At 29.8% G+C, this 72,089-nt stretch overlaps 3 protein-coding genes, 2 long non-coding RNA genes and 5 pseudogenes across 13 annotated transcripts in view; 6 read left to right on the forward strand and 4 right to left on the reverse strand.

Moving 5' to 3' along the window:
- The first annotated feature begins 2,443 nt into the window (after positions 1-2,443).
- LOC149886995 (myophilin pseudogene) lies at positions 2,444-3,368 on the forward strand (annotated as a pseudogene). Its single transcript, XR_016453525.1, has one exon. The product of XR_016453525.1 is annotated as a myophilin pseudogene (transcript).
- A 9,184-nt stretch (positions 3,369-12,552) lies between these two features.
- LOC149886996 (uncharacterized) lies at positions 12,553-18,810 on the reverse strand. Its single transcript, XR_016453763.1, has 3 exons — positions 18,593-18,810; positions 15,589-15,804; positions 12,553-15,383 (listed from the first exon to the last, which is right to left on the reverse strand). It is a non-coding gene; the product is annotated as an uncharacterized LOC149886996 (long non-coding RNA).
- Positions 18,811-18,887: 77 nt separating this feature from the next.
- On the forward strand, positions 18,888-23,593 carry LOC149886997 (uncharacterized). 3 transcript variants are annotated; one of them, XM_090091785.1, is made up of 3 exons: positions 18,888-19,178; positions 21,966-22,181; positions 22,970-23,593. In XM_090091785.1, the coding sequence occupies exons 1-3, from the start codon at positions 19,025-19,027 to the stop codon at positions 22,993-22,995; spliced, it is 396 nt and encodes a 131-aa protein (XP_089947911.1). In that variant the 5' UTR covers positions 18,888-19,024; the 3' UTR covers positions 22,996-23,593. The 3 variants fall into 3 exon arrangements, with proteins under 3 accessions (XP_089947911.1, XP_089947910.1, XP_089947909.1); XM_090091784.1 differs by lacking the exon at positions 22,970-23,593 and adding an exon at positions 22,387-22,954; XM_090091783.1 differs by lacking the exon at positions 22,970-23,593 and adding an exon at positions 22,468-22,954.
- A 208-nt stretch (positions 23,594-23,801) lies between these two features.
- On the forward strand, positions 23,802-26,168 carry LOC149886998 (uncharacterized; annotated as a pseudogene).
- A 144-nt stretch (positions 26,169-26,312) lies between these two features.
- On the forward strand, positions 26,313-27,326 carry LOC145183537 (uncharacterized; annotated as a pseudogene). Its single transcript, XR_016453654.1, has 3 exons — positions 26,313-26,321; positions 26,460-26,650; positions 26,803-27,326. The product of XR_016453654.1 is annotated as an uncharacterized LOC145183537 (transcript).
- Positions 27,327-33,528: 6,202 nt separating this feature from the next.
- On the reverse strand, positions 33,529-37,017 carry LOC149886999 (protein LSM12-like). Its single transcript, XM_090091782.1, has 4 exons — positions 36,828-37,017; positions 34,737-34,959; positions 34,025-34,148; positions 33,529-33,885 (listed from the first exon to the last, which is right to left on the reverse strand). The coding sequence occupies exons 1-4, from the start codon at positions 36,967-36,969 to the stop codon at positions 33,820-33,822; spliced, it is 555 nt and encodes a 184-aa protein (XP_089947908.1). The 5' UTR covers positions 36,970-37,017; the 3' UTR covers positions 33,529-33,819.
- Positions 37,018-42,743: 5,726 nt separating this feature from the next.
- On the forward strand, positions 42,744-45,056 carry LOC149887000 (uncharacterized; annotated as a pseudogene). The gene is made up of 3 exons (XR_016453760.1): positions 42,744-43,220; positions 43,406-44,711; positions 44,798-45,056. The product of XR_016453760.1 is annotated as an uncharacterized LOC149887000 (transcript).
- A 9,392-nt stretch (positions 45,057-54,448) lies between these two features.
- The window catches only part of LOC149887001 (uncharacterized), a 24,070-nt gene continuing 6,429 nt past the window's right edge, over positions 54,449-72,089 (reverse strand). The window contains exons 1-15 of one of the 4 annotated variants that reach the window (XM_090089660.1): positions 62,291-62,468; positions 61,867-61,981; positions 61,620-61,732; positions 61,311-61,382; positions 60,733-60,852; positions 60,539-60,640; positions 60,239-60,415; positions 59,653-59,835; positions 59,418-59,555; positions 59,068-59,336; positions 58,305-58,401; positions 58,122-58,223; positions 58,000-58,035; positions 54,817-54,954; positions 54,449-54,660 (exon numbers count right to left, since the gene is read on the reverse strand). In XM_090089660.1, coding sequence (XP_089945786.1) covers positions 54,512-54,660; positions 54,817-54,954; positions 58,000-58,035; positions 58,122-58,223; positions 58,305-58,401; positions 59,068-59,336; positions 59,418-59,555; positions 59,653-59,835; positions 60,239-60,415; positions 60,539-60,640; positions 60,733-60,850 — 1,509 coding nt within the window. In that variant the 5' untranslated portion in view covers positions 60,851-60,852; positions 61,311-61,382; positions 61,620-61,732; positions 61,867-61,981; positions 62,291-62,468 and the 3' untranslated portion in view covers positions 54,449-54,511. Of the gene's footprint in view, positions 54,661-54,816; positions 54,955-57,999; positions 58,036-58,121; positions 58,224-58,304; positions 58,402-59,067; positions 59,337-59,417; positions 59,556-59,652; positions 59,836-60,238; positions 60,416-60,538; positions 60,641-60,720; positions 60,853-61,310; positions 61,383-61,619; positions 61,733-61,866; positions 61,982-62,290; positions 62,469-72,089 lie in introns of those variants that run through there. The other 3 variants (XM_090089659.1, XM_090089658.1, XM_090089661.1) reach the window with 3 other exon arrangements.
- LOC149887002 (uncharacterized) lies at positions 62,776-65,480 on the forward strand (annotated as a pseudogene).
- The window catches only part of LOC149887003 (uncharacterized), a 1,681-nt gene continuing 1,173 nt past the window's right edge, over positions 71,582-72,089 (reverse strand). The window contains exons 2-3 of the long non-coding RNA XR_016453528.1: positions 71,927-72,089; positions 71,582-71,824 (exon numbers count right to left, since the gene is read on the reverse strand). The exon at positions 71,927-72,089 is cut by the window's right edge and continues 746 nt beyond it. This is a non-coding gene — a long non-coding RNA (uncharacterized LOC149887003). The remainder of the gene's footprint in view (positions 71,825-71,926) is intronic.

The raw sequence follows: 72,089 nt of genomic DNA on the forward strand, positions 1-72,089 counted from the left end.
AACATTGCTCTACCACATAATGACATCGTCTTTACGTCAGTATTTTGACCTCGTTCCAACGTTGGTTTAACATCGCTCGACGTTGGTTTAACATCGCTCGACGTTGGTTTAACATCGGAATTCTGACGTCGCCCGATGTCTTTTTTTCGACGTCGCCTAACCTTTCCATTTCCAACGTAAATCCGACATCGATCCGACGTCAGCTCCGACGTCGATCCGACGTTGTTCCGACGTCGCTTTGCCCACTGGGTTTGCTATTATTATTACAATACGTATTGTAATAATGGCATAATAAAAAAACAGCAAAAGCAAGAAATTTTCGAAATATATCTTGTAAGCATTTGGCTTCGCGTCTCTAAAATCATCATGGATGACGCAGAAAATATTCAAAATAATGACGGTTATGGCAAAACGACATTCGGCCAGAACTCTGTAGCCGCCACAATCGGGCCAGTGTTGGCCCAATAACAAATGCTATCGCAATGGCGTACGACTACTCGCCAGAAGCATGCCAGACTCGGGCCAGTACTGGCCCGTTACTAATCTAGTCGTTACGGTGTGCGATGATTCGCCGGAATTCAGGCCCAGTGTCGTAGGCTGTCCGGGTACATTCTTATTTCAAAAGTTTTTAATCCCTTTTTTTGCTTTAAATAAAATCGAGAAAAAATGAAAATCTGTAAATTCTCATACTGAGAGTACGGAGATCAAAATGAATCTCACAGGAGCAACAGGAACTCATTCAAGAAGTTTTAAGAGGTTTGTCTTAGCCTCAAGTTGCAGCTCTTTTTAGAGTCACCAATTCAGAAGTCACATAATATTATTTTTAACATCATTAAATAATTTAGATATAATAAACGTTTAGACTCATTAGTACTTTTTACTGTTAAATTTTATTGTTAAAAATAATAAAAAGTGCAGGTTACCATAGAAAGAGACGATAGGATCATTACAAAATTCTAATTAGACAATTTAATTCAAGTATTAACTTCCTGTTAAGCATGGTAGAAGAAACATAAAGAAAATTTTAGTTTAGAAGAAAAGTTTAGAAGAAAATTTTTTTAGTTTTAAATCAACGTTCTGAAAGTCGTCCAAAATATCTGAGTACGCCAACATAAAACTAAATTATTTTGTAAAAATTATTGGTGAAACAAGTTTACATCATAAAGTCGAACGATGGCAAAATTCAAGCATCAGAAAAAGACGGGAAAATAGAAAAGAGTTTAAATGATTACAAGATTTAAAAGTATTAATGGATCTGTAATCCAATTTAAAATATATTGCTTAAAAAAGCCAATTGTGTTAACATATTATTGATTCTAAAAAACTTAAAGCTTCGAGTATCAGAGTGTGAAAAGTTCAGATTAAGTGATCCATTTCCCTTTTTATTTTTTTTATTTTTAAGAAATTACTAAAACTGCTTTTTCAATTTTAAGGGAGTGAATAGGTTTTAGAACTTGCTCACTACGTTCATATAAAGTGATGACGTTACTAAAGTAGATTTTAATGTTGAATTTTAAAAAAAACTTTGCACTTTAAGGATATGAAAGTCATGAGATGCAAAAAAGCCTAAGGAAATCAAAAGGTGAGAAGAAATAGTTTGAATGTTCCAGTAAATACTGTTTAAATATTAGGTCGAGTTTGCTGGAACAATATGCAGTTAAACAAGTGTTCAACACATATCTTAAAGCAAAGAAATTGCAAAGAGTTCTTTAAAGTTAAGACAGACAGGAAAATGTATTTGAACTTTAAAAGTTTATGCTATATATATATATATATATATATATATATATATATATATATATATATATATATATGATTTATATACAATATAAATTTTTTGTTTATGTTTGTTTTAAAAAAAATTACTCGAATCTTAACAATAATCTGAAGCTTTTCTGAAACAAACAAACAAAAAACCTGGTGACGTTAAAAAAAAAGAGAGCTTGTGTCAATTACGTCATTTCATCTTGGTGAAGCACTGTACTTTTCGCCTTGTTATTAAAAAAAACTAGAATAGCTGTTGTTTATAAAAAATTAAAATATTTGTGTATTTACTCTCAAACAAACTTACAATAAATCTTTCAAAAATTTAAGGAAAAAAACACTTAAAGCACAATAGCTATTTTAAGGTTTTATTTTACGTTTTATATAAAAATACCGAAATCTAACTTCATAGTTGAAAATAGTTAATTTAAAAACTGGCCTATGTAAGATAAACGTAAATATTGCCAATCACTTATTAAACTCTTTACCATAGTTAAAATCATCTTTAAAATCTTATCAGCGAATTAGTTTTCTTTCGAAATAAGACAAAAACTCTTCCTCCAAGATTTATCTGTCTGGTTTATTATGCTCCCGAATAAAAGTGCAAACTGTGTTAGTTAAATAAAAACTGTTTACAATTCAACTTTTAACTCTATATAAGCATGCAAAGCGATGTTAATTTAGGAGTGCTCAATTAAATGTTGACAAAACAAGAAAAGAATCAATCAAGCGTGAGTAACGCTGGGCGTTGTTTCGTTAAGTAAAATTACAAAAGCTTATTTGTGTCACTTCGCGTATAGTTATTGTAGAAATATACACAGTTGAAAATAGTATTTTGGTATCTACATAAAAATGGCTTGTCGACCAAAGGGATATGGAATGACTGCAGAACTAGCCAACAAACGTGCAGCAAAGTTTGATCCTGATTTAACAAAGGAAGCAATGGAATGGATTGGAGAAGTATTGAGAGATGGTGGGGGGGAGCATGCTGAGTTAGCATCGCAAATTGGAGTGATTGAAAGTGCTAAAGATGTTCAAAACATTCTAAAGGATGGAGTAATACTGTGTCATTTAATTAACGTTATTCAACCTGGGAGCGTAAAGAAATTTCAGGCTTCGAAGCTGGCTTTTAAACAAATGGAAACCATTGGTCAATTTTTGACAGCATGCGAAGGTCTCGGAATAAACAAAATAGATCTTTTTCAAACAGTCGATCTATTTGAAGGGCAAAATATACCTCAAGTTATAAACGGAATTTTCGCACTTGGAAGAAAAGCTAGAAAAATATATGACGGACCAACTCTTGGACCTGAAGAGGCAACCGAAAACAAACGCGAATTTACTGAAGAACAATTGAGAGCCGGTGAAGGTGTTATCGGCCTGCAAGCCGGTTCAAACAAAGGAGCATCCCAGGCCGGACAAAATTTTGGCAAAACCAGAGCCATTATTGATTAGAATTTTAAAACCTTTTATTTTTTGGAATAAAAAATTGCATTCACCATATTAATTAGAGAAAAATATTTATAGAACAACTTTAACGAGAGAAGCGACTGTTAGTTTTAATTAATTTTTTTATTACGAAAAATTACTTTTTAAGATTTTTACTACTGCTATAATTCTTTTTTTAAACATTATATTGATGCCTTCCCTTTCGTTTTTTTTTTTTTTTTTTTTTTTTTTTTTTTTTTTTTTTTTTGAATAATCAGAGATTAATATTTGTTCCGACTTATGTATGACGCGTGTACGTTTAAGTCTTTAATTGCTGTTCTCAATGATGAAATCGACATATTTGTTTGAATCTTTCTTACGTTTGAATCAGCGTAAACATGAGAAGTTTATGATAAGTTCAAATTATTGCTTTCAAAAATTACTCCCCAGACTTGATTTTAAATTAAAAAAACTTAATACTTAAAGTAAGGAAAGTGAGCGCATCAGGTTTTTAAGTTCATTTTTTCGTTTGTTTTTATTCTGACTAAAAGTTAGAGTAAAACTAACGTTATTCTAAAAACTTATGTCTCCTAGCGTTTTTTCCATGAAACTGGTCCTTACACACAGTTGTTGTGCAAAATAATAGATCTAAATTTTAAAAACTAAAACATAATTATATAAAGAGAATAAAATGAATATTCCATAAAAAACTACAAAAAAAAATTAACAATCGAGAGTAATTTTAATAAATAAGCAGCAATCGCTGATTAATTCAATTGCAACTGAAATTAAGCAAGACATCAAAAAACAATAGTGATGATAATAAAACTTTGTTTTTAGAAAGACAATAACAGAGTGTATATAGCAACTTTTGAATTGTTGGAAAGCTGCTAAATAAAATGTTTGGTTATCAGTCGTTTTTAATGTACAGTTTCAGCAATACGAGGAAGAGGATAAGCAGAGAGTTGTGTATATTTTTCTATTGTTTGTGAGTAATTGATAGGTAAATGTTTTTTATGGTTACAATTTCAAATATTGTTTTTTGTGGCTGAATAAGAGTGAATTTATAGCATTAACTAGCGTAAGAGTGAACATGATACATAGACTGAATAAAACAAAAATTGAAATAAATGAACTGCACATTTTTTCACAAACTGTGGAATTTGACGCGATATTGGAATAAGTACGAATTGGCATAGATGTAAACTGAGGCCAATGTTACAAAACTTACTCTTTCGTAGCACTACGAGTTTCGTAAAAACGTAAAAGTTATGTTGGAAATTTATCTTGTTTAAAAAAAAATTACGAAAAATCTTTCTAATTATTTACGAAAATCAAAAATTCTTGGTTACAGACAGCTTTGTTTTTAGGCAAGAACAAAATTGTTTCCTTTTTCCACTGTTTTAAATTTACTTCGCGAAGTTCAAGAAAGTTCGCGTAAATACTAAAGTAAATGTTTTATAATATCAGTCCCTGACATCAACGTTATAAAGTTACTCTTTTGAAACAATTTTAGCTTTTATTTTAGCATTAATAAATAGGGGAGAGGGGGAGCATTAGAACGTTTCGACAAGGAATTAAGAAACATTTTTTGCTATTTTCTGAATGTATTAGCAAAATTTTAATATAGTTTATGTTCAGAAATATTAATGGTTAAGTACAATACTTTTGAATATTCTAAACATATTGTTTATTGTACTAATGCTCCCTTTCATGGGGAGTAGGGTATAAGAAGAAAAAAAATTTTTAATATCATATCGCATACCCTCTGAAATTGATCCCATATATGAAGGTGTTCTGTGTGCAAAGTATTTTCTATAAATATTAAAATAAACCCATCCCTTAAAGACACTCAATTTTTCGATGAAAGCAAAACATTTGTATGATACTTCGTTATTACAAATGCTACTAGTAATGCAAAAGAAATATATATATTCTTTTGTAGTATCAAATTATTTTCATACATTTTAGTATTTATGAGTTCATCCTATTAACCAAAAAAAGCTATGTATAAGTCAAAACATAATGTTGTTAATGTAGTCTAAAGAATGCAGGGACAAGGTCAATTGTAAAAGTCATCTATTCAGATAGACAGTCTAATGACAAAAGCCTCACAATATGACATTATACATTAAGGATTACTTCATAACTTTCATACATCATTGGGGCAGTTACCAGAAGCCCAAGATTCAAGAGTAAGCATGCTTAAATAGATTGTCTATATTTTGATAATAATGACAAAAGCCCTTCAATATGGCACTAGGCATATACTTCTAGACTTTATACTTCTCATTGGACATCCAGTTAAAGATATTACTGGAGCAAGACTACCAAGTTTGAGAAGGGTAATGAGAAATCAATTTTTTGACATCAAAAAGAAAAAAATGACTGTTTCTGAAAGTGCTTATGTAGAACAGTTCTGGCAAAAATGCAGACTGTCGACACAACAGAAGTCTAACATTGTTAAAAAGATTAAAAAACGGTATGAAGAACATCTAAACATCATAAGAAACATGAAAAGAATCAGCAGTAAAGACAAGATTATACAGGAAAGCTTTGCTGCAAATTTAGATGATTTGTTTGACATCAATCATGCAGACTTTATGTCAATACCCACCCAACAACAAGTCGTCTTAAAGACAAATTGAAGACGTCTTGAAATTGGTCTTAAAGATGTCTTAAACTGGTCTCAAATGAAACACAGTAAGTCGTCTTATTCAAAACGTCTTAAAGTTGCCTTACTTAAGTCGTCTTAAAGTTGTCTTAAACTGGTCTCAAATGAAATACGGTAAGTCGTCTTAACTAAAACGTCTTAATATTATCTTATTTAAATCGTAATAATGACGGCTTAAAAAGTCGTGTGTGTTTATATATATATATATATATATTACCTTTCAGTCTCCTGCCAACATAAATATACATATTTATATTGTATTAGAAGGAGACTAGAAGGTGGTGACAGAAAATAGAAAGGTGTGAATATATAAACTATCCAAATGCAATAACTGAAAAAAGAGACATGATTTACAATAGAAAAATACTTCACAGCATCCACAAAAAAAGAGTACATGATTATAAAATTTTATTAATATTTTCGTGATGCTGGTGCGTTTTTTAACACACCCTGAATAAATTTACGGAGTGCCTTCTCCGAATCCTTTGGATATGTCTTTCGGACAGCCGCTAAAAAGAGAAAATTAATGAAGCAGTAATAGGTCATGAAAATCATTGTTTTTTTGGAAAGCAGCGTTAGAAGACACTTACCAATTATACATTTATAATATAAAGGTGGGTTTCTTTAAAATTTCTCTATCCGCCTCTCTGTCTATCCATGCTGAAATTTATCATCAGCGAACAATTTAATTTCTAAATTCGATTAGTTTCTCAGAAATCTCTAAAATATGTGCTTGTGATAACCTAGCCATAGGCCCTTTACGGAAGTAGTTCAAAATTCCTTTGAATTAGTAGTTGGTCTTTTGTATATAGTCAAAGCAGAAATCCGGAAACATATATAATACCAGTAGCTATAAAAGGAGACTATGGGTGGAATGCAAGAACCGAACTTCAAATTTGAAGTCGAACTTAAAACCTTAAGTGCGACTTGAGCGAATGCACAAAGCGAACTTCAACTCAAGTCAGACTTGAAAACCGCTAAAAATAGACCTTTTTCAAGTCTGACTTCAAACCAGACTTGAGAGAGCAAAAATTCCTTCCGAATGCAAGAACCCAACTTGAAATTTCAAGTCAGACTTCAAATCTCAAGTCTGACTTGAACGGAATGCAAGAAGCGAACTTGAACTGAAGTCAGACTTGAAAAACGAGAATTTTTGAATTTTCAAGTCATTTTTTCAAGTCTGCTCCAGACCAATCTTGAAACCAAACTTGAAAAAAAAAACAGACCGCCATTATCATTTTGCTGATGCGTAACAAAACTTTACTATTACTATATAACTTATTACAACCTTTGCAAGTATGAAAATGAGTTTTTAACAAGCAAAAGTAGTTACTTGGGCATATTCACCTAATTAATTTAGAAGGTTGTAATTGTATCTGATTTCATTTTCAAAAATGAAAATGAAATCAGATACAATTACAACTTGAGAAGTACACACATGTTGAATGTTGTTGTTGAATATTGTTTTGGTATATCAAAAAAAAACAATACCCTTGCATTAACATTCCCTTAGGAACAAAACTGCAAAGTTCCATAGCTATAATAATATCCTGTTTTGTGCTTCACAACATTGCCCTTCTACAAAATGATTATTGTGGAGGCAATGAAATACAAAATAGCAATGAAGAATGTGGTGCTAAAGCATTCACTAAAGATATTTTTGCAGAAACAAAGCAAAAGTCAAATTTCAGACTTATTTTTTTTTAAAAAAATTTGTGTCTGATAATGGATAAAGGGTGTAATAACAAAAACATTATTTTCAAATATTTATACTACATATTATTTCAAAAGAATTACATTTTATATTTCAAAAAAGTATTATATATGAAAAAAACAATTTCACTAAAAAATAAAGTGATAAATTCAAACATTCCAAAAACAATTTGGATCTGATATTGTTAGAAAATAATAATCCTCACATAGAATAATTCTGTTGTGTTGCTTTTTTAAAACTTTGTGAAAATTTTAACTGTGAAAATTTTCACAAAGTTTTGTTTGTATTGTTGCTTTTTCTGGAGAGAGTTTTTTTTTATATCATCTATTTCTATTTGTTTTTGCATTAGTTCTTTATCAAGATCATGAATTTCATTATATTGCTTTTTTGTATTTTTTTTTTATTAAGAGATTTTTGTTTAACGTTAAACTTTGTTCTTTTTCATGTGTTAATGAGCAAGATGCTATCAATGGTTTTTAAAAGTTTTCTTTTCTGTTTCTATAAGTGGCCCAATAGTTTCAGAAGACCTGTCTCCATATGTGATCTCTATTGACTTACATATGTAAATGGTATATATATGTGTAGGTATATATATATATATGTATATATATATATATATATATATATATATATATATATATATATATATATATATATATATATATATATATATATATATATATATATACGCACACATAGTATTATGTAGTATTAGTATTGAGAAAACTAATTTTGTTTAAAGTAATTTTCTCAGTATTTTTAAAAAAAAACCATTATTTTCATTAAAGTATTAGTAAAAAGATAAATAAAAATACATTAGTATAGTATCATCCCCAAACAGCGTCAAAATAAGATTCTGCATTTTCTAGAACATTTGCATGTATTTTAATTCAAATGGAATCTGTTAAAATGGAGAAATCAAGAGAAATTGTCTTGATCACTTAAGTGGTACATATGACCAACCGTTGCTTACCAACAACTTAGGATTTGGAACTGAAAGTGCCAAGATGAATTTATTTTTCTGATGAAAAATACATAGCAAGAACTTTTTTTTTTTTTTACTGTTATTAACTTTTTATTTAATCGTATATTATACAAATATCATTACACGGAATTTGTTTCAGTAAAAGGTTTTTCCCGTAAAAAAAATCCATTACCGCTATTGGTTGCGAAGTGCATTTTCCGATAAACGCCCTAAATTCAACGCCTCGACTATTTTTCAAGTTCGACTTTCTCAAGCACGAACTTGAAATTTTCAAGTCTCGTTTACGCATTCGCTCAAGTCAATTTTTCAAGTCTGACTTGACAAAGTCGAACTTGAGATTTCAAGTCGAACTTGACTCAAGTTCGGTTCTTGCATTCCACCCTATATTTTTGATGTTACTTATACGACTGGCAACCAAAATCGTAATCTGTCCGCTTGCGAAATTCTTGTTCTTCATTAAGCTATTTTAAACATCATTACTACTCTTCCTTCCCAAGAACCTTTGATAATGCACCCTTTCACAAGAATAATATCCAATATAAACAACAGTCCAAAAATGATCTTGCTGAAGCATCACAGAGAAAAGTTCTAACTTTAACAGTGTGTTCAACTGATTTTATTGTCAGACCGAATAACTTTAAACCACACAATTTTTGTCATTCTTCCGTAAATGGATATAAAGACGTAATTAAAAAGGCAATTAAGGAAGGAATTAAAGCATGGACGTATAAGAGTGGACGTGCAACTTATTACAGTTTAACTTTTCGTATTAGTTTAAACATTTACAGCATTTGTTTAATAAGACTGTTCATGATAAAGTAACTACTTCATGTTTTGATAAATTACTAAACAAATTACACCAAGATAAAGAAAATCAGTTGTCCGCACGAAGAGATTTTATCATTTTTTCAAGATAAACATTTGTAAACTTGGAAACTTTTTTCGTGTAAATAAAGTCTGTGAATGATAAAATAGACCTGTAAGGATAAATTTAAAATGACTAAAAAAGGTTTAGCTAAATAAAAAAAAGCTTAAATATACTTTTTTATCAAGATCTGATTTCATTCAATTCTTTCGTCCTTGATTCGCAAGCTTAGTCCTTGATTCACCAAGCTATTTTATAATTCATTTGATAATGCGAAACCTTTTCAAAAATTATTTAAATTTATAATTATTTTACAAAATGCAGCAGATATTTCATGTTTTCGTTTTTCATATTTCATATATTTTTTCATTTATCATAAAAAGCACATAATAACGCATTAGTTTTTGTCAAATAAAATTAAGGTTATATATAGCTGGTAAATCGTATTATGTTAATATTAAATTCTTAGTTCTTCTTGCGGTTTGCCATATATTGGCTTTGCCAAATTCTTTAAAACTGTGACAAATTATTTTTGCTTTCTTGTATTCATTTTATGTATAAGTTATTTAACCATAACTCTATATATATTGTTAAATATATATATATATATATTGTTAAATATATATATATATATATATTGTTAAATATATATATATATATATATATATATATATATATATATATATATATATATATATATATATATATATATATATATATATATTGTTAAATATATATATATATATTGTTAAATGTATATATATATATATTGTTAAATATATATATATATATATATATATATATATATATATATATATATATATATATATATATATATATATATATTACACACGTCTTTTTAAGCCGTCGTTAATAGGTGTTAAATATGACAACTTTAAGACGTTTTAAATAAGACGACTTACAGTGTTTCATTTGAGACCAGTTTAAGACATCTTTAATATCAATTTCAAGTTGTCTTAAATTTGTCTTTAAGACGACTTGTTGTTGGGTGGGAAACGTCCATAATTAAAGACATCTTAAACTGGTTATACCGAAAGACGTCTTGTTAAGATGTCTTACGAACGTCTTAAACTGGCTGTACCGATAGACGTCTTGTTAAGATAAGTTAAAGACGTCTTAAACTGGTTATTCTGAAAGACATCTTAAACTGGTTATACCAAAAGACGTCAAAAACTGGTTGTTGCAACAGATGTCTTGTTAAGATGTGTTAAAGACGTCTTAAAATGGTTATTCCGAAAGACGTCTTGTTAAGATATCTTACGGACATCTTTAACTGGTTGTTCCGACAGACGTCTTGTTTAGATGTCTTGCGGACGTCTTAAACTGGTTATTCTGTTAGACGTCTTGTTTAGATGTCTTGGGGACGTCTTTAACTGGTTGTAGGAAGACGTCTTAATGAGGTGTGGAAAAGCCGTCATAAACACGTCTTTAACTAGTTGCAGACGTCTAGACGAGTTAAAGATAAGTTACATACGTCTTAAAGTCGTCTCATGTTGGGTGGGTAATAATAAATGAAGAAGACATGGAGTTCCTAAGACTGCAGAAAGAGAGAAGAGCACCATAGGAGGCATAGAAAAAACACTGGCTAATAAAGAAAGAAGAGCTGAGGAGAAGCAAAAAAAAAGAGAGGCCTACCACATGTCAAGAAAAGAAGAAAAAGAGAAACAGTTTGAAAAGGTGACATTATCAGCAAGAAATTCATCAGTTGAAGAAAAATCCGAATGATTGTGATGAAGAAGACAAAGTCCAACTCAGTGGCAGTAGGCCTAAGAAAATCAAAATATTGTCATCACAAATATGCTGCATATAATATAGAACAAACACCAGCATTCAAAAGTCCTCAATGATTGTTGCTTTAGTTTTGAATGAAGTTGGACCATCTGCAGGCAACGTTGTATTATCTAAAAGCACTGTGCATTGAGTGACACAAGAACAACGCAAAAACAGAGCTCATCAAATTAAAGCTTCTCTTGTTCCATCAAAGTGTGTAGTACATAGGGATGGCAAGCTCATGCTTAAGAACAGTGCAACGTCAAATGATCTAGAGGATTGTCTTGCAGTATTGCTGGCTTCACTTGTTGATGGAATCGAGAATTTGCTAGGAGTTCCTGCTTTTTCATCAGGAACTGGAAAGGATATCAGTTAGGCTGTATATGAATTGCTTCATTCTTGGAATGAACATTACTGGCATGTGCTTTGATACAACAGCTTTGGCTAACACTGGACACAAAGCAGGGGCAGCAACACTGATAGAAGAGCTGTTGGGGAGAAATTTACTCTGGTTGAGCTGTAGATACCACATGATGAAAGTCTTGCTCTCTGATGTCTTTATAATATGCTCTGGACCCTCATCTGGTACCGACATACCTAATATTTAAGAGATTTAAATAGACTTGGTCTATTTATACAGAAACAGCTTCTATTGCAAGAACAGAAATTGTTTCTGTTTTAGAAGAATAGAACAGAAACAATTTCTGTTGCAAGTTGTTGAAAAACACAGAAAAGAACTTTGTTCTTCTAACCGCATTGATTTGTTTCACATGTAATATCATTGACTTTACTTTCATAAGCTTTCGTTTAAATATTTGTTTAAATTAAATGCTGTTACAATATAAATAATATGGCATTACATAATGATTATGCTATAAATTTAAGACATTTCAGAAAGAAAAAAAATTTTATTAGTGCAAAATGTCGTATTTGGTATTTTATAAAACTGGATGTCATTTTTGAGGGATCGGTTAAAGCTATGTGATTGGAAAAATATTTAGAAATAGAAGTCTTGTTAGATCATTTTGAGAAAGGGTATGCAATATGATTCTCAAACATTTTTTGGTTATTTTTTTTGGGTCATCCTAATGGGGAGCATTGGTACACAAAGTTTTTATATTAATATAGTAAGAAATTTCATCAAAAAAAAAGTGCGATATGAATGAATAATAAAAACACATTTTAAACCAACAAAATATTTTATAAAAATATCAAAAAAACGTAAACATGAAGAGGAAAAAACACATAAAAGTAATTACTTTACATTGTACATTGAATCGATGCTGGTAAAAGGAAAACTCTCCTAAACTACTTTTTTTAATTTCGATTAATTTTGCGATAGAGGTTTTTATTTAAAGAGTCTTTTCAATTTTTCCTCTTCAAATATTTTTTTCAGGAGTGTCTGAGTCTTCTAGACTTTCCTCTTTTTTATCCCTTGTTAGTAAGTTTATGCCCTGCAGCTTAGGGATACGGATAGAATATTTCCAGAGTTAACGAACCTTTTGATGTTCTTGGTAATACTTTGTCATGCACACTAGATTGTAATGATTTACCTCTATCTGTTGTAACAGCTATTGCAGGAGGTTTTTTCTCCAACCAATGTGTTTGGATCAGGGCTTGTTATATATGTAGAAAATATTTTTGCTTCATTTTGGCGGTTAAAATTTGCATTAACTCACAAATGAAGAAGCTTCAGAGGCAAACAACAAGAATTTAAGAAGCATTAGATTGAACCATACAAGAAAAATGTTCCTAAATGATGGAATGAGTGATTTATTTTTTAGATTGCTTGATGTAAATGACCCTCTTATACAGGAAACATCAGCCATAAAGAGAAAAAGAAACCAGAGAAAGACTTGACTTTCCCCTGAAATTCTTGAACTTCTGAAAAAACCAGAAGTGCCTCAGAGAGACACTGAAAGTGAAATTGAAAGTGATGGGGAAAACTCCAGCTAAAGCAAATTTTATTTTTGTCGAGGCTTAATATCAAACTCTCAAATTATCTATAAAGGTACTCGCAAGTTTAATAATTTTGTTCAAAGAACTAGTTAAAACAAAATGTGATGTGTTTAATAATGGACATAATATCAACCAAAGTGTGATAATGAAAGAAATTATCTCAATTTGAAATGATAGTGCATTGTTGATAGCCATATCAATATAATATGTAAAGATCATAAAATTTACTTTTGCAATATTAGAGTTTTGTTAAATTCTTGAACAAATAATGTTTTGTGTGAAAATAAATCAATTTTTTTTTTAACAATTCATTTGGCATATTTGAGTTGATTAAATAACGAGTAAAAGGAAATATTCGTTTGTTTTTTTTTATGTTTTTGACTTGCGTGGCATCAAGCTTTTTTAAGACAAGTATTTTATAAAATTAATTTAAAGCAACGGTTTCGAAAAAGAAAAAAAAAATTCCAAACTATTCCAACTATTTTCAATCCTAAAAAATTTAATGAAGCAAGCACTTTATTTGCTGATGAAGATTATGACAGACTTCAAGTGTGTTGTGTAAAGTAAAAGTTTTGTTTCATTGATAAATTTTCAAAAAAAATACTAATAACAATTAAATTATCAAAAACAATTTTCATTTATAAGTTTTTTATGTAATAGGCATACAAATCTTTTTTTTAGTTTTTACTTTGATTTAGGAAACTGAGAGGAATGAAAAAATTACTTTTAATTAAAATTTTTCAATGGAGTGCAAAGGTCACATTATTGAACCTAGTCATTGTTTTAAACAAATCTCGGGTTGCCATTTGAAGTATTTGCTAACCAATTTAAATCTGTTCATCACAACTTGTTAAAAACTCTGAGTAGATTCTTAACTACTGAGCCAATATCAAATCCACGGCAGTTTTAAATTGATACTTTTTGGAACTTTATTCTGAGCATGCGCAGTCAACAAGTGCAAAACATGAAAAAAAAAGTCTAGTTTTTTGAGTAGGTACAAACGGCGGGGCGGATCATTTAAACGTTACTAAAGCGAGTTATATTTCATTAAAAAAAACGATTCAGATATAGTTTAAATTCACTAACGATATAATATTTAGAAGGAATTTGCATATTACAATTTTATTAAACGACAAAAAAAAGTATATAAGTTTATAATATCTTATAAATTTTATGAACTCAAAAAACAACGTGATCCGCCAATTTGTATCAAGTGATCCGCCAATTTATATCAAGTGATCCGCCTAATATTTTGATTATTTGAATCAAACTCCTTTAATTTTAACGATTGTTTTACAAAAAAACAACGTGATCCGCCAAATTATATCAAGAGATCCGCCAAACTTTATGAAGTGATACGCCTAATATTTTGATTGCTTAAGTCTAACTCTATAAGTTTTAATGATAGTTCTACCAAAAAACAAAGTGATCCGCCAATTTATATTAAGTGATTCGCCTAATATTTTGATTGTTTAAATGAAACTCTGTAAAGTTTAATGATTGTTCTACAAAAAAAAAAACGTGATCCGCCGATTTATATCAGGTGATCCGCCTACTGTTGTCATCGGCCAGAGTGAATGTTTATTGCTTAAAAACAAAATCTTACTTGAAATTCTTTTATTCAACTGCTTATTAAACTGCTTATTCATCAAAATACCCTTCTTATCACAAAATTCTTTCTCTTCTTAAAAATCCTCTTTAAATCTCTTAAAAATTCTTTTCTCTTAAAATCCTCTTTAAATCTCTTCTTCTAACAAAAACTCCAACTTCCTAGATTCTTACTTTTTTTTGAGCTTTTATAGTTTTTGCTTGTTTTCCAGTTGCGATATCTTTTCATTTATTTATATGGCAGGTTGATGAGTCTTCATGTTTACGTCTTTTCTCAGTTGTTGTTTTTAACTTAATTCTTTTTGCTTTATCATTTATTGATGTGAAGAGTGGACGAGTCATCTTGTATGTGTCTTTTCTGATCGTTGTTTTTAACTTTTCTTATTATCGCTTTATCATTTACGAGTCTTCGCGTTTACATCTTTTCTCAGTTGTATTTAACTTTTCTTCTAACGCTTTATCACTTATTTATGTGAAGAGTTGGTGAAACTCTGTAAAGTTTAATGATTGTTCAACAAAAAAAAAAAACGTGATCCGCCGATTTATATCAGGTAATCCGCCTACTGTTGTCATCGGCCAGAGTGAATGTTTATTGCTTAAAAACAAAATGTTACTTGACAGTGTAAAAAAAACTCAAAGCAAAATTTGGAATGAAAAAGAGAGGGGGCTACACAACATGAATTTTAATTAAATATATTATTAAAAGATTTTATTTAAAGTAGGTTTTATTTAGTAGTAAACTTACGTAAAACTTTTAAAAGAAAAACAAAAACCATTATCAAAATGCAAGATATATTTACCATGAGGAACTAAAACTGCAAGGTTGTGGTTACCGATGTAATGGATAACAACAAGATCTGTCCGACTCAGATCACAGTACACAAACTTCTGGAAATCATTTGAAATTCCTGTTGGTGTAACTGTGGCAAAATGGATCTTTGTGTAAAGTGGCAAAGTCAGAGGAATTTTACTGGACCCATTTTGCTTCCACCTATACCCATCTGCCCGTCAATCATCTAAAAAAAAAATAATAATAATAATAATATATATTTATTTATATATACACACACATATACATTGCATATACAATAAACAACCACAATATTTACATGCAACATCACTTGGCAACAAATAAGGAGAATTTAAACTTTTGTGTGAACTAAAAAGAGCATGATTTAACAACTCATCAATTGTATAGTTAGTAGGTTCCACAGTATAAAATAAAAAAAGATATGGCAGGCAAAAAGGTGGAAATTGCTGGAATTATTGGAATTGCTTTATACATGGAGAACAACTTCACATCATATAAATTAAGTGACAGTAATCAGGACAACCAAAATTGTTGAGTAAAAAGAGCAAAAATATAAGCAAACAAACAAAGTTCAAAACATGCTGAGGTAATAATAAAAAATACAGCTGAGAACAAACCAAGTTTATACCAAGGTACGAATTCCTTATAAACAAAACAGAAAATTTATGGAACATATTCAGGGTGTTAGCTTGCCTAATCATTAGCCAAATGGCACCGAGTATACTGTAGAATTCCCAATGGGTTTAAAGTTTCCAAAATTCAATACCTCTTTTTTTTTTTTTTAGTAGCAGTAGTGGTAGTGGTAGTAGTAGTTGTATAGTAGTAGTAGTAATCTTAGTTGGCCTCATTTTACGATTTGCCTAGCTCTGGCGCTACAAATTTTGCCCTCATGTTACAATATTTTGCCTGCGTAACAATATTAAGTTACACAGAATGTTCTCATCTTACGAATCTGCCCTTATGTCACAAAATGTGCATAGCATGAGGGCAAAAACTGCACTCATGTTAAGCTACATAGTAACATCAGGGCATTTGTCATAAAACTTATTTATTTTAAGATAAACGATTAAGTAAGCAAATTGGTCAATTTAAACATGGCAAAGTTTGATGTATTAGTGGAATGATTAAGATTGATATAGTAATAAATTTAGATTGATAATATAGTTAGAACAATAACATATTAATAAATAATATTTATGTTAAACATATATGTAATAATATCTAAAATAAATTGAATAATGATATTGACAATATATTAATTAACTAAGATTGATAATAAAGTTAACTAATACCTAAATCTAACTTTATTATCAGCAATAAACACAAATTTATTGCTACCTAGGTAGTAATTAATCTGTGTTTATTGTTAAACCAACAATGTTATTTAACTTTTTGTTGTTTAATCATACTAATTAATAATACCTTTGAGGTCCTCATTGATGTAAGTTCTATGTTTTTTTGGTACTATAACTAATAGAGATTTACAGAGATAAAGAATAGAATCAGGAGTAATAAAGTAGCAAGCATGGTAAAGAGATACAACCTTAGCAGATGGTTAAGATCAGAAGTAAGATTTGATCCTACAAGTCAAAGGGTAGATGACTCATTCAGTACATTACTGTTCATAAATATAGGAAGATCTAGATTTTTGCGATAAGGATTCCCCGAAAAAAATTTAGTCTTATCTGAGTTAGAGATAATTCTCTACCAAAAAAAGAAAAAATATTATAATTTTATTTTGATTGCAAAATTATAAGTTTAATTTTATAAAAAATTTTTGAAAAGTTTTAACTTTGAAAATATGTCTCACCCATTTTAGGGCTAGAAGTTTGGGTTACATGAGGGCTTCGAACCGGGATTATAGATATATTCTGTTTATCATAAAATATATTCCTGGCTAACACCCCAACATTGCCACAAGTCAACAAATGTAAACAGTTTCAAGAACAAATTAGACAAATATTTAGCATTAAAAAAATTAACTTAATGAGTTTTAATAGTAATAAAAATTTTTAATACTAATAAAAAGTATAAAAAATTTAAACAAAAATTACTTTTGGTATTAAGTCTTCTAAGTAGTTTTTGTTTAAATTTTTTATTCTTTTTATTAGTATATACCTATATTATCAAAAGTGAGTTGTCAAATTGAGTTTCTAATTCACTACTAAATTATATTTTATATACTACTACTAAATTATATTTTATATACTACTACTAAATTATATATACTACTAATAAATTATAATTATAATTATAATAATAATACACATTTTATATACTACTACTAAATTATATAATATTTTTAATAATATAGCAGTTACTATATTGTTATAATTTATGATTTTTTTTAAGCAAGTACAATGAAAGCACATTGGTGCTCACATTTTAAAATCATAACACAGATACTTTTAAACAGCATGTATAAAAAAGGTCATTTAAAAATCTGCAGATTATTTTCTATAGCATGTCTTACACTGACATAATATAAAATAGACACAAGCATGTAAGTTTGCTATGGAGCCATTTTACAATAATAAATAAATCTTCAAATAAATTATAATAGGAAAGACAATTTTTAGCTTCAAAAAAATGTTGCATATTAAATGACATCTTGAAAATATTCAATATAATATTAAATGAAATTTAGAAGTCCTTTCATATTTATTAATAAGATATCTTGCTTTACTATAGCATAGCCTTAAGTAAAGGATAAACTATGCCTAAGTAATGTTAGATTTTACTTTAAACATATTAAAAGATACAAAGCTATATACAGTCTTGTAGACTACATGTAGGCTACAGTCTTCATTGTAGATTACAGGTATAACTTCTTTAAATGTGTTTAAAGTCTAACTTTACTTTAGGCATCGTAATTGATTTTTACTAGTATAATCCAAAAACTATGCTATTTACTACATTATACTATTTTAGTATACAAATATATTTAAAAAATACAAATACTATACAAGTGCACTGAAATATTGCTGCCTAACCTTTTCCATGATTTACTTGTATGACATAAACTTCGCCTGCCTTAGGATTGTTGAATGTAGTTGTTCTATCTTCATTATTGCTCTTGGCGATAAGATTTGCAATAACCTCTATTTTAAGGTGCTTTATGCAACCTATCAAAACTGGCACAGCCATTTATTAAAAAGTCATCTTAAAAAAATTTAGCAATATGTTTGTTCAGGTTAAATTCGTTTGCAGAAATTTAACTATTAAAAGTGGAGTAGGTACAAACGGCGGGGCGGGGCGGATCAGCGGAGCGGATCATTCAAGGAGTAGGTACAAACGGCGGGGCGGGGCGGATCAGCGGAGCGGATCATTCAAGTGACACGGCACTTTTAATAGTTAAATTTCTGCTAACGAATTCAACCTGAACAAACATATTGCTAAATTTTTTTATGATGACTTTTTAGTAAATGGCTGTGCCTGTTTTGATAGGTAGCATAAAGCACCTTAAAATAGAGGTTATTGCAAATCTTATCGCCAAGAGCAATAATGAAGATAGAACAACTACACTCAACAATCCTAAGACAGGCGAAGTTTATGTCATACAAGTGAATCATGAAAAAGGTTAGGCAGCAATATTTCAGTGCACTTGTATAGTATTTGTATTTTTAAAATATATTTGTATACTAAAATAGTATAATGTAGTAAATAGCATAGTTTTTGGATTATACTAGTAAAAATCAATTACGATGCCTAAAGTAAAGTTAGACTTTAAAGAAGTTATACCTGTAATCTACAATGTAGCCTACATGTAGTCTACAAGACTGTATATAGCTTTGTTTCTTTTAATATGTTTAAAGTAAAATCTAACATTACTTAGGCATAGTTTATCCTTTACTTAAGGCTATGCTATCGTAAAGCAAGATATCTTATTAATAAATATGTAAGGACTTCTAAATGTCATTTAATATTATATTGAATATTTTCAAGATGTCATTTAATATGCAACATATTTTTGAAGCTAAAAATTGTCTTTCCTATTATAATTTATTTGAAGATTTATTTATTATTGTAAAATGGCTCCATAACAAACTTACATGCTTGTGTCTATTTTATATTATGTCAGTGTAAGACATGCTATAGAAAATAATCTGCAGGTTTTTAAATGACCTTTTTTATACATGCTGTTTAAAAGTATCTGTGTTATGATTTTAAAATGTGATCACCAATGTGCTTTCATTGTACTTGCCTAAAAACAATCATAAATTATAACAATATAGTAACTGCTATATTATTAAAAATATTATTATAGTTTAGTAGCAGTATATAAAATGTGTATTATTATTACAATTATAATTATAATTTATTAGTAGTATATATAATTTAGTAGTAGTATATAAAATATGATTTAGTAGTAGTATATAAAGTGAGTTTCTAATTCACTCGCTGTTAACACATAGCTATGTGTTAACAGCGAGAGAATTAGAAACTCACTTTGACAACTCACTTTTGATAAAATAGATATATATTAATAAAAAGAATAAAAAATTTAAACAAAAACTACTTAGAAGACTTAAGACCAAAAGTAATTTTTGTTTAAATTTTTTATACTTTTTATTAGTATTAAAAATTTTTATTACTATTAAAACTCATTAAGTTAATTTTTTTAATGCTAAATATTTGTCTAATTTGTTCTTGAAACTGTTTACATTTGTTGGCAATGTTGGGGTGTTAGCCAGGAATATATTTTATGATAAACAGAAATATATCTATAATCCCGGTTCGAAGCCCTCATGTAACCCAAACTTCTAGCCCTAAAATGGGTGAGACATATTTTCAAAGTTATAACTTTTCAAAACTTTTTTATAAAATTAAACTTATAATTTTGCAATGAAAATGAAATTATAATATTTTTTCTTTTTTTGATAGAGAATTATCTCTAACTCAGATAAGACTAAATTTTTTTCGGGGAATCCTTATCGCAAAAATCTAGATCTTCCTATATTTATGAACAGTAATGTACTGAATGAGTCATCTACACTTTGACTTCTAGGATCAAATCTTACTTCTGATCTTAACCATCTGCTAAGGCTGTATCTCTTTACCATGCTTGCTACTTTATTACTCCTGATTCTATTCTTTATCTCTGTAAATCTCTATTAGTTATAGTACCAAAAAAACATAGAACTTACATCAATGAGGACCTCAAAGGTATTATTAATTAGTATGATTAGTCAACAAAAAGTTCAATAACATTGTTGGTTTAACAATAAACGCAGATTAATTACTACCTAGGTAGCAATAAATTTAAGTTTATTGCTGATAATAAAGTTAGATTAAGGTATTAGTTAACTTTATTATCAATCTTAATTAATATAGTGTCAATATCATTATTCAATTTATTTTAGATATTATTACATATATGTTTAACATAAATATTATTTATTAATATGTTATTGTTCTAACTATATTATCAATCTAAATTTATTACTATATCAATCTTAATCATTCCACTAATACATCAAACTTTGCCATGTTTAAATTGACCAATTTGCTTACTTAATCGTTTATCTTAAAATAAATAAGTTTTATGACAAATGCCCTGATGTTACTATGTAGCTTAACATGAGTGCAGTTTTTGCCCTCATGCTATGCACATTTTGTGACATAAGGGCAGATTCGTAAGATGAGAACATTCTGTGTAACTTAATATTGTTACGCAGGCAAAATATTGTAACATGAGGGCAAAATTTGTAGCGCCAGAGCTAGGCAAATCGTAAAATGAGGCCAACTAAGATTACTACTACTACTTCTACCACTACCACTACTACTACTAAAAAAAAAAAAAAAGAGGTATTGAATTTTGGAAACTTTAAACCCATTGGGAATTCTACAGTATACTCGGTGCCATTTGGCTAATGATTAGGCTAGCTAACACCCCGAATATGTTCCATAAATTTTCTGTTTTGTTTATAAGGAATTTGTACCTTGGTATAAACTTGGTTTGTTCTCAGCTGTATTTTTTATTATTACCTCTGTATGTTTTGAACTTTGTTTGTTTGCTTATATTTTTGCTCTTTTTACTCAACAATTTTGGTTGTCCAAATTACTGTCACTTAATTTATATGATGTGAAGTTGTTCTCCATGTATAAAGCAATTTCAATAATTCCAGCAATTTCCACCTTTTTGCCTGCCATATCTATTTTTATTTTATACTGTGGAACCTACTAACTATACAATTGATGAGTTGTTAAATCATGCTCTTTTTAGTTCACACAAAAGTTTAAATTCTCCTTATTTGTTACCAAGTGATGTTGCATGTAAATATTGTGGTTGTTTATTGTATATGCAATGTATATGTGTGTGTATATATAAATATATATTATTATTATTATTTTTTTTTTTTTTAGACGATTGGCAGGCAGATGGGTATAGGTGGAAGCAAAATGGTTCCAGTAAAATTCCTCGGGCTTTGCCACTTTACACAAAGATCCATTTTGCCACAGTTACACCAACAGGAATTTCAAATGATTTCCAGAAGTTTGTGTACTGTGACCTGAGTCGGACAGATCTTGTTGTTATCCATTACATCGGTAACCACAACCTTGCAGTTTTAGTTCCTCATGGTAAATATATCTTGCATTTTGATAATGGTTTTTGTTTTTCTTTTAAAAGTTTTACGTAAGTTTACTACTAAATAAAACCTACTTTAAATAAAATCTTTTAATAATAAATTTAATTAAAGTTCATGTTGTGTAGCCCCCTCTCTTTTTCATTCCAAACTTTGCTTTGAGTTTTTTTTACACTGTCAAGTTACATTTTGTTTTTAAGCAATAAACATTCACTCTGGCCGATGACAACACTAGGCGGATTACCTGATATAAATCGGCGGATCACGTTTTTTTTTTGTAGAACAATCATTAAACTTTACAGAGTTTCACCAACTCTTCACATAAATAAGTGATAAAGCGTTAGAAGAAAAGTTAAATACAACTGAGAAAAGATGTAAACGCGAAGACTCGTAAATGATAAAGCGATAATAAGAAAAGTTAAAAACAACGATCAGAAAAGATACCCACAAGATGACTCGTCCACTCTTCACATCAATAAATGATAAAGCAAAATAAATAAAGTTAAAAACAACAACCGAGAAAAGACGTAAACATGAAGACTCATCAACCTGCCATATAAATAAATGAAAAGATATCGCAACAGGAAAACAAGCAAAAACTATAAAAGCTCAAAAAAAAGAAAGAATCTAGGAAGTTGGAGTTTTTGTTAGAAGAAGAGATTTAAAGAGGATTTTAAGAGAAAAGCATTTTTAAGAGATTTAAAGAGAATTAGAGTATTTTGATAAATAAGCTGTTTAATAAGCAGTTGAATAAAAGAATTTCAAGTAAGATTTGTTTTTAAGCAATAAACATTCACTCTGGCCGATGACAACAGTAGGCGGATCACCTGATATAAATCGGCGGATCACGTTTTTTTTTTGTAGAACAATCATTTAACTTTACAGAATTTCATTTAAACAATAAAAAAATTAGGCGGATCACTTGATATAAGTTGGCGGATCACGTTGTTTTTTCGTAAAACAATCATTAAAATTAAAGGAGTTCGATTCAAACAATTATGATATTAGGCGTATCACTTGATATAAGTTGGCTGATCACCTTGTTTTTTTGTAAAACAATCATTAAAATTAAAGGGGTTTGATTCAAATAATCAAAATATTTGGCGGATCACTTGATATAAATTGGCGGATCACGTTGTTTTTTTGTAAAACAATCGTTAAAATTAAAGGAGTTCGGTTCAAACAATCATAATATTAGGCGGATCACTTGATATAAGTTGGCGGATCACCTTGTTTTTTTGTAAAACAATCGTTAAAATTAAAAGAGTTCGATTCAAACAATTATAATATTAGGCGGATCACTTGATATAAGTTGGCGGATCACGTTGTTTTTTTGTAAAACAATCGTTAAAATTAAAGGGGTTTGATTCAAATAATCAAAATATTTGGCGGATCACTTGATATAAGTAGGCGGATCACTTGATACAAATTGGCGGATCACGTTGTTTTTTGAGTTCATAAAATTTGTAAAATATTATAAACTTATATACTTTTTTTAGCCGTTTAATAAAATTGTAATATGCAAATTCTTTCTAAATATTATATCGTTAGTGAATTTAAACTATATCTGAATCGTTTTTTTTAATGAAATATAACTCGCTTTAGTAACGTTTAAATGATCCGCCCCGCCGTTTGTACTGTTTAAATGATCCGCCCCGCTGATCCGCTCCGCCCCGCTGATCCGCTCCGCCCCGCCGTTTGTACCTACTCTTAAAAGTGCCGTGTCACTTGAATGATCCGCTCCGCAGATCCGCCCCGCCCCGCCGTTTGTACCTACTCTAGTTTTTTCCATTACGTTTCTCTGAAGCTCAACCATTCTAACTTGGATTTCTCTCTGTTTGATATTTCAAATTTCTTCTAAACCGTAGCGATTTGTTTCAGAGATGACAGATGCAACCTTGTATTATAAGTTTTATCGTTGTAATCAAGATTTTCAACAAAAGTTTTTAAATCAAAAGTTAAAATATTTTTCTTGAAATGTTCAGTTTTTTAATCAGCTATAGTATAATGAAACAAATTTTCTGAAGCTGAAAGTAAACTCTTTGTTTTCTTCATTTTATTGTCCTTTTTTTAGAGTTAATTCTAAAGACCGGTTGTTTTTTTTTTGCACTTTTTTTATTCATCTTACATAACTGCCATATTTAGATATTTTGTAAACATGGACCATTCAACCAAGTTAAATCTTTTTTATCGAATATGTGGAGAAGCTATAATAAAAGACTCAGTTGATATGAATAAATATTCTGAAAATTCACTTTATGTAAACACCAGTATTGACAATAACAAGGTTCATCCACAAAAAATGTGTAGGAGATGCTAAACCATATTGAGGAACATTAAAAAAAGGTTCTAGCACCAGTGTTAAAGCAATCAACTGGTCATTACCATGCACAGAGAAATGTTTTTGTTTTCCAAAATTTCAGGGAGGAAAATTAAAAAATGAAAACCTGGTTGACCATGTGTCGTAGGACAAAATCAAAAGAGATGAAACCAATGTTGTGTTTAAATGCAATAGATATTGATCCTGTTTCAAATCCATATTTAAAATTATGTATATGCAAGCTATGCAACAACATCATGTATAAGCAACTGATACTAAAAGAGTGTCAACATTCGTTTTGCTAAGTGTGTTTGTTTTAGGAGATTAAAGGAAAGTTGGAAACAGAAGCAAAATGCTTTATTTGTGAACAACATGTTCTGTTAAATACAGTTTTAAATTCTGTTAATGTGATACAAATGATAGAGCACATTCTTTTAGGTTGCAATAAGAAATGCAAATTAAAATATACAGTTAAAAAAATTAGCTTAAAAAATTACATGAAGAAAATTGTATTCGTGATAAATTATTGCAGACTCAGATATGTAAAAAAACTACAAATGGAGTTGATACAACTCTTGCTGATGTATTTTTATTAAAAGAAAATGATGCTTTATCACAGATTGTAGAAGATGCTGCATTACATGTTATAAATCAAAAAGTAGTTAACTCTGAATCAAACTATTTTGCCTTTCCTGCCAGAGGACCAAGGGTAGGTGCATTTTAAGTATTACTGCATAGGGTAGACTGGGGTACATTGGCCTGCTTTTTTTTCTTTGATTTCTAACTTTTTTGCATTTCGTGTCTTATTTTGTTTCTTTATGGGAGAAGGTTGCTAAAACTATATAAAATAAAAAAATCTTTTAATAAAAGCTTAAGTAAACTTGTGAAAATTTTTAAAATGCTTTAAGGTGATGTTCCTTGGGCCAATGTGCCCCTTACTTGGGGTAAGTTGGCCCATGGGTTAGGGCAGATCAGCCCTCAAAATTTACTTACTGTTATTACATTCTTACATAAATTTGCATATTCCCTACATAGTATGAGATTCTAATAAATTTGTTAAATACCTAATTGATTCATTAGTCTTAATCTTATCAAATGTTTTGAAACTGGCTAAAAAGTCTCAATCAGATTAGCGTTTTAATAAAAACATTCTATCACTGACTTTTTTTTCCATCACAAACAATTTAATATGAATTTAAAAATATGCATGTGTAAACGGGGTACTTTAGCCCACATGGCCAACGTGCCTCATTTGTGCTGGGTCAACCTGTCCCATTGCCATGTTTAGAGTAAAAATTACTTTTTTCTTAACCCATCAACAGATACTGTGTAACATTGTATATTAAAAGAATCCTCAGACTGTAAACTTCAAACAAGATACTTACCTATAACACTACTGTCGAAGACTAGTGAACACAAACACATCAAGCAAATTATTCAAAATATACTTCAGCTTATCCAAAATTGATAAAAAGTTACAACACTGGCAACTGTGCTCAGATATCAGTGATACTTCTGAGGAATGAGGGGAGGAATGCTGTTGACCTTCCCCTTGATTCCTAGGGCGCTGAAGCGCATAGTCATAGAACAAACTTAAAAGGGCCAATGTGCCCCGGTCTACCCTATATAGTTTTTGTTTAATTTTTAGTTTGTATAATTGTATACATGTATAGTTTTTTTTATATAGCTGTTTGTATTAGAAGAACTATGATCCAAAACATTTGAAAAATCTCATGGATCACTCGTGAATAAACTTGATCAAGTTCTATGTAGTCAAAATGTTTTTTGGGGAACCATGTTCATAAAATGTTGCAGGTTTTTTCATCTATATTTCTGCATACATGTAAACATGAATTGTATAAATATCTTCTCAAATACATAAGGTCATAAATAAATAAAGCTTTTTAAATACTAATTTTGTAAATGTGCCCTAAAATTATCTTTATTCATTAGCTAAATAGTGTCCTAGATCTTTTCAATTCAATACCAAAGATAGTAAGCAATCTTGGATTTATTGATATAGATGTTCATAATGACGCAGAGGTCTTGAGTGAGAAATTTGTTGTTTTGTTCTGCAGATATGCAACATGCTACAACTATGAATTCAAGTGAAATCATTAATAAGAATCCATTATCAGAATAAGGTGAAATTACATTTTTCAAAAATATATTGTCTTGTATTATAGTACTCTCATTAAAATTAATTCTCATTTAAATTACTCTTGTAAGGGTTATTGTAGCTATTCTTTTCTTTGTTTTCTACGTTCTTTAATTTGTTTACTTTTTTTGGTATTAGAAAGAGCCATTGAAGAATTAATGAGTTACTTTTGTAAAACATGGCCTAATGAGTCCATTACGCCAAAAATGCATTTGTTGGAAAATCATTGTGTTGATTTTATAAGAAATTGGGGTTTGGGTCTCGATATTAATGGAGAGCAAGGTTTAGAAAGCATGCATGCTGAATTTAAAAGTATGAACAGCACCTTTTGCCATATGAAAGGAGCATAGTGACTAAAAAGTATTCTTTCTGAATATTACATCAAAAACTCCCCACAAGTTTTGAAAATTAAACCAACCATTAAAGAAAGAAAAGCTTTGTGAAGTTTTTCAGATGAATTGTATAAACAAAATGTAAAATAACAACTTAATTTCGATGTTTTTTGTAAGAAATTTTAATTATATATATTACATATTGTATATTTCCAAATAAAATAAATAAAAATAGTGTACATTTTGAATTTCAATTGTTGGTATTAGAACTGCAAAGAATACTTTATTTTATTAATTCATTATATTTTAGTTTTTATTCTTTACGTTTTACATCTTGATCAGTACCTATAACAAAATGGAAATTTTAGGGAAAAAACGTATTTTTTTTTTAACAAAAAAATTCTAAAAATACATAGAAAAAAAAAAAAAACGGTTCTTTAAAATTTCACAAACTCTTTAAATAAATTTACTCGTTCTCTTAAACATTCCAGATTTTCTCAAAAAATTTATTAAACTACTTATTTATGAAAAATTACTGACTTCCTTAAACTTCATACGAAAAAAATAGAAAAAGTTCTAGATCTTGTAAAAGTTTGACAAATTATTTTGTTTGATAATTTTCTATCTTGAAAGCTAGTAATAGTAAACACTTATTAAAAGAAAAAAAAATTTAACATGTCATTGTTATAAAAAAATATATTAAATTAAGTTATTAGAGTAAGGCTTTCCAAAGTTTTTTTGCGTTTTGCACGCTTTAATAAAAATCTAACCGAAAAAATATTTTTTAGTGCGCATGCCCACAATAAAGTTCCATTACGAAACTGCCGTGAATCATGGAGAGTAGGGTTTCTCAAACGGGATCCAGGAGGTGAGAAACCATCTCGTTATCCCGGGATTTCAATAAAATTTCCCGGGAATCCCAGGAATTTTTTAACATATTTTAAACATTTATAAAGATATTATAAATATTACTACTCAAAGTTTGAGTACTAATTACTTCCTTTTCCCTTTTGTAAATTTCCATAAAAATTAGGAAGATATATTATAGAGGGCAATTAAATCACCAATATTTTACAGTTTTGGTTTGTGTCTAAGGTAGATAAAATGTTATTATTGAATTTGATTTATAAATAGATTTGATTTACTTATTTAAATTTTATATGTTGCAACTTACAGCATAAAAAACTTACAAAAACAAACCAAAGCAATTTATAAGTCAAATTCAATAATAATATTTTATCCATCTTAGACACAAACCAAAACTGCAAAAAATTACAATGAATAAAGGAGAGTCCCTGATATGTTCAAATAAAATAACTACGGACAAGCTACAAATACTTGTACGTGCAAAAAAAGTAATTAGTTACGTATAAAAGTTGGTAGTTAGAAAGTAAAGTAATTAGTTACGTTAAGAAAGTAGTTTGTATGTAAAAAGTGAAATAAGTGAAAAACCAAGTAAGTGAAGTTTAAAATATATGTTTAGTAATTACAGCTAATTTAAAATAATTTATCTGCAATCAGCACACTATTTTGGGATTTTTATTGTAGGTAATATTGTTTTATATTTTAGTATATTTTTATCTATTTAATTAATAGGATAATAAATATACCGCATCATGTCAAGTGGATCTAAGGCATGGCAAAATTTTACCGAAAAAAAACACGGAATCTGCCACTTGTAATATATGTAAAACAACAACAATGTTTAAAGGATTTTCCACAAGTGGTCTTCTTCGTCATTTAAAAAATCTTCACAAGGAAGTCGAAATTGAAGTAAAAAAAGGCCAAATGAAGAAACAAATTTTGAAGTTAGAAATGCTCAACCTAAAATTACGTCATTTATAAGAAAGGAATCTATAGAAGAAGTTGTTTCAAAATTGGCGGCTGTAGATGGGTTTTCTATTAATGCTATTGCAAAATCTGAATTTATAAGAAAATCTTTATCTTATAAAGGAATGATATTGCCAAAAAACCCTTCACACGTAATGAATTTGGTAAAAAGTCAATACCACCTAGCAAAACAAGGAGTGCTTAAGGAAATCACTATGCAAATTCAAGGTGGCTCAAGGTTCTCTATTTCGATGGACGAATACACATCTTTAAAAAATTGTCCATCGAAATAGAAAAACTAGGCTTTGGAACTTGGGCATGATTCGAATAGTTGGGTCGCTTCCAGCTGAAAAAATTATTAATATGGTTGAAAATAAGTTATCCGAATTTAATATCTACAAAGAAGCATATAATTTCTAGGGTAACTAACGGTGCATCAGTTATGAAAAAATATGGAAGATTAGGCGGGATGGAACATCAACTTTGTTATGCACATGGGCTACATTTAGCAGTTTGTGATGTTCTCTACAAAATATCAGTGATTTCAAATTCATCGGGCAGTCAGAATTCTGATGAAGATAACAGTGAAGATGACAAGTCTGAAGAAATCGATTTTACAACTTCAGTGGATTTACAGTCAAGCCCAAACAACGATTTATTCAATTTGCGAGACGTTGAGATCACTGACGAATTATTAGGCCACATAAGTATTGCACAAACAATTCAAAAGGTCCGGAAAATTGTACGAATGTTTTGTAAATCACCACTCAAAAACGAAATTTTACAAAAATAAGTAAAAACTACATACAATAAAGAACTCAAGTTAATACTGGATGTAAAGACAAGGTGGAATTGCCTTATTGTAATGTTTGAGCGATTGCATTAAAAACATGTATATTAAAAGCATTGATAGATTTTAAACACAACAATAATAAAAATATTTCGGAAGATGAGTATTTAGTAGTGCAGACTGTAGTAACAGCGTTACAACCAATTAAATTGGGAATTGAAAGACTAGGCCGACACAACGCATCCCTACTTGATGCAGAGGGTGTATTAGTGTTTATATTAGATGTTTTGCGCAAATATAAAGATTGTTTTTCGGCTAAAATTCTGCATTATGTGCAACAGAGAGTTGTTGAAAGACAAAGTAAAAATTTAGTTAGCTTGCTAAAATATTTAAATAATCCATCAAATTATAAAAACGAATCGGACATAGATTCTGTATTATTATTGCCTTCGAAATCAGTCCTTCAAGCTACGGCTAAAAAAATATTTTCGAAGCTATTTGTTGAGAATATTGATGGTGGTGGAAATTCCGCTGAAATTGAGGAATTAGAATGCAGTAATGATGGGACTGAAATTTGAAGACAACATCTGAATTAACACTTCATCAAAAATTGGATGCTGCCATTACGAACGTTATTCGAATTGAGAGTCCAGAAGATGTATCATATGACGTTAAAAATATTACAAATGAAATGGATATTTTTGATGTAACGAAAAAGCGTGCAAATGATTTAGAAAAATTATATAATGCTCTATTAACTATCCCAACAGCATCAATCGATTCAGAAAGAGCATTTTCGGCGGCAGGTCTTTTTGTTACGAAAATTATGTCATCGTTAAGTGATAGTGCTATTGACAATTTATGTTTTTTTAAAAGTTATTTTAAAAATTAATCTATAAAAAAATGTTATTGAAGTTTATATTTGTTTTGTTTTAAGAGTCTTGGTTTCTAAGAATAATTTTATATTTATTTCCTTGTTAAAAATAATAGTGTTAAAAAGGCGTTTTCTTTTGTATTTGTTTGAATTTACACATTTCCCTCACCCAATTGGATAAATTCTTGCTTGTTAACTAATCCCGGGATTTCCCAGGATCCCGGGAAATTAATCATTTTTGTCCCGGAATCCCGGGAATTAGATTTTTACGGGAAATGAGAAGCCCTAATGGAGAGCTTCTGAGAAGAGCAGAATTAGAATACTCAAGCAATAGAGTATAGATGACATTAATATATCAATAATAAGCTTGACTCTTACATGTAAAAACTTACATGTATTTTCTACATTACAATATGTTCTAGCATTATATTATGTCTTGCAAATTATTTTTTGTGCATTATGTTATATTTAAATATGCATGCTTTTTGTTTATGTCTTTAAAAGTTGGTTTTCTCATTTGGGTGTACGCAAAATAATTTATTCATAATTGAGTCTGTTTATTAGTCCTTAACAACATGCAATTGAAACTTTTTGAAGAATTGAATTTTCAACCTAAACGTACTACTGATTAGTGTTGCGGTTTGTTTGCAACGCTCCCATACCTTGAGAAACAGTTTTTAAAGCAATTTTTCGCGTTGAATAACCTACTTCGCGTAATGCCCTAATGACTGGTCATGTTTCTACACTTAATTTTGCCCTTTGATTCTTTTTTTTTATATCAAAACATAAAAAATGTATTTTTTTCGAATTTCAAAAATTCAGATGACAATAGTTAATTTAGCTGATAATTTTTTTCTAATAGTTAAAATGTTTATTATCATTCATATGACAAAATGAAAAACATAAAAAAAAACATTTAAAATATGTTTTGGGCGAGTTCTTGCAGCACAAAGACACTATGAAACAATACATCTCATTAAAACAAGCAAATAAACTTCAAACAGCCTCCTTGGCTTCGATTAGGATATGTTTCAACTTATTGTTCGTAGAATGCACTTGATCGATAAAATCTACTGATATGTAGAATTTAACAAAAAAAAAAAAAAAAAGCGCAACTGAACTCTAACTTTTGATCGGTAATGTATATGTGTAAATAACCGCAGTGTTCATCTTAAACAGTTGGTTTTATAATTCTCAATACTTTCTAAAGATATTTAAGGAAAATATTAAAAATCATAACAAGTATCTTTAAAGATAAAAAGAAAGCATCTCAAATATTAACAAGCATCTTTCTGCTTATTAATATAAAAAAGGCACATACATTTTTTTTTGTTAAAAAGCAAAAAGAGAACACAACTATAAAATGGAAATTTTGCTTTTAAATTACAGACACCACTTTTTGATAAACTTTAATACCTCAGAGTTTGTGTAATCTTTTAGGGTAGAATTTTACCATTGAATACTATTAAATATATCGATTTTGTGAATGGCGACAAGTTTTGGACTTAAATAGGTTATATAATGAAAAATTTAGAAACCTCTGAGTTGTGTGAACTCACAGTGCTCAGCTAATAGTTTATGCAATATTCTTGTTTTTAATATCATTTGATAGTTTATTTAGAATCAACTAATATTTTATGCTGAATTCTATTTTTAGTATCTAGCCATAAAAATCAAGTGTGAAATCATTGATAAGTATGTTGACAATATTGCTACTTACAGCAAAATTGTGTTAGTAACCTTCTAACATATAGTATTTGGTAGTTAAGAATAAATTGGTACACAAAGTAAAGTGTCTTTTAAACCATTTTCTTATCCAGCTTTCATTTGAATGATTGAAGTGTATTTTATAAGTTAGTTTTCCTAAAAATTATTGGTTTAAATTTTTCTCACGATCGTTTATCTATTTTTTAAACACATACCGTGGTGTGACATAACAGTTCTAAACTTTAAGAAAATCCTAATGTAAGAACTTTTTTTTATATATAACAATAAATATTCCGGGAAAATTATTTTTTTGCTATTTCAACTAAATAGTTATTTAATTAAAATAACTAAATTATTTTTCAAAAAATTTTTTTTGTATATACAAAATTTTCATTTTTTAAATTACGACTTTCTTAAAGCTTGTTAGATTACACCACGGTACAAAATTTTCAGCTTCGAATATTCTCACGAAAGAATGCAGAATACGCAAACGAATTATTACTACAAGATCAATCGGGTAAATCATATCCAACCCAACTGATTTTGCCAACATTCTTTTTTTGCTAATTGAACATTTAAAATGTAATTCCTAATGTGGAGGCAAAGTTCGTATATAGAAAAGTCCAGGTAGATTTCAGAGCCAACAGACTCTAAGTTTTAGAGAACGATGTGAAAATTTAATGTTGTGACAAATTTTGGATATTTTTTAACTAATTTTTTTTCAAAATACAGATGTAGGGAAAATTTAATCCAAGAAAATATTACACAGGAGAAAATTTCCAGAATAATAAAAAAATACCAAATGACTTTTCTAAAAAATACTCATCTGATAAATTTTTCCATAAGTGGAAATTAGCTTAAACTAATATGTTGGCGCACTTGATTTCTCTAATTCGAAAATTCAAACGCTCTTATCTCTACCTCATAACAAGTTTTCACTTTGTTGTGTTTTAGCTGTCAGGAACAAACAGCTTTAGTATACTATTTAGTATATTGTAAGATGTTGTAATATTTTAAAACAGCTTTAGTATACTATTTAGTATATTGTAAGATGTTGTAATAAAGGCTTAAATATTACAACATCTTACAATATACCAAATAGTATACTAAATTTAAATGACTAAAAATAGCCACTAGAATTAATTTAAACTTGCATAAATACCAACCATAAAATTCAAAATATCCTTGATTTCCCTCATTTGCGACATAAAAAGGTGCATTTCAAATATCTACAAGTATGTCATTATGTTAAATATCTAAAATCAGAATATTTGCTTAACGTACAGGCAATTAGTAAGCTTTCTCGTCACTAAACAATTTTCAAGGCCACGTTTAATTGACATGTTGTTTATTCAATAACAACGATAATAATTTAAACTAATGTTTATGTTTAACAAACTTTCAAATTACCCAGAATTCAATGGTCAGTATCGAAAACGACTTTGAATTCTTCGTATTAAAACTGATGAATTATTAAATGGAAAGTCTTGCATATAAAAACATTTTTTTTAGGATTGCATACTCAATCAAGTAACCATTCTTTCCAACTATTCATTTAAGCTATTAAAGCTGAAAATGTGGAATAACCAAAACTTATTCCATAACAACATTGTTATAGAAGTTCATGTAGTAGAAACATCAGTTTTCACAAGAGATTGTGCTGAATAACCACCGTGGAACTTGCTGACCTACAAATACAGTGTATATATTCACTATTTATCACTAAAACATTCCAATTCAATTTATTTCCGTTTATATTTTAAACAATTGTCATAAATAAAATTTATAAAAAGACAACAACAAATAAAACAAAAATAAGATACTTACTATAGCTTTTATGTAATCTAAAGATTTCTTCTCTTTACCAGAGCAATTCTCAGATTGGTAAGGTGGAGCAATACTTACATCCTCTAATGCTATTATATTTGCACCTGACCAACTACAAGGGATTCTAATTCAAAATTGCAATGATAAATTGTTTAGAAAATAAATTAATACTGCAAAAACCATTTTAATGATATTCCCACAAATAATTTTTTTAGATATTCATATTAGAACTTACAAGTAAAAAAAAAAAAAACCTAATTTAAATTACAGTTAAACTATAAAAAAAAAATTACAATTCATTTCTAAAGAATTATCATGTGACTTCAGCATTTCTGTCAACAATACTGAAGTTAAGACAAATTTAAAGCAACTCCTACCAAACAAGAACTGATCAGTATACAACAAAAAAAGGTTTTAACAACAAACAAATACTTTGAAACAAAGATGTAGTAAAAATGCATATAATACATATTTTTGTTAGTGATTAATAAACAAATGATGAAACATTTAATCTCATTAATAATCAATGTTCAGTTTTAACTTTGCTATCTCATTTGCTTTAAAACTGCTGTCTCAATTACTTTAAAAAACTAGTAACATAAACCACTTTCTAAATTGCTTTTTTTAAAAAGTTTATTTAAATTTATAGTTTTTAGATCATAAAGTCTAAAAAACTGCTAAATGCTTAAAAAAACTAATATTTAAAACTTACGTCTTAGTAATGAAATCAAACAAAAGTTGGCCCTCTGCAGAAACACCAATACCAACACGTTCTTTGGCTGATCGTAATCGTTTTTCAACTTTTTCCTTGTCAATATCTAGCAATAATGGTGGCTCATCTTTAGGCAATGATATCAAACTAAAGTTAGTTTCAGTTATCATGTTTAGATTTAAAACCACTACATCATAATGTGATTTCTTTTTTGAGTTAGATTCTTTAAAAAATTTTGTTAAAGAAATTCGAGAAAACAATACTTTAAGTTGCACTACAAATTAATTATAATAACCATAGTACCAAAAAAAATCTTGTGTGGAATGACTCAGCTCCTATGTTAACACTAACTTAAAAGAATATTATGACCTAATAACATATATATACTTAACTGCACTTCTGTATTATTACAAATATAAGCCCACTGTCAGTAATTTTTGGTAGCTGTCAGAGAATGTTCTGGACAATGCACATTTTCAAATAAAACAGGTATTACTCATTTTTCCTTTAGTGCTCATTAAATTGTTTTTAAAACCACTTAAGTTATCTTAAATTAGCACACTAGACATAAAATCTAATCTTGAGTCCAACTCCATTGCAAGCTCACGTTTTGTTTTCTTGTGTTTAAATACAACTTGGAAACTAGACAGTATGCTTATCATATATTTTTTGAATTGATATGTTATTATTATATATATATATGTATATATATATATGAATGTTACTATTCAAGAAAACAGTATTCATTTTCAGGATGTTTGGATAAGTATTTATTTGTTTATTTCAGCATGGTTTGAAAATGATATTAAAGTAACTTGTGGGTTTATTTCAGTGAAAAAATGAAACAATTAAAATTTAAGATTTATTGTACCTCTGGTTAGAAAGGAGCCAAGATTTCACTGATAACTTTTATTTTTATGTTTTTAATGTAAAAGATTTTAATTGATTTGTAGATTTTAAAACTATAAGATACATAGATTTTAACTCAGGAAGGTAACATCCTTTACTTATTTATGATACTGTAGGCTAAAGTTTTATAAAAGTGTGATGAGATTATAAAGTTGGAAAAGGTTTTATAGGGAACTGAAAAAACAAGGTGATTGCTTTAAACAGATTAAAACACAATAGATTCTTCTTTAGGTTGATTGAGGAAAAACTGAAAGCAGGCATCTTTGATGGCCATTAACTTTCTTTCAACTCATCATTAATTCTTAACTCACAAATTGCTCACTGAAATTGAAGCATCTATGTACCATCATTGTCAGGAAATTATTGAGTAACCAGAAATTTATACAATTGTAACAAAATGATGCAAAACATGCTCTCAGAATATGTAAAAATATGTAAACTATCTTCATAGAAGTTTGCATATATTTAAAGAAACAAGGAAAGGTCTAATCAAAGATGTTTGTGAAAAGGAATCAAGACAGCTGGAACAGACTACTCATAAAACCCTTTTTGTATAACTATGATTGCTTTATTACAGAACAATCAGAGAGATATCATAAAAATAGTTTCTTTTAAAAGCCATAATTATGAAAAATTTCTGTAAATGCACTAAACATAATAAGAGTAATATTTGCTTTTGTATAAGTTTATATTTATGTGATTTACAATTAGCATACATGTAGTCCTTAAATCTTTTCATGTTCTAATTTTTTTCAATTGTAATGGCCAATCAAAAACAAAAACATGTTAGGAAATCTTTATGCAAAATCTGTATGCAAAAATTTTTAAATGACTTTGTTATAGAAGAGAAGAAAGTGTGTTGACCATACTTTTGTAGCAATTAAATTCTATTTAAGTTCAAAGATTAAATTGGTTTTTTTAAATAAGAATATATGAATTATTATGTCAATAATTTTACACCTTTAAATGGAATGGTTATTTATAAATAAAACGTTTAATGTAGTGTAGTGTATAAGTATAAATAAAAAGCCTAAAATATTTTAACAAAATATTTAATTAAAAAGATTATATAGGTTTAGTGGTGCAGCACAACAGCCGAAATTACTACCCAATTAAGATTAATGTTAGATTTTAAAATTCTATATACACTTTACTATTTTTTTGCTGAGTAGAAAAAGATACTTATAATCAAAGCTTTTGTTTCATCATCGTATCCCATTACTTCACCTTCAAACTCTTCGCCAAAATTAGTTTTACAAAAAACAACGGCACCTGGGGGAACGTGGTTTTTTTTGTCAAAATTATACACATTACCAGCCGCCATTTTCTGCTTGCTAAATATTAATTCAAAAAAAAAACCTCATCACAAATGCAAAGGCAAATACCGGGTACAAGTACGGCTCTCAAATTTTTTAACTTTAAATTCTATTATACTTTCTGTAAGTTTAAGTGACTTAAAAATTACACGCTCAGCTGCATTACCATATTTCATAATTTAATTTTGCATAAACTAAACTTTACAAAAACATGAAAGTATTTCACACTAATAATAGCAAAAATTAGCGTGCTAAAGTACGCATTTTATGGATTCAAAAAATAGTTAGTACAACATATTGAAATGAAGTTTTACTAGGAAGAAGCAAAAGATAACGAATCTTTTCCTTATCTTTTGCTTCTTCCAATTCAATTCCAGGTGTTATTTCAAAGTATTGGTGACGGGGGTCTTTTAACAAATTAGATAAGTATTCTTTTTTTTTTTTTTTGACCTTTAATTTCATTTTCGATAGAACTAATCTAAAAATAATTATTTAGAAAAAATTTTAGTTTATTGCAATTTTGTATAAACGATAACTGTTATTCACTCTCAGCCTTACCTAAATCTTAATGTAGACTGCCCCCACACTGACTACTTTTTTTCATTTTTCCATTTCTCTGCAGAAATTTGAAACATTTTTTTTTTTAATTAGTACATTTTCGAGCCGTGATAAATTTCAGTTCACGGTGCATAGGAACATGCTCTAAGACCTTGCAAACCATCACCAGAAACTTCTTTTTTTTTTTATTGTCATCAGAAAACATTTCCTCATTCAAAAAATGTAAACGACAAGTTTTTTTAGAGAGGGCCTGGTGAGAAATCACATTCATCAGGGGAGTGCCCAGGAAATTTGTTGTTCAACATAGGTAACTAAGAGGCATAGGGCATACTCAAATTTCTAGTATGTTGATACTGGTGTTGAATGAGGATGACTTGCAAAAAATTAGGGTAATTGGAGCTAAACCAACCCCGCCCCGACCGCTAGCTGCCGTCTTCCTAGAACTACGTCTCCTTTAATCATAATTTTTTTTGTTCTATCATAAACTAGATCAAAATTCATCGGCAGATTTCATATTTCATCAAAAAATCTCTTTTCGTTTAAGATTTATAGCCATGCGAAGCTTAAAATTACCCCCATTTACCCCCTGAAATAACTTTAAATGGTCATCATTTTTAAAAGAAAAAAACTTTTTTGATGTAATTTTAAATCTGTCGATGAGTTTTGATCTAGTTTAATGTAAAAAAAGCAAAAAATTGAAAAGGGTTTTATTAGGGGTCGAGTAGGGTTTGCTACAATCACTTATTACATTATAAAAAAATTTCTGTTAATTATGGTTAGATTATGATTAACATTTTACATTTCAAAATCATACTGAACGTTTGTTCATAGGAGGTTTAGTAGTTTACTTTTTACAAACTACATTCCTGCAAACAGAAAGCTACTTTAAAAGTGCTTGTAGTTGTAAGCAACAACCGCGTTTTTTAGCACCTCTATATAGTTTGGGCTGTGCTCTTCAACTTTTCTCTTTCGCCAAACTGATTGAAATCCTGATGAATGGATTCGAGAGCTTGTTCGGTCTAGTAACCTAAGCCTATAGAATATAAGAAGTACAAAAGAAATACAAGTTTATTTAATAAATATTCGTCGTAGTTTATGCAAATTTTACAATTCAACTGTTGAGTTAGTGTATTTAATTACTATTATTATAAGTTATTTTTTATCAAATTTAAAAATTCACCCAAAGACTCCACCCTTTTATGTCAATGAATTCGATAATATGTTGCTCAACTATGTCTACCTTCAAACGAAATGCAGCCCTTAGATTTCTATAGCTTGTAGAAAACTCCTCTAAATCTTTGACATGTGGAGCTTAATGATTTTCCAAAGCAACCATGGACTATTTTTTCAAAATCTCTAAGTATCTTTATGTATTTGGCAGCGGAAACTGAAAAAAGCAGTTCAAAGCTGTCTATGTTTTAAAGCAACTTATTGCAAGCATTGCCTTCCAAGCGATGCTGCTCTTGGTAGGGCACTCTGCAGATGTTTATCTTAGACAGATATTGGTTAACAAACTGTAACCCACACTCCTTGTTATCGAATTAATTTTTTTCAATCTCTTTTAAAGTTTTGTCTACAACACCTAGCAGTATATGTAGACTAGGAATATTTACAAGTTCTAGTAATTCTTTATTTTTGTCGCCTGTTAACAAAGAGGGATAACCAACATTTGCGTACTTTTTTTCTTTTTTTAAATTTGCGCCATCAACCATCCATTGGTCGTACAATCTATACAAAGATTCTAGAGTATAATCATTCATCTTTTTGAAAGTCAGGAGATGACATCATGCAATAAGAACAATAGTGCTTTGATGTTGCAATTTGTTTTCCAACCATTTGAAGAAAAACCTTTAGATCTTCAGATACTGTGTAATATAAGGATGAAATGTTCTACTTATTCAAAATTAAACGCAAATTATGGTATTTTTTTGTTCAATGAAGGCAAAATGGCGAATATAATAGTTTTGTGGACACTTGAATTTTTAAAGTCTTTGGACGCATATCCGTCACATTTGCTCAGTTTCTCTGAAACTTCATTACCTTTTAATTCTGGTTTTAGGGTTATTGACAGTATACTTTTAAGGAATCCCTGCCCTCCATCTAAACCCAGATTGATATAAACATCATTTGTTCCTACACTTCTGTGATGAAGTACCATTGCCACAAGCTCTCCAATGTCATTGAAATACACAATAGGAGTATCTTTTTCTACCAACTATACATCCATTAAAAATCAAAATAATTGATAGAGATCGCAATCTCGTTATCAAAAAATATTTTTTTTGGTAATAGTTTACTTATCTCTTTGCTTTCATTTAATTCTAATAGCAATAGAGTTAATCACCATTGAATAATCTTCCAATCATTTCCTTGTTCTCAATTAGATTAATAATGAAACCAGATTCCACACTTTTCCGTCCTGTCTCACTTCTCAGAAATTTTGCAACTTCAATCATGTTGCGATTACTTAGAAAACATAATGAAGTTGTTACAAAAATTGGCTTTAAACTCATAACAAATTTATTTTTAAAAGTATTTTTAATTCACAAAAACTTACCTGGCATGTAATTTTGAATGAGGTTTGTTCGATTAATCTAAAGAAAAGAAATGTTTCTTAACCTCAGTCTTTCCGAAAGAGACAGTGAGTTGCTCTGGACCAAAAGTTTTTAAAGCTAAGGTGTTCCCTGAGTCATTTGTGCTTAAATCTTTGATAGAACTGGACAGAACTTTTCCTTGCGTTTTTGGGGATGTTGATTTTACAATGGCAGTCAAATCCTTTTATTTTTCTAATTTCTTACAAGGATGTGGAATTCCTTATCCCACTTGGGCATACCAATCTTGACAAATTATTCCTTCTGCAGGTTTATATGAAACATCTTCAGCGCCTTGATAAATAAGTTTTCCCGACACACATTCAACCATAGGGGTTAATACTTTTTCCATTTTTGATTTTCGCCCATATTCAAAAATAAAACATTCACATTTTCTCTCTTGATTACTCTGGTATTCAGGCCTAAATTTTATACCAAATGTATAGCAACTATAATAACTAAAATAACCTAACTAAATTTTAACTAAAGTAAATTCAACATCAATATAGTTATAATTACCTTCATAACACAGTCGCATAGTTTTCAGTTCGTGTGTCAACGCGAGCAAGGAGTTATTATACAACTATTAACAATTAGCAACTGCTAGCTTTTACTAATTGTTAATAATTAAAGGTTTCTTTGCTTTGTTTTTTATTCAATTAAAATGTAATAAGAAAGAAACTAAAACTACTTATCCGACTGTAGCTTTCAATGTTAAACAAACATATTTTTAAATACTTTAAAAGAAAAATTTATAAATCACAGACATTTCTGAAAATCTAAATAGGGGCAAGGGCATGATTTTGTCGTGTTCGAAATGATCCCCCGAGTCCTCCCTAGGGTATGGTTCCTAAAAACCCTTTTCATTTTTTTGCCTTTTTTACATTAAACTAGATCAAAACTCATCGACAGATTTAAAATTACATCAAAAAAGTTTTTTTCTTTTAAAAATGATGACCATTTAAAGTTATTTCAGGGGGTAAATGGGGGTAATTTTAAGCTTCGCATGGCTATAAATCTTAAACGAAAAGAGATTTTTTGATGAAATATGAAATCTGCCGATGAATTTTGATCTAGTTTATGATAGAACAAAAAAAATTATGATTAAAGGAGACGTAGTTCTAGGAAGACGGCAGCTAGCGGTCGGGGCGGGGTTGGTTTAGCTCCAATTACCCTAATTTTTTGCAAGTCATCCTCATTCAACACCAGTATCAACATACTAGAAATTTGAGTATGCCCTATGCCTCTTAGTTACCTATGTTGAACAACAAATTTCCTGGGCACTCCCCTGATGAATGTGATTTCTCACCAGGCCCTCTCTAAAAAAACTTGTCGTTTACATTTTTTGAATGAGGAAATGTTTTCTGATGACAATAAAAAAAAAAAGAAGTTTCTGGTGATGGTTTGCAAGGTCTTAGAGCATGTTCCAAATCACCGTGAGTAAACCATCAAAACTAATATTACCTTAGTGTTAGGCAGTTATTTTCATGAAGTAAACTTGTACCAGCCAATCCACATCATACTATTTGGAGACCCACTCGTTAAACTTTAATCCGAACAATCTTAAAACTGATACTAGAAAATTGTTTTAAAATTACAATTCAAATTAAGGTTGATACTTTACGAACATTAATTTCTTATATTTCTTATTCTGTATAAATTCTTACTTTAAAGTTCCTATTTTAGAAGTTTATCCAATAGTTGGTTTGATATAATCTTGCTTTATTCTAGGAGGCATTTTAAAGAGTTTTTACAGTTTTTAAGTGAACAAAGTGCAAGTCTACGCAATACGTACCATTATCATTAAGTGTTCACTTTAAACTGTGAAAAATCACAAAACTCGTCAATTTTTATTAATGCTCTAAAATCGGCATTTGTGGACTGATTTTCTAATTTCAAAGGAAACAGACGGGTACCTCGAGTTGTTTAAACTGGTGTTCTTATGACTTTGTCATTATTCAACTGTCGACTAAATCGATTTTTGTATTTTTTTAAGTCAACCAAAATCGACTAATGCATTTTTAAAGTCGACTAAAAGTCGATTTAGTCGAGATATTTGAATAAAAAATTTTATTATAACCATACACTTTAATGTTGCTTGACAGCTTACTTTTTAGATGGTATGAAACAAATAGAACTTTAAGAGAGTAAACAAAAAAACTAGGTGATATGTAATACTGTTATAATAATACATGGTGTTATAACAAGAGCGTTTTTTTGTTCGATTTTAATTCTTCTAATCTACTAGATGAATTAAAATCGAATTAACAAGCAGAATAAAACGGAAATTACTATCACAAAGTAAAGAAGAAAAAAAAACAAAGATTGGCATTTTATGTCTTCGCTCAACAAGACACATTTTTCAGCTAAATCTGGTTTAAACAATGATATATATTTACTAGGCACGGTCGTTCAGAAGCGACAAGTTATTATACGCAAGCGCAGTAGAAACTTTAAAAAATTCAACTTTTAATAATGGCTACGGTCCGTAGAAACGGGTTAGCAGATAAAAGTATCGCTCAAAAGGCGATCAAAGTCCACTTGCTAATTTAGTATAATTGATGCGAAAATTATTCCGATAATAAAAGAATGTGGTAGAATAATTTGAAAAGTTTTCAAATCTCATCATCATCATCATCATCTTCATTTATTTAACAACATTCTCATCATCATCATCTTCATTTATTTAACAACATTTCTTATTTTAATTAAGGCTTTTAATAAGTTATTATTAAGATGATGATGATGAGATGATGATGATGATGATGATAAATAAATGAAGATGATGATGATGATGATGATGATGATGATGATGATGATGATGATGATGATGATGATGATGATGATGATGATGATGATGATGATGATGATGATGATGATGATGATGATGATGATGATGAAACCAAATTAGATGCAAATGAGAATATTGATGATGATAACGATGGGGCTGATTGTGCTATTATTAATGATTTATCAAGGCAGATGCACTCACTTATGATTAATATCTAAGTCATATTCTTTGATTGAATTAAACTTTTTTTTACATATACATGCAACAGTTAAAATAATTAAAAGAGAATTTGTTTTAGTACTGGATATCAAATCTTCAGGTAAAATAAGCTGTTTTTATTTTGGACATAATGTTTCATTGAGTTGATTAACCTTTATAATTTCCACAAGACAGAAAAAACAAAATAAGTGTTCACATTTTTTTAGAGTTGCTGGTTGTTTTGATTCTTTACCACAAAAGTTACACTGGTAAAGCTGTAAATGAGGATTGATTTCTTTTTTTTAGTTCTTCAATATCTATTTCCAAGTCATGTGCTGTCACAATGCTTTTTTTAATGGAAGCAATCATGGAAGATGACCACACTTTTTTACCAATGCCAGAGCAACCAATAAGCTTTTTATTTTTGTTTTAGTGATGTAGTAACATTTAAACTTTTTCTGAGTTTTTCTACCTGCTGACAACAATAGCATTCATTACAATGAGTTTTCCAGTTCATATTTAAAAAAAGTTTTGTTGATTTCATTCTTTTGATCACATTCTTTATGGTATCATAACATTTTGAAAAATTTTAGATGAGTGTACATTCTCTAAATCTGACAACATGACATGGAATACATATTTCAATGTTATTTTTTTTGGTTTATTCCAATAGGATAGTTTTTTTTCCCAACCAAATATCCACAGACCCTGTAAATAAGATTCAATATTTTGTAATGGATTTTCATCTAAAAGTAATAAAACTTTTTGGATAGATCTTGTGAATAGCCATCAAACTTAACCACATGCATTATGTAGTGTTTATATTATCATGAAGTAAATTAAGCAAATAAATTAATAAAAAAAACTGCATATAAAGTAAAAGATTTTATTTAAAATTATTAGAAACATTTAGTAAATTTTTTAAATAAGGACAATTTTTATTTCACAAACGATATAAATAAAATGTTATCAATTTAGGACAATTGTTAGATGTAAATTTTGGACAAAAAAAAAATTGAGTGCTAAGATTTTTTATAAGTAATAAAAAGTTAAAAGATTCATATAAGTAAAAGTAGAAAGACTTTTAAGTTTTACCGCTCAAAAAAAATGTAAAAAGGCTTCCAAATTTGTAAACAAATCAAAGAAAAAGTTTTTTTAGGTAGATCCTCTTCAATCATAAAATAATATTCCCCTTTCATTTTACTGGGCTGTTTCATGCAAGATGGTTTCTGGAAGCACCATTGGCAGCCTCTTCTCCATGCTTAGATTTATGAGCAATCAGGGACATGATCAAGTATGGGTCATTTAATAAAACAATTTCAACTGCAGCAATTAAAATTTTTAAAAATCATTTATGGTTTCTTACAGAACGAAATGTTGTACTTGCTATATGCGATGAAACGCTAGACAATAATACAAGAGAAAAATTTGCCAAAAAATTATTTTTATACCCTAAACCCTCAAGATTAACATTGGGAAAACCACCTTTTCCAAGCGTTAACATAACGAAAATTCCAGAGTTATGGGAACTGGTTGGACCTCAAAGTTGGATTCTAATTCAACAGCTAAATCTATCTGCAGTAGAAACAGAATGGATGCAAGTTAGCTCAAAGTAAATTTTTCTCTTAATTGATTTAATTGATTAATTTTTTTTAGCATTTAAAATATTTAAAAATGCCTGTATATATTTTATTTTAGAGATTGGAGTAACTTTTCAGGATATCGAGTCCTAAAAAAATTCATAGAAAAGTTAACTTTAGTAAATAATTGTGCTGAGAGAGGAGTAAAACTTATCCAAGACTTTACACACATGTGCCAAGATGAGGAATTAAAGCAATGTTTGATGCTTACAATTTCAAGTCACAGACAAAAATTTTCAGTCAATACTAAAGACAAGTTGTCAAAAATTGTTTAACATGTGTTATGTAATAGTTAAATTGTAAAAAGTTATCTAGTTTCATAAATTTATTTCAAGTCATAAATTTATGTTAAGTTAATTGATAAAAAAAAATTATTATTAAAACATAATTTTAAAATAAAAATTTTAAAAAATTGTAATTTTTATTTATAAATGTGCTAAAAAAAAAAGCTTTCTAAACCCACAGATGTGCATAACTATGCATAACATAATAAGAAAACTATTCCTAATTGTATATTTCTTCTGCTGTCGATAAAAAACTACTAAGTCTAATTACGTAAAAGCCGGGTTTTTTTGAGAAACCAGGTCAAAGTTTTAAGTTAAAAAAACTTACAAAACAACACCTAGAGCTGTCCTAATAGTCTCTATTTTGCTGAATTATTGTTTTAATTAATCACACAAATGTCCCTATTCACTTAAACAAAAAAAAATAATAATAGTAATAATTAAGGGCGTTTAACTACTCATAATGTGACTTTTTGGGGCAAAAATTCAACTTTTGAGCTCGTTGAGCGGGGGTCTAAAATTTGAGCAAATAAGTTAAATTTTGTTTTTTACTAATCACAGAGTACACCCACAGCACATGAAAAACAGTGTCTTTTAATTTTCAAAAATTAGGGGTTTGACCTACCCTAATATTTATTAGATATCTAACTCGTGCGTACGCAGTGAAGCAAATTTTTTGCCAGCCTGAAATTTTTTCCAGCCTCAAATGACGCGCGATCATAATTAAAAGCAAAACAAAAATATTGTCAGTTTAAATAAAACGGCTACCGGTGTCGTACAAATTTATTTCCCCCATAAATTCATTTCCGTGGCGCAAGTTTAAGTTACTAAGGAATTAAAATTATGCGGCTTGCGCATAAAATTGTTTCCCGAAGTAAATTTATTTCCGTAGCGGAAAAAAATTTGCAGAAAAAAAAGAGAAAAAAAAAAACTTTTTTATTTATTTTCCAGGTAAAGAAGGTAATTTTAAAGCAGAATTTTTTAACTCAATAGTAAACTAGTCACTCCATTTAAGGAGATCTAGAGGGGGAGCGCAAAATTCCTGAGCCCATAGATTTTTGGGGCTGGTTTTAATTTTGTTTATATTTTCTTAAATTTATTATACCAATACTGCCAAAAGGGGCCCTATTGGAATTGCTTTGTCCGAGCGTCTGAGTACTTTTAACCGTGCCTTTGAAATATTCTCAAAATGTTAACTTTACCAGCTGTGAGAAACCCTTAACACGGATTATCAGTAAATAAATCATTAGCAATTTAACTTATCTGAAATGTATTATCATATGACCAGATCGACAAAAAAACTAGTTTCACAACCTAGCCAGCACGGGAACGTACAAAGACGTATAATTAACGTTTTGGACGTGTTCTAAACGTATGCAAGTAAAGACGCTCAACGATGTCCTCTTTGGGCGATTAAGTTCCATATGCGTATAAAATTGATCCTGATATCCCAGCTGAAATTTGGTCCGGAAAAGACGACTTTGAACGTTCAAAAGACGTTCAGAATTTTTTTTAAACGTTCAAAAGATGTTTGTTATGCTATGAGTGTAACTTAGTGATCTAATTGTGGCTATGAAAAAAGCCTTTTTCGTAATGATTGTGACTGCCTTATCCGAACAAAACGCATCTTTTATATTTACCATACAGCATTGACATCATAGATAGAAGATATAGAATCTTCAAACAGGTATAATCTTGTCTTCTAAAGGCATCAATATCCACAGAAGCAAAAGTCTAACTTTCAGCATGCTCTGATAAAACCTTGCAATAATAAACAAAATAAAATATATCTGGTATGCCCTAGGGTAAAGATAAATCAAAATAACTTAATTCCTGATACATAACACATTTTACCATTAAAACATTAAGGTGGCTCTATGGTTAAAAAACACTAAAAAATCAAAAAAAAAAACTCAATATTATGAGTAATATCCTTTTTTTTAAGGTGCAGTTTTTTCAGCTTCTATAGCAACGCCCTTAGCAACGGCGATTTCCTGTCTTTTTATTCAACTATATTAAATTTACAGTACCTAATCACTGATCTCAAAATATAACTGGATAGCGTATTCAATTGCCTTTTTCAAAAAAAATTGAAGCCAAAATTGGCCTCCCACGATGGCGGCGATCGGAGCTCTTAGCGGTGATCGATGTACATTTTACAAGGCTTTTTACAGAAATATTAAAGAAAATAAATAGAGTTTTGAAAGAAAAACTAGACTATGAAATAAAGTTTTAATGACTTTAAAGAAATGAAATGATTTCTGAAAAAATCAGACAATTAAAGTAATTATTTAGATACTAAGGTACAAAATATTCGATATACTTTTTAAGTGTAATTTACGATTAAATAATATTTATGCACAATCTATGTACCTTTTAGTTCTTAGTTACCCAATGCAGTGTGCTAGAAGGTTGATAACACGACTGTATGGTAAACGGCAGTGGTGTCTACTTACAATTTTGACAAATTTTATATTTTCAATTTTTGTAGCAAGATACCAGATAAGTACATGCTGCATGAACTATTAGCTGAGTGCTGTGAGTACACACAACTCAGGGGTTCCTTCTAGGATTATTTAATACATACATGTAATTAATGGATATAGTATTTAATAAAAAAAATTAAGTACAAAATATTATTTTTTAACATATGTTATTTTACTTATATATTATTCTTTGTAATATTTCAGCTCTCAATAATTGAGTCAATTGTTTTTAACTTGTTATTCAAAACAAATCATTAAGGGAATGTTTTGATAACATATATCTTGTATGTTATCTAACATTATCAACATTATGTATCTTATCAAAAAATTTATATGTAAATTTACAATAAACCATCTGCATTAAATGTTGGAATGCATTAGTACTTTCTTATCATTTCGAACAAACCAGTTTTTTAAAATTCAAAGACAGAGGAGGTTTAATTAAAGCAACCAAAAGTGTTGCTATCATATGCGAAGAAACTGAAAGATGTTTCCAAAGGTTGCTTGCCTCAATAAATGGCAACCTTCCAAATGAAATAGGAATTCAAAATGCCATTTCTAGTGCTGTTTTGAGATCAGTTGATTAATCAAAAATATTTAATGAACAAACTTTTGTTTGACTCAGCTATAACTGATAACCATTTCTTTGCACTGATTTTAATATCTGTTAACATGTTTTGATTCAGAATACTCTCAAACACAGATACACTAACTGTAATGCTATTTTTGGGTGAATAAGAATGAATATGGTCAATGTTTTTAATGTCTGACTGATTTTGTAATGACATTGTTTGACTAGATCTAGTCTTTTGGACTACATTTGTTTCTGGGTAACTACTGAATGACAAATCTAAATTAGTTGCTTCCTGATGCACTACTTAGATCCAAAGCTGTAAATCAAGGCTGCCACAACTTATTCTAGGTACAAGCTGCCTTTGTTGTATGACAATGTCAAGACGGCTGTGGACAGAGTTTTGGAAACTGATCTACTGGAAAGTCCGGGAATGGCTCTGAGCACGGATATTTCTGTCAGTCCGTTCAGGGAGAGACACAGCAGACAACATTGCCAAAAAGATTGACAAGTAAGTTAAATTACAAAATGTACTTTTTTACATGAGTTAAGTTAATTGTGTTCAACAGTTAAAGTTATATGCCTGATCTCGCCATTATGCACGTTTATAATCAGTGCAAAGAAAAGTTAGTTATTTTAGTGTTTGTATTAGACATAAATTACCATACTGTGACAATACTAGACATTTCAGTTTGCTGTAATTTTTTGTTACTTTTTTAGGGTTGTTGCCGATCTACCTGGATCAGGAACTGTTTCAGTTGTCGTAACTCATGACAATGCTGCCAATGTCAAAGCTGCAATTCCAAAGTGCACCTTTATTGATGAGTCTTTGCTTTGTGTAGACCATACCTTGAATTTGGCCATCAAGGATGGCCAAATTGATGCCATCACAACAGTAGATCATGCAATCACTTGTGCTCAAAGGCTAGCAGAATAGATGCACAAGAGTCATGTGGCTATCACTTGTGCTCAAAGGCTAGCAGAAAAGATGCACAAGAGTCAAAGGCTAGCGAATGAAAGAATCAAGGCCGAAATTGCAGCTATGAACAGGGACATTCGTCTTGCCATAGAAACCGATTCAAAGGAAAATGTTACCGAGTTGGTCTACAAAAAGTTCATCACTGCCAACAACACTCGCTGGAATTCTATAGACACTTGTGTGCATAGTGTCTTTGACATGAAAGAACCTCTTTTGGCAATAAAAGCAAGGCCAGGCATTGACCCAGTAGATGTTGCATCTCTTGTGCCCTCTGAATTGGAGTTTAAAATCTTTGAGGAACTGTTGCCTACTCTCAAACTGTTGGCAAAGACATCTGAGAGACTTAGTGCAGATAAAAAGCCAACTCTACACATCGTTGTTGGTGGTCTCCACAATTTGCAGCACCACATCAACAAGGATGATTTGTCAGACACAAGCAAATCTTTTTTAAGAACTTTTTTAGCCAAGCTTGATAAAAGGTTTCTAAATGCTGGCGCTCATACCATGTTTCTTGGTGTTGGTCATCTCCTTAATCCTTACTACAAGGGTGTGGCATCCAAAAAACCACACCAATTGTCATGAATGGCTCAACAAAATCATGGACCAACCAACGGCCACTGCAAATTTGGAGGAGAAAACAGATTCGTTGGCTCAAGATGTGATTGAATTTTATTCTCAACACACAGCAATTTCGGACAAGTCCAACATTGCCAAGGAATGGGATGTCTACAAGAATATGCATCCCTGGCCAAGGAAAGAGGCCCAGGAAAATGTTCTTGGGTTTTGGAAAAAACATGAAATGACTTTATCTCTTTTGGCTGAAGCAGCACGACGTTACCTGGCAATTCCAGCATCTTCGGCCCATTCCGAGAGGGCCTTCTCTGTAGGAGGAAACATAGTAACACACAAAAGGACCAAGCTTCAGCCGCAAAATGTTGAAAATTTGCTCTATATCCAACATAACTATGACTTTGTTCAAATCAAGTCCTGGAAACTGACCTCAGAAGATGACAAAGATCCTGGTAGGGCATTCACAAAAATTCTAAAGAGAGATCTTAACTTTATCTTTGGCTTTAGTAAAATCTTAAGTTTTGCCACTTCCATTTATTGTTTCTATGTTTTTTGTTTTAACTTTAAACTTTTAAATTATTTTCAAACTGAAATTTTGCTCAGTTTAAAAAATTTTTGTAAATTTCCTTCCAGATTTGTTGTCTCAAGACAGTGATCAAGCCAATATTGTTGAATCTGATGATGTGGTTGAGATTCAGCTTAATCCAAGACTGCCAAGTCAGCCGATGTCACGAGCAAGTATGGCCTCCTCTAGAATCTCTACTGCTACAACATCTCATGTACCAGGTTTTACACCACTGATCGCCAGTTCAAGGGGTTCTGCTCCAGCTCCTTTTGCTGGACCATCCAAAGCTCCAACTGATGCAACTTCAACTAGTGACACAAGTAAATGAATTGTTTGACAAAGTTTGTAATTAAAAACTTTTATTTATTGCCAATAAAATTTACTTAATGTGCATTACAGTACAACAATCACAAATAAAATAAATGAAACACATGCAAATTTTCACTTTAATTTTTATTTGTCTTGTTAAGTCTTGGTAAATAGTTTAATTACGATAAAGTAACCAAAGCAATTGTAATGGCCGTACCCCCCAGCAGAATACTAAATTTCACATTAAGGATTAACTAGTATGTCTCGTTATGTCTCGTTATGTCCCGTTAAAAAGATGTAAATTCCGGGAAATTGTGAAGCTCCTATTTTGTCCGGGACATCTCGCCTCGTCTCGGTATCGTCCCGGATTTTGACTGAAAATTGAAAATTGTCTCGATTTTTATCGCTAATCGGGACAAAGCTTTTAGGATCGTCTCGTCTTGTCTCGATTTAAAAAAATAACGAGACGCAGACCCTTAAACACTAGTTTAAACCCATTTTCAAACTTCCTCCCCCCCCCCCCCCCTTCTATAAGAAAAGTTAACTCAGTAAATATTTTTAAAAATTGATAAAAATTAAACTCAAACAATTTTGGGGAAGTTTTAGAAACCTTCAATTGAACTAACTTCTGGATTTTTATCATCTTATTATATGTAAATACCACAAGCAGGGCGGATTTTCATGGTTTTTATAAACGTGGTGTTTTGGGACATCTTAAGATGCTATCTTGAAAATAATGTACTCTTATTGAGGTTCGCTTCTCGGCCTAATGGCTAAGATCAAGTGTAGCGAGCTTGATTAAACTGATACTTTTCTTTTTTTTTTTCGCCCATTCCTCAAAGGGGAGGCAAACTCAGGGTCGACGTGCTACTGGGTCTTCCCTGGAGAGGTTTGGGCAGTCCACAAGGCAGTTGCCTGCGGACTCAAAACACAATACCTCTTATTGAGGTTAAGGTGGAAAACCCCTCAGAAATATGAAATTTTTGAAAAAAAATATTATTTTCTTGTTTTGTGCAAAATTTATCAGAGAATCACCATCTGAAAACCATTTTTGAAAATTCGCTATAGATCTTCATTAAAAAAGATTTTATTGAACCCCAGTATTTTAAGCTTCCTTAACAACCGCCATAACAACGGCACTTTTTTTTGCCTTAACTAAAAAATAGTCCAATTTTACTAAAAAATAGTCCTATTTTTTTTATATGAAAAATATCTTATCAAGTAAATTTTATTTTCCATTGTTCAAAACAACTTGAGTATAAAAACAGTTACTGGAAAGCTTCATAAATATATCATAAATCTTCTATAATGGCTAAGGCTTGCAGAGTTAAACAAAAAGCTAAAAATAATAAAAGGAAAAAAATAATTAATGTAAAAAAGAACTTAGTTATAAATAATTTTGATATGGATGTAAATATGGAATCGAATATTGTAGATATGAACATAAATGTTACTACAAGTGTTGAAGATGTAAATGTAAATATGGGGAAACCAGTTGATTTTAACTTTGTTAATTCTGAAGAAATATGTGCTTCTGCTAGAAAAATTAAAAAAATTTCGTCATCAAGACCAAAGTTATCTAGTAATATAATTACTGGATCCTGTTTTTAGATTTAGAAACACTAAATTCTGTAGTTTCTACCCTTAGATGTCCAGAATGTTTGTCATCTAAGTTGTTTCTTTCTGAAAATGAAAACAAGAGAATTGGTCTAGCGTCTTGTCTTTATGTTAACTGCTGCGTATGTGATTATTCAAGAGAATTTTATACCTCAACATATACAAAATTTTTTTGATATTAATACCAGGGCTATATATGCTATGAGATCATGTGGTCAAGGCTATTCTGGATTCTCAAGATTTGTCTCATTAATGGACATGCCTAAACCAATGACTGCTAATAATTATAATAAAATTGTTATAAAACTAACTAATGCAGTAAAATCTGCAGCTGAAGACACTATGATGGATGCTGCTCAAGATCTAAAAGACTTGAAGAGTGATCTTATTTTAAATTTTATTCCAGACCATGTGCCCAATGTTATTGATGTTGCACTTTGATGCAGTTGCCCATTTTAACATTGGTAGACAAGCGTGTTTTAGTTTTAGAAAAATGAATTTAAGACCTGGAAAGTATTTGTTAGAAGGATGTTGGAAAATTAATTAAAAGCTTTTATACTTAGCCATATATAAAAACACAGAACGAGCAAAGAAACACAGACAAGTAGTTCGTGGAAAAAAGTAGAGTCGATATGACAAATTTATTGAAAAAGAGCAAAACCCATATCAAACTGGTGCATTTTAAGATTTAACTTTTTTTTATTATATAGAGATATGGATATTTATTTACACTATTTTGAAATTTTTTATGTCAGCATTTTTAAAAGCTGTTTTTCTCAGATGTAGAGTTTTTAAGACGCCGGCCAGTATATCTAAATAACTAAAAGTGGTGTTAAACTAAAATTTTAGGTATGAATTTGTTTGATTGTCTTCTGTGATTTAAACGTGACAGATTTTTTTAAAAATTGAATCCAGTCCTTAAATCGGTCAACAAAGTCATAATATTCGGTCAAATTTTTTACATGTACTTTGGTCCAATATATTAGCCTATTAAAAATTATTATGAAAAATCTGCTTTGTTCATATCACAGAACTACCTTGTTAGAATAAGTATGCAAAAAAGATTTTGTTAAAATTGTGTACATCTTTAGATACATTGGCCGGGGTCTTTCAATATTTTGGTGTTTTTGGCACCTGCTACAGCTACCATTTTATCCAAAAAAATTTTTTTTTGTTTTTTTCAGTTAATTTTGTTATTTACTTTATGTATATGAAGTTAAATTTATAAAATATTGATATTTACTCAAAAAAAAATTTTCAGGGGTTTTCCACCTTAAGCATTCGTTATTCAATCTTTTCCATACAAACTTTTACTTAAGATTAGATTTCTTTTAAAGCAAGTAAAACATTTAACTGCACAAACTTTTAAAAGCTAATTTAAAAAACATTCAAATTTAAAGATTGTTTAAAAAATAACTTCTGTGTTCACAACTTTATTACTTCTACAGTTTACATAAATTAGTTTTAAATGAGAGGAAAAGATAGGAGACAAATATCCAAGTTTTTTTTTATTAAAAGATGATTTTTTACTTTAAGTATAACAAACATTAAAGTCAATATACATATTTTTGTTAATTTTTTTCATATATAAAATCCTTATATAACATCGAACCATGCGATTACTTTGATCCAGCATGTGAAAAGTTTTTGGTTTTAAATTGGTTTTTATTTATGATATATAAGAAACATTAATGGCTGATTTTATAAGTAAAAAAAAAGGTTTTTTTTATAAATTAGTCCAAGTAAGATTCTTGTTACTCACTAATTTTTAACTAATAAATTTTAATAAAGTTAAAACTGGTAGAACGTGAACACAAACAGAATACAATGATTTGCAACATTTATAACGAAAAGGAATAATCGTCAGTGATGCTGATGGGATTTTAAAAATTTTTTAAATTTTGATCCACGTTCATCTAGTTCTTTATTCTTTACACATTTTCGATGTTTAAAAGTATATTCTAATTGTAACTTTTTAATGTCGTATCCATTTCCGTTTCTGAAAAATAGTAAATGCCGAAAAATAAAGAATTAAACCTTTTATGCTTCCCAAACTAATAGTTTCTAAAAAAAGACCTCAGGGTCTTTTTTTAGAAACTATTTAACAGAAGACTTCAGGGATCAACATAATTAGATCCAAATAAAATCAAGTATATTAAGGCGCGAGTCGTCTAATCACTTTATACTTTTATTTCCTATTTTTAATTTAATTATTTCATTATTTATGTTATAAATTTTGATTATCGTAAAAAAAAATGCTTAGGCACTTGACAACTTAGAAAATGCTGTAAGCATAGAATAATAAGAACTTCAAAGAAAAACAACTTATTTTCAATAATCTTCATGAAATCATAACAAAATGTGTAATATAAAAATCAGATTCTTAATGAATCAAGCCTTAAAGTAAACGGTATCAAATTTTTGACAAGAAGGACAGCAGTTTCTTGACATATAAACTGCATTTGTTTGACATTGTCCACTTTGAGCCCACTTGTCGCATCTTTCATTCGTATTTGTGATGGTGCTACATAAAATTTTGCCTAAATTAAAGGACTATTATTTATTATTAAGGTGAAAATACTCGCAGAATTAAATTTTATTATCTAAAGACAAATAATTATTCATAGTACATACAGTTTTTTTTTTTCCAATTTTAAGATTTATGCATTTTAAAATTTTCTATTTCAAAAGATTACCATATTTTTTGCAAGAAGAGCAACAATATGTAGACATCCAGGGATTTTTTCTACACTCATCATTCTTCGCCCATTCCTCACATTTCGTATGGTTATCTTTAGTTGCCGTACATTCGATGAACACTGAAGATAAATAGTCTAAAATATCTCATTACGCATGCCTTGATGTATATTTGGTTTATAGTACCATGCTATCTAGGTTATAGATTTACGTTGGGTAAAACTAAAAAGAGGAATTACTGTCACGTTCTATTAATTTTATCAAATAATGGTTTTCTGAAACTCTTTATTCCTTCTAAACCTCTTTTTTTTTTGAAAATTACATTAATTCAATGAGCGTCACGGGCGTAAATTGTTAGTATAAGGGAAACCCCAAAGATTTTGACCCTCTCGCGTATATGCTCTAAAGTTTGCAAAAAATTTTAAAAGTTTTTGCAAACTTTAGGCCATAAACGCGATCGAAAGATAAAAACTGGTTTATTAATTTTTTTAAATACCCTCTTAGGAACCTATTCCACAAAAGATATTTAGCCAGGACAGAATTTCAACAAGAGCAAAGTCAGTGCACCAAAGTAAAAAAAATATTCTCAAATTTGACTATATTGCAAACCTTGGCCAATATATAAAAAAACAATTTAAATTTAATTGAACATCATTAGATATCATCTTGGTCTCTATTAGTTATCTTTACAGGTCAAGTTGCATATGCATTTGTCGTGGATAGATAATATTCTATTTTATTCTGACTGACTTGTACTATGTTAAGTTTCAGTTACACTTAGATTAGGGTTAGAAACTTACATTATATACTAACATCTTAAAACATCATCTACTTGTAGTATCTTGCAAACTTGTACATATAATTATTTTTTACTGTTGTAGTTTTACCATGAAATAATAGCTACTATTCATTTATTGTGTGAGAAAACCTAAAGATAACTGATCCTAACATTTAGAATGCAGTTGCAAATGAGATGAATTTAACTTTCAATAATAAACCACCAACTTTCATGAAGCATCTTCGTCAAAACTGACATGTAGAAGCTCCTAAGTTCTTTTCGAAGAGAAAAGAAGAATGGGTGGATATTAAACTGATTTTACCACCTGCTCTGAATGAAGAAAATCATAATCTTATTCCAACTGTATTCAAAGTATATGGCAGACCCCCAGTGAATTTTAACAACTCATCAAGTAAAACAAAGAGAAGATTAAGCCCAATAGCGGCATCTGTATCATCTTCACAACTATTGTTTGCAACAGGTTGTAGTTTGCGCCAAGATGGTAGAGAAAAAAAAAAGCTAAAGCTGTATTAAAGATTGCAGATTATAATGAGCCATCTACTTCTTTTGTATTCAGGATTGATTTTAGCATATCTGCTTCTTTTGAATTAAGGATTGATACTTGCATATTCGTTTAGGTGAAATTGAAGCAGGCTGTAGACTGTATTCTCCTTACAATCCTGTTCGAGAAGCAAAAGAAAAATGTATGTCAAATGTTAGAGACAGCTTAAATGTAACTGATTACTCAACTTCTATTAATCTTAAAAATTTATATTACTTTATAATTAAAGTATGGTCTCTTCACATTACATGCTTGGATGCGTTGCATGGAATGTGTCTTGCACATATCATAAAAACTGAATATTGGTAAACATCAAGCTAGATCGGAAAATTGGCTTTTCCATACTAGAAAGCTAGTTTCCTCACTTCTTTTTGCAGAAAGTCCATAGACATAGATAAAGTATCAAATATTTCACATACACAGATTTATATATATATATATATATATATATATATATATATATATATATATATATATATATATATATATATATATATATATAAAAATCTGTATATGTGAAATATTTTAAATATATATATATATATTTGCTTTTAATTCCTGTAGAATGTTAAACATATAAAATGTAAATTGGTGTAAATTATTACTCACAAAGTTTTCAGTCACATTATTACAGCTTGTAGACATCTAGGCATTGATTTGACTGAAGATTTTATTTCTTCTAGTTGAATTTTGTCCTGGTTTCTTCAATTGTTACTTTGAGGTTTTCTTTTATGAAAAATGATCAATCTCCAATTTTTTGGTCCAAAATATCCCATAAATGTTGATTGGGATTAAGTTCCGGCGATAATTTAGGCTATTCTAAGACCTTGACAGTATTTTAGCAAACCGTTCCTTCGTTTTAGCTGCAGTATGCTTGAGATAATTATCTTGCTGAAATGTAAAATCAGGTCTTAGCCAAATTTTTCTAGCAGATGACTTCAAATTTTGTTTTAACATGTTTTTGTATTGCACTTGATCCATTCTATTATCTACAAATAGGAGTTTTCCAACACCTTTTCAAGCCATTAAACCTATACCATCACATTATTGCCACTATACTTGATGGTTTCTCTCATGCAGTTTAATTTGTAGACTTCTCCTGCTTTTCTCCAAACTTTTTGGGCTCCATCAGATGATTTTAAGTAAAATTTCGATTTGTTTTTTCACAGGATCTTTTTCCAGAAACTTAATGGAATGTTTTTGTACTTCTTAGCAAACTCCAATCTTCTGTTCATGTTTTTTACTCAAAAATAGTTTATTAGTTGTTTTTGATATTCTTAGGCTCGGATACGATTTCTGATTGTCTGATGGGATAATTTGATTCCTTTATCTGCTTCAGTTTGCTCAGCCAGTTTTTGAGCAGAAATAAAGCGATTTTTTTATTACTTATATAATTAAGTTTCTATCAAAACTCTTAGAAGTCTTCTTTTTGCAACCTTGTCTATCTATTGTGGCTGTTGTTTCGATCAAATTATAATTCTTCAATAATGTCAGATAACGTATTATAAAGTTAGTAAAAAAAAACACAAATATTCATGTGCGCAAATTACCTGTAGCCAAAAAAAAAGGATTATGCTAAATAATTTTCTTTGCAAAGAGGTTCAATAATATCTTTTTTTATTAATTTTCTAATATTAGGCGGTTTCCAGTTTGTATTTAAGTTTCACGCTACTCTTTTTCAATAAGCTTAGTGAGTTCACATTAGCTTCATATTTACTAATAAACTACTTTTTGCTAAATTTTTGTCTAAAATGTTTAGAACCATGAAACACTTCCTTAAAAAATGTTTCTTTCAATTTTTGAACTTTTTTAAACTTTTGAAAGAGATAAACTTCTACATACATGGAGCAGAAGGCACATCAGGAACCAAAATCATATCTAGAAAACAACCGGAGAATAATCACAAACAAATCTTTCACCTTCTGAAAGAACATCATTTAGAGAATAAATACTTCAAAAACTACCTGAACAAGATGTACAACACTCTGCAACCATTACTCTCCAATTTGAAACACACTGACCCTTTAAAGCTCGTGATTTGCAATCTACATGCAAGTCTTTGCAACCTATAATGAAAAAGGAAATTTACTTTATCTAAAAAAATTAAAAATCAAAGTGTTTTACACAATAAAATAATTTTTTTTTACCTGATAGTCCTGCAGGACAAGGGTTGTCATCAAAGAAAATATTGTCAACAGCAACAGATGATGTCCCATAAAAAGCATGCTTGGCTTGAATCATGATCTAAAGGAAAATTTTGTACGCATAAAACGGTTTTAAAAAACAAATTAAAAAACAAACAAAAAAAAACAACACTTTGGATTTGAAAACATGATTTGGAAAAAATGACATTTATTTCAAGGCATAAAAAAATATACAAATATGTTACAAATGTGAATTTTTTTTTGCTTGATAGAACTCTTAATGATTTATATGTTCATACGTTCATGACATTTAAGTTCATTTATACATTATATTTTTACAATTTTAGTTTTGGTATTTGATTATAAAAAAAAAATGTTGTAACAATTTCATCATCAATTTACTGTCATTAAAATATTACTTTTCAATAAAATTTTATTTTAGATTGAAAATTCACTGTGTAGTAAAACAAAAATGCTAAATTTTAAACTTTTATCATTTACTGAGTTAATTAACAATATAGGGGAAACATTTTTGGAAATATTTGCCAAATTTTTCTCAAATCTCCAATTGCGGCTCCCTTTAAAAAATTTAAGATAGTATAATAATTGTGTTTTAAAATTAATATATTCCTCAGAAGAAAAATAGAAATTTAAGTTTGCTATTAACTGTTAAAAGAAAGAGGGTCAGATAGTTAGAGTAATGACATGAGAACAAATTGATAACTTTTAAGATCAGTTTAAAAAAATAATGATAAAACTAATTTACTTGAAACTGCTGCTTTCTGCTTCTGATGTTTATGCCAACTCGGTTCCAGTAATTTCCCTGATGGTTTCCAACAATGAATAGCAGTTCTGGCACAGAGTTTTCAATTAAATAAATTGACAACGCCTCTGTTGTGTGAAGGTTAGCACCATTAAGCATGTAGAAGAAACTCAAACATTTTTCACCTTTAAAATTAGTTACTGGGGGACTTTTTATGAAATATTTGGGAGAAGTACCATTAATACCTTTTCCTGAAGCAACTGCATAAAACCCTAATAAAAAAATTATGATTCAGAACAAAATCAAGAATGATACTTTTGAGCCTTAATTTACTAAAAAAAACACACTCTAACCATAAGGTTTTCCTTGATCAACAGAAGTAACATCTTGTGAGGGACCCTCAGTTAAAATATCTTCCTTGCTGCGGATGACAAATCCAGAAAACTGCCATTTGCCAAAGTTATTTTCAAAATTTAAATCATAAGGGCTAGCTGGTGCATTTAAAAAAAAATAGAAGAGCATCAAAACATTAACAAATGTTATTAACAAGTTGAGGGTAAAAATTAGTTTTAAAAAAAAAGAACTTACCACCACCACATCTTGTATTACGACAAAGAAATTTTTCTTCTTTATTACCAGAGCAGTTTTTACCCCCAAACATTGGGGAAGGATTGTTACACTCACGATATCTGACTTGTGTTCCCCATCCACATGTAGATGAACAAGTTGAGTAAGAACCCCAATGACCCCATACTCCATTAATTTTTAACTCTATAAGCAAAGATCTTTTACTTTAAACTAGCTAATTTTGAAGTATTTGGACTTTTGGTTACAAAATAGATTAAGAAACTAGTTTCAGTTTTGATTTGGATGCTGAAAAAAAAGTTGAAAAAAAACTAAGAACTATTATCAACTATTTTTAAAAATGTTAGTAAATATCCTAAACCTCTTTTAACACATAAAACAAAACAGTGACACAAAGCAGTAAGTTTGGTGAAAAGGATATGATTCTGCCAGTATTTTAAACAATACATGCAAATTGTTATCCTACACATACTAATATGCATGCATATATAAGAATTACTACTTTTTTGAAAAACAAAAGGGAAAATTAAAATTTATGATTATTTAGTATTTTTTCAATTTTTCACTTATTTGTAAATTTTAAACAAACCCTTGCATTGGTCACTTCTGCATTCTTCAACTATATCTTGAGTTCCGAATTCTGTAACTCCTGGACATTTCGTCAGATCTTTTGATAAACAAAATCGAACTATAGCTTTTACACATTGCTTTCTCCAGTCAAACATACAATCAGACCATTCTGACCATTCACTCCACCCAGATTTAACTGAAAAAAGATTTTTTAAACTTAAGATATATATCATTTATGAAATGAAATAGAAAACATTGCCAAAATATAATGTTGATATTATGCAAGTTTTGGAGATATTTTAAAAGTTGTAAGAATTACTGTGGCATTGGTACAATTTATTGATTTCTTCAATATCACTTTTTGAAAGTTCAGAATTTCCAAGTTCAAAGTTAGGATCAAATTTATGCTCTATTGTATTTCCTATAAAAAAAAAAAGATAAACAAAAAAACACACATTTTTTTCAAAAATGCAGTTTAGAAAAAGAAAGCAAAGTTCATACAAACAGTATTACTGCCATCTGGTGCTTTTGCAAATGATCTTCTGCTATAATGCATGATACTTTTAAAGTCATACTCTGTTTGCATCAAATTTATATCCTTATCATAGCTTTTTTCAAAATTATTCAACATTGCTAAAAAAAAAAAATTTACAAAAATGTTTTTTGTAAATACATTAAAATATCATACTTTTTAAGTACAGCATATGCAATACTTATATAAATAAGAATAAAGTCTTTGAAATTAGTTGTGCAAAATGACAACAGTACTAGCATGTATTGACAATCACCAGAGTAAAATCATAACTTTCTTGACAAAGAAAGCTTTTCTACATTTAATATAATAAAGGTGTTTGTTAAGAAAAGATTTTTAAAATGCAAATAAAATCTAACTAATTAAATAATTAAAGATAATATATCTTAAAAAGTTTAATTTTTCAGTCAACTAAAAATTTTTAATTTTTAATTGACTAAAAGTTGTTAAACCAACTTGTTAATAATAATAACTTTTTTTGCTATCAAGTATATTTAATAATTTTACGGCCAAGTAAATTAATTTAAATACACAAATCCATAATTGTAAAAGCTCTTACATGGTAAAACCCTATCTGTGTATATGTTTACATAAGAGTCCCTATCAATACGACTTTGTTCATGAGGAAAACCTAAAAATTGATCAAATCAATACTAATGTATATTATCAAAAAAAAATCATTATTTGCATCATTATAATGACAACTATTTTTAAAATCACCACCTTAAATTTAGTCAAGGTTGGTAAACTTATTATCAGTTTAATTCCATTAGTGATATGAGTATCAAATGATTTTATGATACTCATCAAAACAACATTTGATACTCATATAACTAATATATATGTATTTAATGTTACAACTACTTACCAGCTGCATGTAATACTTCATGCACAATAATTGAGGGATGCACACAGTTTGTTCCCAATGATATTCCAGTTTCTTGCTGGGACCAATACTTCCTACCAATACCAGAGAAGCATCTAAAAGACTTCAAAAATCTTAAAATCCAATCTTTAATTTCAATCCAAATCTTCATATGGATTGGAATTAGAGAATTCCCATTTTAGGACTTTAGGGTTCTTACTTGAAAAAGTGTCAGAATTTTAAAACTTACCCTTGTCCTTTGAAAAATCTAATCCAATTGTAATCAGTAGCCTTTTTCTCAGGAAAAGTTAAACAAGTGACATTAGAAATTTTTTTCAATGATGAGATAATAATAGTTGTTGAATCTAAAGTTAAATTCAAACTTATAAATAAGAAATTTAACATAATTCATCTATACATAAGATTTGTAGGTTACCTTAAAAAATATCATCTAAAACTATGCAATCCAAAAGAAAAACACAACTATAGTTTAGGGATTAGGGCCAATAGTGATTTATCTTTAATAGGAATGTCCTAAGAATCTCAAGACAATAGAGTGCCTAAAGTCTTACTCCTGTAATGGTTTTCAAAAGCTAAATTTTAACAGATCCAAGGATAAAAGCATGGGCTACTTAAAATTATATACTAAAAAATATATTAAAAGAAATATATACTCGTATAAAAAGTTCCATCAAATCTTTATAAAAAATATTGTAACTAGCGTAAAAATTGCATCATTGTGTCGCGTCATATAGACCAGCAGGAAATGGGATTGTGGAGCGTAACCACCATACAGTAAAACGTACCGCTACGAGGGCACAGATATGTCCGTTGCATGCAGTATCTTGGTGTAATTCAACACTAAGGATTGGAACGCAAGAAGACTCAACACCTGCTTCTCAAAAGTATAAGTACGAATAGTGTCTACCACTTCAAGGGGAGAAGAACACTGAAACTGAGGAAACATCAACACAGGTTACAAATAACTACAGGATTGGAGAACAAGTTTACGTTCGTCCCATCGACGCAAAGTGCATCTCGATTAGGAAAAGTGGCGATGTAACCAACATAATCACAAAAACAGATATCGAAATAGGTGGTGTATCAAGACATGTGCGAGACGTAAGGAAAGTTCCTGCATCAGATATAAATAAAAAGAAGGAAGTTTCAAAAATTATTGACACCATGGCCTACTTTATCTATACGGCCGGATATTTTGCATTTTGAAAAAAAAAATAGGCCAGTTTTTTCGTGAGGCGTTATTAAAGGAGCAACTTGAGTTTCAAAGAATATGTTTAACAAATGTTGTATTGTGAATTGTCGTTCAAATTATGATGGTGAAGTATCTACAGTAGTATTTTCGTTTCCAAAAATGAAGAGTTGAAAAAAAATTGGATTAAATTTGTAAATAGAAAAGATTGGACACCTACTAATTCTTCCGTAATATGCATAAAACATTTTGAAAAAAAATATTATAAGAAAGGTGATACGAATCAACGTTTTCGATTAATAAAAAAACTATTCCAACTATTTTGGATTGCACAAATTTCCCTGAAGAAGGTCCATCACAACTTATAAAATCTTCTAATTCGTTAAGAAAATCACCAACTAAAAGAATATTTCAGCCAGATCAATATGGACAATTTTTATTGAGTGATTTGATTAATAACTTTGATGATATTACTGAAAGTATTGCTCCAGATGGTTTTTCATTCTTGAAGTATGATGATCATGTAATTTTTTATAAATTGAGTCATAGTACTTTATCTATTCCTGAAGTTACAGAGTGCATTCGCATAAACAATGAGATGCATGTTAAATTATTTTACAAAGGTTCACCCCTGCCATTGCCTCAGTGGTTTCTTCATGGAAGAGATTATTGTTTATCTCGTAAAAGTATGCTTTATAATTTTCCTACCTACATTAAATCACAAGCTGAACAATTTTCATCTATATTGACTGAATTACAGCAAATTAAGTATATGAAGAAACCTATTTTTTCAGCTAATATTATAAAGTATTCACTGATGTTACGATATACTTCTACACAGTCATACCAACTTTTGCGTGAAGAATTGCCTTTACCATCAATATCTTTACTTAAAAAAATGACTAGTGGAAATATTGATGCTCTAAGTTGTGCAAAACATTTAAAATTAGAAGGGAAGATATCTCAAGACATTTGCTTGATTTTTGATGAAATGTACTTGCAAAAATGTAAAGAGTATTTTGGTGGAGAGATGATTGGTAGTGATGAGTCTGGAGAATTGTATAATGGAATAGTTTGTTTTATGATAGTTGGCCTGAAACAAAACATTCCATATGTGATTAAATCATCACCTAAAAAAACAATCAATGCTGAATGGTTGAAAGAAGAAATTTTTGAATGTCTTCATATTCTTACTGAATGTGAATTTAATGTTAGAGTTATTGTGTGTGACAACCATTCCTCTAATGTTTCTTGTTTTAAAAAAATCCTTTGTGCATCAAATCAACAAGCTGAAGATTTGTTTTTTATTTACAATCTAAAAAAGATTTACCTTTGTTTCGATGTTGTACATCTTATTAAAAATATCAGAAATAATTTGTTAAATTGTAAAGGATTTTTATTTCCAGATTTTAAGTTTGATGGATTTAAAGATCCTATAATTGTATGTGTTGGAGAAATAAAATGGAGCACCTTCCACAATATTTATGAAAAAAGACCTCGCTCTTGATGCTGGTTTGCATAAAGCACCAAAAATAACAATGAAAGTATTACATCCAGGCAATTTTAAACAAAACGTTTCTTTAGCGCTTGCAATTTTTAATGAAACTACTTCTGCAGCAATTCACTCATATTTCCCTGATCTTAAAAGTAGTGCAGATTTTTTGACATTATTTTACAAGTGTTGGGTTTTATCAAATTCAAAAAGTCAGTATTCAACGTGTAATATTTTAGGTAATGCAGTTGTTTCTGGAGATAAAAAACCTGAATTTCTTAGGGAAATGGCACACTGGATTGAAGCTTGGCAATTGCAAAAGGTACCAAACTGTGAGAAGTTTACTTTAAGTGCTCAAACAGCTGCAGCATTGACAAGAACACTTAATTGTCATGCCTCATTGATTGAGGACTCACTTAATGACAGATATAACTTTGTTTTAACTGGGAGGTTTCAAAGTGATTAATTAAAAAGGAGATTAGGACAATATAGACAAATGAGTGGTGGAAGATTTTTGGTTGGTTTAAAAGATGTCACTATTTCTGAAAAAATATTAAAAATCAAAAGTATAGTTAGAGAAAGTATTAACTTTGATAGTTTGAAAGTACCACTCGAGTCAGAAAATAATTTAACAGATTTGAAAAACTTTCTTCTTGATATTGATACAACTCAGTGTACTCCAGAAATCATGAATCTAGCACCAGAAAGTAGAGAAGTAGGTGCTCATATTGCTGGATATATAACAAAGAAACTAAAAAAATGCTTTGGTAAATGTTGCCAAGAATTTTTATGTTGTGCTAATATTGATGAAAGCAATGCTGATCATACTTATTTAACAGTTATTTCTAGGGGTAGTCTCACTATTCCTTCACCATAACTTTTGGATTATGTTTGCACATCGTTTGCTATGATTGACTACTCTTCTAACAAAATAAAGAAATTTAATTTACATGCACGACAAGCTTTAGAATATTTGTTAAATCACTTTTGTGACTCTTTTCAGACTTTTTCTTGTCCCATGCATGAGAAAACTGAGATAAAACTTGCTGGAAGAATCGTTATCAACATTTTTCTTAATAATAAAAGAATTATCTCTACCAGCGAAGTAGCTGTTGATCATGTAAAATCTTTTAAAAAGAGAAAGTTTGTAAAAACTCAATAAATTATATATAATACAATTTTTTATTTTGATGAAAAAATAAAAAGATTTAAAGATTTTATATAAATATTCTTGTTTTTTAAATTGTGTCTGTTTACTTAAATTCTAAGTTTTAAAATAAAGGCTTATTTTGATATCTTTTTATTTATTTCTTATATAATATTCTTTTAATATCTAAATTTATGAATATAAACTACTTTTGTCGACTTTTTAAATTTAGAAAGTAAAATACACTTGCAAATATTCAAAAAGTCTTAAGTTTTCGAAACATTACGATTTTGAACACTGGCCTTCTATTTTTTTTTTCAAAATGCAAAATATCCGGCCGTATAAATAAAGTAGGCCATGTTGACACTGAAGATAGTGAAAAAGATGGCGAAATGGATGATATAGGTATCTTTAATGTCAGGGGCGAAGAGGTAGATGCTAGCAATGATGAAGAAGATAACAGTATAGAAATTATAGATAATGAGGAGCTGCCAGTGATTAAATAGTCTACCAGAGAAAGAAAAGTTCTAATGTATTTAACTGATTATGTGGCTTAAGAACTTTATTTTTTTAAGGGGGGTGGGGTGTTGTAATTACCGTAAAAATTGCATCATTGTGTCGCGTCAGAAGGAGCGTTGTTCGTGCGTCATTTATTTATTGTATAATTCATTGTACACAATGAATACATAATTTATTGTTCACAATGAATTTGGAAAACCTATATAAATTTTAAAAGCTGGGAAAGAGCAGTGAGAGAAATATGTAACTGTAATGAAAACATAGTCGTCTTGATTTTACAAAAAATACTGTTGATGTTATCTTAATAGAAAGAAGATCTATTTGAATAACAACTAAAGACTAATATTCCTGCAAGAAGCCTGTCCTGATAATGCAAAAAGCAGCAACAACAGACCAAACAAACCCCATGGTTGATTCCCACCATCGTTTTTGAATCCCGTACCCACGTATTCCAGAATTTCTATGTTACAGTCAAATTTTCTGTAATTCAGACAAAATGAAATTATTGCCACAATCACTAATTTTAATAACGTCGTAAATTGGATCAAAGCACTTAACGACAACTTTTGATTTTTTGCAGTGATTAGAATTTATTTTGTAAATCGTGGGCTTCTTTTTATAGTTTAGTTTCTCTCAGTTCATCATAGAGAGATAAAAAAAAGTTCATTGAACTCTATGAAACAAAACAAAAATATTTACTTTGCAATCATGCAAGTTTAAATTCTTCTACTAATTACTAATCATCAACCAAAAATGTAATTTTTTAAGTAAATGTTAACAATATAAATGATAAAATGATTAAATATTAACAATGAAAACGAATAACAAAAATATTAAACAAAAACGTATTTAAAAAAAAAGAAGCATATAACTACTTTGAAATTTATCTACTTTAGTTTTTGTAATTATTTTAAGAACTTTTTAAGTCTACGAAGGGTAAATTATTTTGCACCACTTAACTGTAGGATTACCCAGTAGAACAAATTTCCGTTTTATAAATTAAAGTCTAGTAAAGAGTCTCTAAAAAGAATTAATTGAAAAAATTCTTGAACTTTTTAATATTAAAACTTTAATGAAATAATTGAAAAAATCCTTCAACTTTTCAAGACTAAGAGTTTTAAAATTAAATAAAATGTGGAATTGCTAAGTTTAGCGATTATATATACAGGGCAAGAAATAAGACCAAAGGAAGAAGATGTAGCTTGAGTGTAACCCACAGTCTCTCAAAAGTTTCTCCTTGCAACAGAAAATTTTAATCAGATGTAAATCTTGTTTAATGCACTTGATGCAAAAGTCACAAACATACAGAAAGTTACAGTCGTGTCAAAGAATTTATGTTGCAGTTTAGGCCAACTGTTTTGGCCAACAGTTTTGGCCTGTCTTAGTAATTCAAGTAGTGAGTGAAAAGTTTGACTAGTATTTATTTTAAAACAAAAAATTTGTTTAACACAATGATGTGATGTGCAATAATGTGTGTTTGTTTATTTTAATGATGTGCATCATTTTTCAAAGATCATTTTATAATCGATTTAAATGGCTTATACAAACTCTTAAAAAAACTCTCCAAGTAGATTGTTTAGAAAACTAAATCACAAAACTAAGAGAAATAATTTCAAAACATAAACACACTAGATTTTGGAGAAACATGATACATAGATGTCTTGACACTTGTATATCTGATATACAGTGATCTTTGCATTACTCATATGCAGGGCCGTACCGAGCCAATTTTGCGCTTCGGGCAAGAAAAGAAAATTGCGCCCTCCCCCCCCCCCCCAAAAAAAAAAAAAAAAGGAGAAAATTCAACGAAAAAAATGATTTATTGATCACAAAATTTATCACATCAAGTTATAAGTAAAATTTGTCATTAAGGTTGCACAAAATTTAGTTCAATGTCACTTTTATGGCTTGAGGCAAATTCACTAATGACATCATCAAATCAATGTTGTTTGCCACTTCATTTTCAATTGAAATTATTGCCAAACTAGACAAACGTTCTTGGCCCATTTTTGACCTCATATAGTTTTTTATGAGCTTAAGTTTACTGATACTTCTCTCACACGTAGTAACTGTTACTGGTATGATGAGGAAGATGCGAATAGCAATTGCCGTGTTGGGATAAGCATCGGTCAAACAATATTTATGAATGAGCTGCAAAATGTCGATCGGGGAAGATTTTTTAAAGTTGTCCAACAACATTGTGGCAGCTTGATATTTAAAGCTTGCCATTTCTGACTCAGAGGATACAGCAGACATAGCCTCAAACCGGTACTCAATTTGTGTAAAAAATTGTCAAACACAAGGTTGCACTGAGATCCGAATTCTGTTTCTGCTGTGAGAAAGTGAGTGTCATCTTCAGCTTTATAAAGTGCCATCCGCTTCACTTTGAACTTCCTCTTGATTGGAAAGCCACCATCAATTCCGTTCTGGTTAGCTTTTTCTGTGGCATCTCTGATAATGTTGTTCACCCCAACATCTCGAAGATTTTGAATGGAAGCCTTCAATCCTTTCATTTTTTTTGCAGCAATTTCAATTGAAAAGAATTTTGACTGAAGCAGTTTGTTTTCTCGGTCAATTAGAGAAAGAATTTGACTCCAGAAATCCAACAAACACAAAAAACTGAAATCAATTTGAATGAGAAGTTCTTTTGCACTGCTAACCGTGACAGCATTTGTCATGGGATTGTTGATAATGGATTCCAAAACTTGAAGAACGTCTTTGATTTTTCTATGCAATGGTGTGATTGCTTCTTTTTTGGCAGACCATCTTGTGTCACTATTTCCCTTTAATGAAATGGTCAACGTTTTCATCAGTTTTTCCCATCTTGACGTGGAGCTAGAAAAAAGGTTAAAGATGGCTTGAACCTTTCCAAAAAACGTAATCATGAGTGGGGAAACCTCAGCAGCATGAACACCAACAAGATTTAAAGTGTGAGTTGCACATGGAACAAATCTTGCTGACTCATTAAGAGAATGGATGTGAGCTTTGACGCCATAGTATTTTCCAGACATATTGGATCCATTATCATAGCCTTAGCAATCGGAAATGTTTAGACCAGCAATCGGAAATGTTTAGACCATCCTTCTCCAATTTTTCAGTTATCTCTGTTGCAAGACCTTTTCCGGTTTTTTGGTGAGATTCAATGAAGTCCACAAAGCTTTCCTTAATTGTGCAGGTTTCATCACTGATGTGGACATACCTGATGATCTTAGCCATCTGTTCTTTGTGGGAGGCATCTGGAGGGCAGTCAAACAGAACAGAGTAGTATTTAGCTTCTTTGATGTTTGACAAAATTTTGTTCCTGACTTTCTGCCCAAGTAACTCAATCAGCTCATTTTGAATTCGAGGAGTAAAGTAGAATGTTGTGTTTTTTTTTGCTTTAACGGACGCAATGTGTTCAGTCACTAAAGGATAATAATGGCTAATCAACTCAATTTAAACTCAGAAAAATGCCACTGTTTTGTTGACCGATGTCTTCTGTTGTTCCTCGAAGGTCAAGATTGTTCTTGGCACAGAACAAAGTTGCATCAAAAATCACTTTCAAGATGTCTCTCCGCTTTTTCATCTCTCCACTGATAACTCTCTGCAGATCAGAATCCAGGGTCTTTCCTTCCTTAAGTTTTTTTCGAGAGTTTTCCAATCAGAATAGCATCTTTGGTGTTCATTGCTGTTTTCATGCTCAGGAATTCTTGGGTTTAGTTTTTTCCAGTCACAAAACCCTTTGAAAGTTTCGGAAAAATTGTTGGTTTTTGTTGTTGAAAATAACAAACAGCAAAAACAAAATAAAGAATCTTTTTTGTTGCTGTACTGCAGCCAAGTGCGAACAAGCTTTTCACCATTGGGATGAATTTTTTCATACCATTTTGAGCTGAAGTCGCATTCTGTTGTCAAAATCACACAGCGTGTTTGGGAAAAACTTTCTTCTGTCTTGCTCTGCCCCATGCTCAATCAAAAAGCATCTTATTTTGTCCGTTATTTTAGGCCATGTTGCTGGATGTGTTTAAATCTTTTCTTCCGAGGCCCTGTGTTGAAAATTTTCTTCCGAGGCCACTGGAATTTCTGAGATTTCTGAATGAAGTTCATCCTCGTCCATTTCAGCTGGGCCTGAAAGCTGGGAATTTCTATCTTCCCTTGTTGGTTCTGAATTAGTTGTGCAAAATTTTTCTTGACTTTGGCTGATGAAAATCTCCTCTTCAATTAATTCCAAATGATGATCTGAACTTAAGTCAATTATAGGATCTGTTGAATTGTCATTAACTTCAATACAAGTATCCTCCGAAATAATTTGTTTTTCCACTGAGTTTATTACCAACCACTTTTTGAAATTGTTTCGTAGTTTCTTGTCAATTTCTTGGCGCTGTTTTCTTTTCTTCTTAAATTCAGCACCAGATGATTTTTTGGTTTGATTCATGATAAAATCATAATGTTCAAAAGTTATCAAAGGTATGTTAGTGTTAAAGGGCGCTCTTTTGTTCAGTGAATGAGCATTAGTATTTTAATATAACAAATTGAAAGCTTAATTATAAGCAAAGAATTATGTGGCAAATGCGTTTACTTCGTAGGCGATTTGAATTTTGATTTGCTTGAATACAACAAAAAAAAAAACGTCAGAACTTTTTTTGATATTATGTTTTAAGAGCTATTGTCTGAGAAATCTAGGCAAAGTTTGGAAGTGATGTCTTCAAATTGCACTCATTTCTGGATATTTTGTAAAAAACAATGAAAGTAGGCCACTGGTAATTTTTTTTTCTAAAATTTTTATTAATTTCAGAGATATTGGGTCCCAAAATTTGGCCCGTTATGAGAAAATTTTGGGCATGGAGTGCAATTGCTACTTTGAGGAGTAGTTTTAGCAACATGAATATGACAGAAACATTTCTTTTTAACTTTTTTAATAATCTGGGTAGATTTCTACAGTAAAAGTAAAAATTCAACATGATTACATTTTCAGTAGTCTAGAAATCGTTGTCCGAAACCACAACATTTGAAATTTTACCCTAACTTTGAGCTCTAATATCTCTTTAGGCCTTTACTTGCACGTAGTTTTTTTAGGTGTCTTTGAAAGACATTAAGGCATATATTGATTTTTCGGAACAAAAACCATGTGCATGCAAGGCCCTGGGAAGGAGTAACCTGCCAAAAATCACTTTTTGCGTTCAACGCGCTTTGATAGATTACCCATAACAACCGTGGCCTTAGGTCCACCATGAACAGTATAAGTTATTTATTTTCCTTAAATATGCATCTTCCAATATCTGAAAAAAAATCCATGTGCTCGGGTGATAAAAAGCCTACAGAAATCCTAGAAGTAGCCTAATTTTGCCAATTTTTTAACTAAAAAAATACCCTAGCAACGGTATAGATATACTTAGCAACGGCTACTTTACAGCTTTATTAATTAGTACTGCTATTAAAAATTTTAATATGATGCTTTTTTTAAAGCAACTGTACAAGAGAACTTGAAAAAATTTTTTTTACTATATCAATCAAAGAAGGAATCATTAAACTTCAAGATCGTTTTTTTCCGTTTAAAACTGATGGAAAATACAGTTTTCTAAGAATTACCAAAAAAGTATAATAAATTTGTTAATGTCCAATCTGAATCTCCACGTTGTCAATATCATCTTTTGAGAGTGAATAATCTCCTCTTTGATTAGTTAGTGTTGGTGCATCAATCTTACAAACAATGTCAAGAGACGAACATTGGAGAATAGTTTCTTTGGTTGGCCACTTGAAGCAGTTCTTTCCAGGTGTAACAGAATATTCCATACAAGAAACATATATACCATGATCATTGACCTAATGGTCGAGGTAAAGTAACGTCTAATCATTGCTGCTTCCTAAATATTCCTTGAAATTAGTTAATCTGGTTAATAAACCAATAATTTTGTAATAGATCTCAATACACAAAAATACAATATTATAGTGTTAAAACTTCTTACGTTTTTAATTATTGCAGGATACCATTACATAAAGTATGGAACAACAATCCAATCATTAATTTGAAATTCAGCAGCTAACTCCTTTGCAAACAACTGAATATCGTTGTTTAAATCATCTTCTTCGTTTTCAGGTGCATCTTTCATATCAACAGTTTCATCAATC

The sequence above is a fragment of the Hydra viridissima genome, unplaced genomic scaffold (assembly GCF_058129835.1).
Source record: "Hydra viridissima isolate aposymbiotic clone 2 unplaced genomic scaffold, HvirCarnegie_v1 scaffold_6, whole genome shotgun sequence".
In the NCBI taxonomy this organism is placed as follows: domain Eukaryota; kingdom Metazoa; phylum Cnidaria; class Hydrozoa; order Anthoathecata; family Hydridae; genus Hydra; species Hydra viridissima.

Excerpts from the sequence above, each read along its gene's own strand:
- LOC149886997 (XM_090091783.1), top strand. The coding sequence starts at position 19,025 with ATGGCTGTGCCTGTTTTGATAGGTAGCATAAAGCACCTTAAAATAGAG. Across the intron at positions 19,179-21,965 it reads ACAAGTGAATCATGAAAAAG|ACGATTGGCAGGCAGATGGG; the intron begins GTTAGGCAGCAA and ends TTTTTTTTTTAG. Across the intron at positions 22,182-22,467 it reads TGCAGTTTTAGTTCCTCATG|AACAATCATTAAACTTTACA; the intron begins GTAAATATATCT and ends TTTTTTTTGTAG.
- LOC149886999 (XM_090091782.1), bottom strand. The coding sequence starts at position 36,969 with ATGGCGGCTGGTAATGTGTATAATTTTGACAAAAAAAACCACGTTCCC. Across the intron at positions 34,960-36,827 it reads AACAAAAGCTTTGATTATAA|AATCTAACTCAAAAAAGAAA; the intron begins GTATCTTTTTCT and ends AATTTTTTAAAG. Across the intron at positions 34,149-34,736 it reads TTTGATTTCATTACTAAGAC|AATCCCTTGTAGTTGGTCAG; the intron begins GTAAGTTTTAAA and ends ATTTTGAATTAG.